This window comes from Coptis chinensis, chromosome 2 (genome assembly GCF_015680905.1).
Source record: "Coptis chinensis isolate HL-2020 chromosome 2, ASM1568090v1, whole genome shotgun sequence".
Taxonomy (NCBI): Eukaryota; Viridiplantae; Streptophyta; class Magnoliopsida; order Ranunculales; family Ranunculaceae; genus Coptis; species Coptis chinensis.
The window spans coordinates 46,121,524-46,193,612 of record NC_141457.1 but is presented as its reverse complement, the minus strand read 5'-3'; the positions used below and the strand labels follow the sequence as shown (position 1 = coordinate 46,193,612).

The 72,089-nt window shown below is 37.0% G+C and overlaps 2 protein-coding genes, 3 long non-coding RNA genes and 1 pseudogene across 6 annotated transcripts; 3 read left to right on the top strand and 3 right to left on the bottom strand.

Moving 5' to 3' along the window:
• LOC147516249 (putative L-ascorbate peroxidase 6, chloroplastic/mitochondrial) overlaps window positions 1-21,114 on the bottom strand; it is a 29,967-nt pseudogene extending 8,853 nt beyond the window's left edge.
• LOC147516252 (uncharacterized) lies at window positions 1,382-2,081 on the bottom strand. Its single transcript, XR_015213618.1, has 3 exons — window positions 1,978-2,081; window positions 1,564-1,698; window positions 1,382-1,476 (listed from the first exon to the last, which is right to left on the bottom strand). It is a non-coding gene; the product is annotated as an uncharacterized LOC147516252 (long non-coding RNA).
• Window positions 6,694-7,113, bottom strand: LOC147516251 (uncharacterized). Its single transcript, XR_015213617.1, has 3 exons — window positions 7,046-7,113; window positions 6,883-6,946; window positions 6,694-6,739 (listed from the first exon to the last, which is right to left on the bottom strand). It is a non-coding gene; the product is annotated as an uncharacterized LOC147516251 (long non-coding RNA).
• Window positions 7,960-10,464, top strand: LOC147516250 (uncharacterized). The gene is made up of 3 exons (XM_086594564.1): window positions 7,960-8,353; window positions 8,465-9,954; window positions 10,036-10,464. The coding sequence occupies exons 1-2, from the start codon at window positions 8,063-8,065 to the stop codon at window positions 8,777-8,779; spliced, it is 606 nt and encodes a 201-aa protein (XP_086450690.1). The 5' UTR covers window positions 7,960-8,062; the 3' UTR covers window positions 8,780-9,954; window positions 10,036-10,464.
• A 4,709-nt stretch (window positions 21,115-25,823) lies between the features above and the next one.
• On the top strand, window positions 25,824-42,150 carry LOC147516248 (uncharacterized). Of its 2 annotated transcripts, none has more exons than XM_086588930.1 (14): window positions 25,824-26,096; window positions 26,176-26,470; window positions 26,664-26,759; window positions 26,843-26,933; window positions 28,285-28,351; window positions 35,931-35,969; window positions 36,588-36,757; window positions 36,868-36,933; window positions 37,690-37,758; window positions 38,116-38,251; window positions 39,033-39,231; window positions 39,368-39,543; window positions 39,661-39,700; window positions 41,410-42,150. In XM_086588930.1, exons 1-14 carry the CDS (start codon window positions 25,962-25,964, stop codon window positions 41,583-41,585), a joined length of 1,755 nt encoding a protein of 584 aa, XP_086445056.1. In that variant the 5' UTR covers window positions 25,824-25,961; the 3' UTR covers window positions 41,586-42,150. The 2 variants fall into 2 exon arrangements, with proteins under 2 accessions (XP_086445056.1, XP_086445054.1); XM_086588928.1 differs by lacking the exon at window positions 39,661-39,700 and having other exon boundaries at window positions 35,931-35,974; window positions 36,587-36,757; window positions 41,410-41,680; window positions 41,869-42,150.
• Window positions 42,151-51,262: 9,112 nt separating this feature from the next.
• On the top strand, window positions 51,263-53,416 carry LOC147516247 (uncharacterized). Its single transcript, XR_015213616.1, has 2 exons — window positions 51,263-52,254; window positions 52,631-53,416. It is a non-coding gene; the product is annotated as an uncharacterized LOC147516247 (long non-coding RNA).
• Window positions 53,417-72,089: the final 18,673 nt, after the last annotated feature.

Sequence of the window (72,089 nt, the reverse complement as noted above, 5' to 3'; positions counted from 1 at the left end):
GAGGATCCTACTTCAACATCGGCAACAGTATTTGTTTTATTAGGTGGTTGAGTAGGTTAAGTGGGTAACGACTTTCTTTTGATCAAATACTTTAACATATCTGTTTAAACAATTAAAATAAACTATTAATCAACTGAATTGAAATTGCACTAATTAAAATAAACTACCAATGTTATTATGATATTCACAAAATAAAATTAAATAAAAATATGTGGTTTAATGAATTCACAAAAAAAATACAAAAAAATTAAAAAACATACTTTAGGAATCAACTTAATATGAAAAGAGAAAAAATAAGACAAGAAATTTAATAATATTAGGCTTACCTATAAAATTTTAGAAATTATAGATAACTAATTAAAATAATAAAGAGAAAGGTAAAACTGTGGAAAAGTAGGTAACGGCGTAGTGGGTTTTGCTTCAATTTTTGATAAAAAATCAAACTGGAGTAAGATATTTTTGTTTCTTTGTTTGTTTCAATTGTTTGGTTTCGGTTTGTGTGCCTGCTTTTTATTTTGTCTTTTGGTCAGTTATGGGTCATGGGTTTTAAGTTCGACTTCAAAGCCAACACTGTTAAGTACTTAAGTGTTAACCCAAGTACTTTAGTACTTTACACAGACACAGTTAGCTTTTTTGGAGACTGTTCACTTTTTTTCGGATATGACTAGCTAGCTTTTTGGTTTGTGTGAATATGTGAATAGTAGAAAAAAAATTGTTTGCGAATGTTGAGGGGTGAGCGAGCTGTATGCACTGGGGCCCCTCGCTCCACTTGTCCCTATGCCTGCTTACGTTCTCTATCTCTTCTAAGGAAGTATATTTCTCAAAGAACTTTATCCGCTTGAAACACATACTCATCCACAATTTGAAGGTTAGAAAATATTAACAGTTTTTCTGTAGCTGTGTCATTTGTAGTTACTATGAATGTGTACACACGTATATGGTGCATATTATGAGTATCATTTCCAGGTATCAAGAGGCTGGTAAGAGTAGCATAAACAAGTTAAGTACTACATTGACACAATGTCAAACATAAACCTACATAGTAACTTTGCTACTATACTCTTCTATACTCTAGACGCATGAACCTACATTACCCAAACCACAAATGCATGTCAATGAAACATCCAGTGGTGGTGAGAAGTTATTACAAACCTGTAGCTCCTACAAATCCACCATGCTAAGCGTGATGACCTTAGGAGACCAGGGCAATGATTTTGGCTGGGAGCTCACCTGGATGGGGAAATAGCATTCACAACTCTCTGAACGAACCCACAATGCTCCTTACATATTGCGGAGCCATGCCTACCACTAATTGTCTTGATAGTGGTTCTCAAAAGCTTAACTGGAATGCAATGGTCAAGACTGACCTTAGGCTATAGTTGTGTTCAATGTGGTTTCAGCAGCCAGACGTCCTCCACTAGGACCGGATTCCAAGGAGGAAGCCAAATCCAGTGTATGGGCAGCTGCACTATCATCCTGCAGTACCACACAAAAATGTTACGTAGCACAAAATATATCACAATCTAAATAACCATAAATTGAAGTTTAAGGCTGGTACTCAACTGTTTTAGGGTCCAATGGTATGACACAGAAACCTGATGGTAGCAATGTTACGTTTTCAGCAAAAGATTCATCAAAAGGTGAAAAGACGAGTTGAGCAAAGGCACCCGCTGCATTCTCGTCCAATTCACTACAAAGCTGAAAAAAAATAGGAACTAATAAGACAAGGGAAATAAAATATTTCCAAACATCAGCCCGGATAGCTATGTAACGACTACCAGAGTGTTGTTGCCTAGAAAGGTTTGGAACATTCCTTCATGGGTTTCCTAGGGGAAATCTTCTAACAACTACCAGAGTGTTGCTGGCACCTTATTAGTAAAAACTACTGAGTAAACAAGGTAATGAACCAGATTACGTATTTACTTCAAACCCATAACAAATATATAATGGTACACTCCTAGATTGATATGCGCCAACCTGTAATAAATACATATCTTGTAGTAGAACTTCATCTTGGGGAAAAGAATGGCCTTCAAGACGAATTTGCTCATCCAAACTTTCTGAATTTGCTCACTCATTCTACAATAAAACATGTTTATATATAGTTAAGGAATTTAAGACAAAATAAGTAAATAAGTTCCAATCATCTGATTATATGCAAACGTACATGTAACACTTAAACACTCGACCCATACTATACTATGTAACCACACAAAAAAAATGAGGTTTTCTTCTTTTTTTTCCTGTAATACTTAACAGTTAAAACTTTACACATTAAGTGAGACCAGAGGGGTACTACTGCAATTGAGAAAACTTCAGAGTTTCGTTAACTCCGGATCAGACGACAGGGTACACGGCTACATTATTTGGTAGTGTTAATTTATGTTGTCTTCCCTTCTACAAAGAAATCATTGACTTGGCTAAATCACCTTCAATTGCAGGATTTTCAAGAGACAAGAAGCATATAAATATTCCTCTCAAGAATGATGGGATTTTAAGCGAAAATCTCCAAAGGAAATTGATCGAGCAAGTGCAAAGGTAGACAAAAACTTCCCATCTAACAAAAAATGAGTGTAATTTTGAATTCCCTAACTCGTCGATGAGGTCTATGAACACAAAGTGTAACATACAGAGTACATTTTTATTGAAGGTTGGGAGGTTTCAGAAGTTCAACAGAGTCACCCAAGCTTTTCATTTCAGTCATTAACTTGACAAATGAAAATGCACAGAGTGCATGGTTACTGTGCTGGTGAACAAAGTTGGACTTTTCAATCAAATATAATATATCATAATAACTAGCATTTCAAAAACAAAAGGGGAATGAAACAAACACACAGACATACACGCAACACGCACACAGAGAGAGAGAGAGAGACGAGTTCTGGACTCGACCACAAAGATGGTTCACTTTCATTGTATTAATAAATTTGACATGAACAAACCAAAGGGGTACTACTGCTAATTGTAAAATAAGACAAAATATTAAAACAAATCAGATATTGCATTTAAGTTTCAAAAATAACACTATGAACCATTAATAGTGTTAGATAAAACATCGATCTAACATTAACACTGAGTAAATCAAGTCACAACACATGAGAGTAAACAAATCTAATAAAAACAAGTACCTTTTATATAAAAGATGATTCTTTTATCTCAAAATCGAAAGTTTGACAAAACCCATAAGCAAGAACTTCACTTTTAAAAAAAAAAAGGGGTTAACTAGTATTACCCCCACTAGATGAGCCAATTAGGATCCCCACTAGATGGGAAATTAGGGTCTCCCCTAAACAACGGTCAACTTGGTTTGTTATCAACTTTCAAGTCAAACAATTGAAAATTACACAAATGCCCTCATTATTTTCAAAAAGAAAATATTCAATTTTAATTAGGTGGGGGCATTTATGTCATTTTCAGTTGTTTGACTTGAAAGTTAACGGTCAAACCAAGTTGACCGTGTGTTTAGGGGGGAGACCCTAATTTCCTATCTAGTGGGGGGGGGGGGGTAACACTAGTTAAAATTGATGAGTAAATTAGTTACCTTGTTGAGCAGATCGAGTGACAAAAGCAGTGACAGCTCGTTTAATCTCTGAAGTAAAATTTTAATTAGAACCCGAAATCAATCTGGAGAGAAGATGAACAAGGGGAAGAACACAAGAAAAACAAGAGAGGAAGAGAGGATGACTTACCCAGTGAGGAATCAAAACCTTGGCTAGCAACACCACTCTACTGTTTTCTCTTTATCCCTGTTATTTTCTTTTTCTTTCACTTGTTATTGATTTCTTTTTAGGGCATCGTGATGTAGATGAGCGGCAAGAGCAAAAACAAATCCTGCTTAAGTTTTCGTTATATTTTTAGCAGAGTGATTTTTGTTTTTGACAATTTAAATATCTTCCCTTTCGTTTATCAACTCTGTGACGTATATACAAGCGTTAGAAAATATACAACAAACATTACATAATATTTACCAATATTTACCAACGGATATTTGTATTGCTAACGGTTATTAAATGTTGGCAATTACCTAACGGATGTATATGTGTTGGTAATGAAAAATCCCAATGGTTGCAAAATAACCCAAATGGTGTAGTGATCTGAATCTGCGGAAGTGGTAGTGACATCAGGTTTAAGTTGAACAGACTGAAGTAACGAAGGCATCACAACACTCATGTAAGGGAGGAAATATATCCTGCCCAAGACACTTGCAGAGCCTGGCACATCCCTGTATCACGCATTAGTGAGATTATATTCTAATACAGGGGGAAATCATGCAGAGTTTCATAGAGTTTGAAATAAGTTGGCTGATAACATACTTGCAGCATGTAACTTCTTGTCGGATCATCTGTCTCCATCTGAAATCCTTGCAAACTCAGAAGAACTTCCGTTACCTTGCATAGGATTCAAAACACAATGGAGCAGTCACTAACAAGCAATGACAAATAACACCTACAGAAGCTGATCCTTATCCTGATATTACAATGAAAGTGAAAGATCACCAAGGGATTATGCAGATACTAGATGAGAAAACCAACAGAGGGAAACCGAAGGAGTTGTACAAAGTCATTAAGTATATCTTTACCAGGATCAAATAAAGATCGGTTTAACAGCGAGGAGCTCGTCATCATCACGAAAAGTCGGATGTTGACTTATCCTCCTCCACGAAGCACTAGAGATTTCAACTGCGGAAAAACTTAACCCCCTCTCTCTCGACGGTGAAGAATTTCTAGATGATGCCGGAGATCTTTCATTGAATTAGACTTCTTTGCAGATCTGTCAAACAAACGCGAAATAGAAAAAGCGAAACTATTAACTTACGAGAATCAACGGATCTCGAGACACCCTCTTTTCTTTTCTTGATAGAGATCGGTTACCAAAGATAGTATACTTTACACCAGAACATACAATAAGACACAATGCAAAATCTCGTACTTATAATTATATGGACACATGACTTGACGTCTAAAGAGGGAGAAACACTTACTCAATTGCTGTTGCCAATTGCTTAAATGATAGTTGTAGAAGGTATCGCATCCATGTTTGACGCATTTAAGTCTTCTTCTATGTCGGGAAAAAATTCTCTTCCTGACCCCTGAAACCATTAATTAATGTCTATACACCATTGACTACAATCTATGATAGTATTCAGTCTTGCCAATAAAATCAGCATTCCCCTTCACCAGATTATGAACTTAAAACGCAAATAATTAACTTTAGGAAATATGAGCCATATGAGCGATAAAATATCACAAGAAATAGTCAACTTACTTGATCTTAATCATATGTACATTACTAAATTGATAACTTATAGCCAGGAATACAAAATCCATGGCTGGAAAAATGAAGACCGTAGTACCTTCTTTGAGTGCAGCTTAAGATACAAATCAGAGACTTCAATCTATCCACTTGGCTATCCCCTCGTATGAAAAATCAATTGAAACAACATATAAATATATGTACTGGAAGGATAGACTATAGAGTATTGTAAACTCGCATCAATTCAGAAACAGCTAAGAGATAGAATAGCAATTTCAAGAAATGATAATTAAGGTCTAATAAAACAACAAAAAGTTAGGAGAGAATACCTATATGCTAGTGGGATGTATGGAACCCAATCCATTTTCATTTTCTTCATGGGAAGTATTTCCTCGGCCTCCCTTTGAACCGAATTAATACCGATCTTATCGGAAGGTGGGAAAGGAGACACAATCTGTCAAATAGAGGTAAATGAAGCATTGCATGAGATACAAAACGCATATTAGCTGGAACACTTTTTTATGTGATCCTACACTACGTCACTTCTACATATTTATTGAATGAGTGGAACATGTAAAACCAGTGTATGTTAAAAGTTAACAGTTATCAGCTACGGTTATTGTCTATATGACTGTCCAGCAGATATTGAATGAGATGATTAATGCTCTTAAATGTCTACAGTTCCAAGTTAGAAATGGTACTGAAGTGATCCTGCAGATAAATCATTTTGCAAGCTTCTACTTCAGCTTGCTTAAGCTATAGAGATCTAACGTCAAAACAAACAAGAAAACAGACATTGGAATTTTGAAGACAAAATATATTCCAGTCTTTATAAGTGAAAAGGCCAATACTTATCAGTAAATGCCACCTCCCTCTTTTTTCATTTACCTCCCTCTTTTTTCATTTTAGGTCTTATAAATGCATTTATGAGTATGCAAATACTTACAAGCTACATACTAACGATTAAATCATCTCCGGACTTATAAGTTTATTCATAAGCATATATCAAGTTGCCTGATTTATTTCCCCATTCAACAATTTATTTCCATATTCATTATCAAAAATCATTTGAGTTGTTCTTTAATGCCAAAAAAGAAACACATAATACTATTTTAAGCGCATCTTTACTATTATAAGTTTACCCGTTTGTATTAGAAATTATAAGCGTTTCACTAGTAATTCCGCAATGATCTTATCCAAATTTGACCACAAGTAATACCAGTCCCATCACAATTTCCGAAAGTCTATTATAAGCAACAAAAGAGAAAACCGCAAACAGTAATTGTCCAATAAAACATTCACAGTTTCAAAATGAGGAGTTAACTCAATGATGTCCATAAAAAGAATGTTTGCAAAGGGAACTTACTGCCACCACCACAGGGATGCATATTACTTTATATTCACCATTCACAGGTACCAATTGAGCTGAAAAACAAAAACGGGATGCATATTACTTTATTTTCACCGTTCACAGGTACCAATTGAGCTGAAAAACAGAAACGGGAGACCATTAGTATGATATAATAATGAAGGTATTTACGATAGATAGATATCGATGTGCATATTAAAAATGCATATAGATAAGTTGAGACATAACCCAAGTAGATCCGGAAAGACATGAAAACTTACGCTCAGTAAAACTGAAAATATAAACTTTGTTGCCATGAAGCACTCCATTCTCTTCAAAGGCATTCTGAACAAAATATGTTTTTATTAGCATTAAGTTATTAAGGAAAAATAAATAATAGAAACTAATCCAACAAAAAAATATATAAGGAATTTTCATACTCACTTCTAAATTTGAAAAGTTCCAATTGAACTGATAGACCATATCAAACTGATCCCACTGCATTAAAATTACATAATAACAAGTTTTTTGCTATAATAATAAATAAACAGACGAAAAATTTAACGAAACAAAAGCGAACTTCAGTTCCAACAGGGAAAACAGCTCTCCATAAATCTTCCTGCAAAATGAAAACCGAGGCTTTGATTAGATGAATTTCAATATAAAAACGTGGGTATTTGTGAATCTGAAACATCTCACATTTCCAAGAGAAACACTTAAAAAAACCCTAATTACAGTCAATAAAATTGAATATTGAAGAAAATTATTATACCATGTTATGTTTCTCTTGGAAGAATTCGTCGGGAGTAGTAGGAGCCTTAACACGCTTACGTCTACTTGGACCAGCTTGTTCTTCTGGTGGATCTTGTTCAGCCACCTTAACCTTCTTCTTATTATTATTCTCTACCAATAGTTAGCCCTCATGAGACTCGGTGTTCGGCTCGTGCTCGCTCATGAAAAAATATGAGCTTAGTTTTAGGCTCGTTTCGAGTTCGAGTACGAGTTTAATTTTTTTTTTCCTATATATAATATATGATCCAAAAAATTACCCAGGCCCATAAATATATTAAACCACAAGGTAAACTGAAATGTAATATTTATGAACCCACAAGGTAAAAATGGCATGGGGATGGGATTTTAGACACAATGTTATTATACTGTGTGCTAATAGCAAAGTAAAACTCTAAGAGCATCTAGGTGGTGGTAGCATACTCTTCAAATTTGAAGAATGCTACCACAGAATCTGATAGCAAATTTCGACCAACTCTAGGTGGTCGCAAATTCGTGGTCACAAAATTCATTGGGGACCCACCTGCGACGACATAAATTGCGCGCCAATATCAACGTCGTAGCCAATTCTAATGTCGCGTGCTATGTTTTATTTAATGTCGCGCGACAGTCGGACTTTTGTCATTTTACAAATTTTTTTTCAACTCAGTCACTCTAGTTAGTAGGAAAAAAATGAGTTCCGACGACGAATCCGTCTATAATAACCAAACACAATGGAGTGGTGGCGGTGAGGAAGAAGAAAACAGTGCATATGTTTGGGATAATCTCAGTGGTAATCTAGATGATGAACCAACCACTTCCGGAGCTGGAAATCAAGGAGCTGAGGCTGACGATCCATTGCTGCTTCAATATCAGCAAGTCGATTTTGAATTTCCTACGGAGGCTATTGATTTCAGCCATCTTAGGCCGGTGTCTAAGAGGTTTCATGATAGGCATGTCTCAAGAGTTGTTCTTGAACAACAGGTATGTATTTTAATTTCATAAATTAGTAGTAGTAGTAGTTAATTTTAGTAGTTCAATACGTATATTTTTATTTTTATTTTTTTAATTTTAGTTTCATTTTGCATACATCAGAGATGTGTTATATATCGGGTTCGGTGCACTCCACGTGCGCTTAGGACGTGGTGGGATGATATTAAGAAAGTCGGTGCACTTGACCATGTTAGAGATGCAATTTTAGCGACTCCCTTTGCTCATCTAGTTGACATCCCTTACAATAAGACTGACATTCAGGAAGTTATTAATGGTTTAGTTGAGAGATGGTGGGATAGTACACATACTTTTCACTTCCCTCAGGGAGAGTTGGGCTTTACTCCATTAGATTTTTGCATGATATCTGGTTTGAGTATAGGATTAGGTAATCCGTTGAGATGTAGCACTGAATTCTAGAGTTGTGCCCAAATGATGACTTTCTTCCCTTGTCTGACCGAGGAGTCATATGACAGTGCTGGTGTTAGGATTTCTGGTATCAAGGCTGCATACATTAAACCGTTGACTACTGATTCAGGATTGCAGTTTTTGATAGATTATTTGTCACTTGATTCCGATGATGGTCAAACACATGTTGATGAGTATGTAAGAGCTTTCTGTATGTATTTGATGGGTGTCTTCTTTTTTCCTTCTGGCCATTCCACGATTAACTTGGGATTTCTAGCTAACTTTGAGCACTTGCATGAGTTGGGCGGTATTGATTTTGGTGGAGCCATATACTGTCATTTGTTGCGTTGTTTAGATAGGGCGTCTCGACATACTGGTGTTGTCAGTAGTCCCCAGATGGGAGGGTTTGTCATTCTCTTAGAGGTATGGTTTTATGAGTATTTCCGTGCTGCAAATCCTATCCTCACAGAGTATACCGATGAGAGGCCTAGGCTCAGGGCTTGGCACGGACCTTGTCGAGCGCGTCTGACCAGTGAGATCAGTCATAACATAACTTCTGTCCGAACCCAAATCGAGCTTAGCACACAGGCTTCTATTGTTTGGAGGCCTTGGAGGACATCTGTGCACATCGGCGCGAATGACTGTAGATATGCATTGTTCATTTCTCATAGGAGGATGGTATTCACTTGTGGGAGTGATATGGAGTGGTATTTAGGGGATAGATGTTACAGACAGCTCACACCATACTTTGGTATCCCTCCTGATCCGCCTACCCATGTATCAGAGGCTAAGGACATGACCTTAGAGCAAGTCACCGAGAGTAACGTGCATTGGACTTGGCTACAGGCTTCTGACCTAGTTACATTGTAGACTTATGAGCAGTACTACCGTTACTGGTTTAGGGTGTCTATTGGTCATTTGCTCCCCGTAGTAGGTCGTCTGAGGCAACATTCATCTGATTTAGCAATTTGGGTGTCGACGTGAATTCAGATTGCCCGGCCGTCACGGTAGACGCGTTTCACTGGACTGTGCACACATTTGTTCTAGCGCCAGATCCCCCTCAGTCAGAGTGGCCTTGGGTTTTCAGTTTGAGCGATCCGAGTGGCCAAACAATTTACCAGCCCATTTCTTCTATTGATGCCACTCGCGTCGTACAGTTAGAGCCTGACCTTGGACATCTATCTCTGGTAATTATTTTTATTGGTTTTGTTTTATTATTTTGGTTTATTATGAAAATGTCATAAATTATTAATGAATAATTATTTCAGGATGACCTACGCATGAGATATGAGACAAGCATTCGTGTAAATGATGGCTTGCGCCCTCGGTATTCGCTTCTGATGTTGAGAGAGAGACTTCTTTCCCAGGCTCATGTGGATTATGACGATTTGCAACGCCAGATTGATGAGTTACAGGCTTAGATTGATCGCACAAGGGTGAGTTCATCACAGCATGGACAGACGGAGAGTTCAGCACAAGGACAGTCGAGGAGGAGTTCACGGCAGAGGAGGCGTATGTAGGATAGTCTAGGAGGTTGTTGTATAACGATTATTATTATGTCGTGTGATTTAGAATTGTTCATTTGATCATTTTGATATGGTGTGTGATTATTATTATGTTGTGTGGTTATTATTATGTTGTGTGATTTAGAATTTACTTCATTTGATTTAGCAAATGAATTACAATTTTTATTAATAGAACGACAACTAATACATGATTGCAAACACATAAAATAAAAATAAATAAATAAAAGATAACTATTACATATCACCCTTATTACATACTACTAGAGTTACTCTAATTATATAATAAATAAATAAAAGATAACTAATACATTATTACAACAATTAATGTCGGTCACCCCTAATGCTCCATAGATGCTCGACAAGGTCGCTTTTAAGTCTATCATGCATAGTCTTTGATTGAACTCGTAGAGTCCCTTCAATGTAGTGTTCCCGAGTAGGTGGGATCTGTGGTTGCCCTTCTGGATCAAGAATGTACCTCCCCATTTCATAATTTTTATTCTTAGCTCCGATTACCATATTGTGCAATATGATACATGCTCTCATAACAGTACCCATTGTCTCCACATGCCATAATTTGCAAGCTTTTGCCAAAATACCAAATTTAGCTTGCAAAACCCCAAAAGCTCTTTCAATATCTTTTCTTGCAGCTTCTTGCATCGTTGCGAACCACTTCGTCTTAAGAGCATTAGGGTTTGAAATTGTTTGTATAAATGCCGCATAGTCAGGATAGATACCATCAGCTAAATAATAACCCATATTATAGCTATGCTGATTTACATCAAAAGAAACAGGTGGAGAAGTACCATTGATCACGTGCTCAAATACCGGCGAGTTGTCCAACACGTTGATGTCATTGTGTGACCCTGGCATCCCAAAGAAAGAATGTCATATCCACAGGTCTTCGGTTGCAACAGCTTCGAGAATAACAGATGGTTTTCCAGAACGACCACTGTAAGCACCTTGCCATCCAGTTGGACAATTATGCCATTCCCAATGCATACAATCAATGCTTCCCAACATACCCGGCCATCCACGTGTGGCAGAATGTGCAAGCAAGCGTTCTGTATCTGCAATATTTGGCCTTCGCAAGTAGACTGAACCGTACAATTTGATAATTGTATCACAAAAATGCCTCAACGCCTGGTTTCTACTTTGCTCATAAATGTATAATTGATCGTCAAGTTGATCAGACACCGTGCCATAACCAAGAATACGCAAAGCTGCAGCCACCTTGACTAGAGGATCTATACCAGGTTTACCAGCATTGTTAACTTTAGGCTGAAAAAACTTAAAATGAGTCTGAATATCGTTGAAGATGTGAAGAAATAAAGATTTTTTCATACGAAAGCGCCGTTTGAAATCCTCTTTCGGAAAGACAGGACGATCGACGAAGCAGTTGTTCTTCAAGATTTCCAAAGTCAGAGCATATTTTCTATGTTTAATTTTTCGACCCTTCTTTGATGAGCCACCATGTGGTGCCTTCGGAGCATGTACTTGTGCTTGTGCAAGTACAGCCAAAGTGTGTTTCATAAGGGGCATGGCGTTAACAAATTCTTCATTAAGACTATCTACCGAGTCTTCCGCTGGAGGAGATGAAGAAGAAGACGACGATGAAGATGAAGATGAAGACTGAAGCGGAAATATCTCATATACTTCATGATCCATTTTTTCGCAATGTGTGTGTTGTTTGTTAAGGATTGATGTGAAATGGTTGAGTTGTTTGATACAAATGTTTGAGTTGAGTGTGTGTAAAATGAAGAAGGAGATGAGTGTAGATATAGAAGGTAGAAATCAGGCCATTTTTTGCCCGTTGGAGCACGCGACATTAGGAGTGGCGCGCGACAGTGGTAATGGCGCGCCTTGGTTGTGGTCAAAGTCAAAAAAGTGGCACGACATTAGTAATGGCGCGCGACATTACTATTGTCGCTCCGCATCCGCATCCAAATTGCCAAATTTGCGAACAAGAATGCGAACAAGCAGGTGATGTGACCACGAATGCGACCACCTAGAGTTGGAATTCCGGGAAATTCCGACGCATTTCTTCAAATTTGAAGAATGCGACCACGGATACGTCCACCTAGAGATGCTCTAAAGCTGGAAAAGTATCAGATAACTTCCGATCTAAATCTGGTGAATCAAATCTGAAACCAACTCCATACATGCTTTAAGTTCATCTAGATCATCATCTGTAACACTTTTGCTTCTTCTATTTTTGCTATTTTGTCTTCTTCTTAACCATGCTTCATCTCGATACGTGTCGGATGATAAAGAATGCTATTTGTATAAAGGTGGTTGAGCACGTTGAGATTCAGACATGGGTTTGAAGTTAACTTCCGAACCGAACCCGTTAAGGGGTTGCGGAGTTTTCGAGTAGTTGCCTTACCTGCTCTCTCTTTTCTTTATCTCGCTCTCAGTTGTTTCCAGGAAGGGAAGAAGAAAGGTATTTAAAGGAGGGAGGGATATTTTTGGGAATTAGGGTTTATTCTGCGCTTCCTACATTGTGAAAACTGAAATGTGATGTTTTTTTTGAAACTTTTGTACTTAAATCATACAAAAATGGGGTTTATTCAACAATTTTGAGTATATATGCGGATATGCCACTGTTTCTAGATGCAAGGATTGCAAGCTCACAAGCTACGAGTCTCGAGCTCGAGCTTCACTCGAGCTCGTTTTGTAAAACGAGTCGAGCAGCTCGAGCTAATTGTAATTCAAAATGAGTCGAGTTTTAACACAAAGTGGAGCTCGACCTTGAGTTTGAGCTCGGCTCGAACTCGACTCGAAAACTCACGAGCCGAATCTGAGCATGCCAATACTCGGCTCGCTCGACTCGATGACCACCCCTACCCACTACTACTGCTGCTGCTTTCCTTTTCGCCCCCCTTGCTTTCCTCATTATTATTCTTTTGTTTTCAAATCGACTCAAGATACAAACTATATTTATTTATAGAAGGCGGCTTCTTCGCTCCGTGAAAACAACGCAACCTTGAAATAATAATAATAATAATAATTTGAAATTTGGAAAAACTAAAATTCAATCGAAGTGGCAAGAGCGATAGAAATGGGGTTTGAAGATATGAGAAAGAGAGGAGAGGATGTGGTTAGATGATTTGTTTTGATCAAAGAGAGTAGAGAGAGTGGGGTTCTCACACAGATGGTTATCGTTTCTGAATCTGATGCGAATTGGGTGGAGGGTTTCACTCTTTTAGAGAGTTGAGATCGAGAAAAAACTCGATGTCTTTCAAGTTTGACACCTGTGAAGAACACGTGAGCTGATTTCAATTTTTTATTAGCTAAAATCCTTATACCTTTCACGCCTATATGCTGTCACTAATTTTTTATAGAATTTTCTTTAAAAAATAAAATAACCTTTTGATTTATTGTGACGCTAAAAACTGAATACTGATGCCTAATTGCCGTCACAAAATTTCTGATGCCATTTCGGCATCACAAAACCTCAAAAGCCTCTGTCACAAAAATGCAGTTATGGTGTAGTGACACAATTATCAAATGGGCATATTCGAGGAATAACCAGGAGCCAAACAGTGAGCCTCCACACAACTATAATCATAGAAGAAGAATTACACAACAATAGTAACTCATGCAAGGGGAGGAAATATGCATATATATAACTTAAATATGTAAAAGTACAATGTCGTCATAAAAATGAAACAGGCGATGTTAAATCATATACAGGGAGTAAGAACCCACATTACCCATCTCGGACATGTTTCGTTGTTTCCGAGAAGGTTAGCATACTCAGAAGGCACATTGATGCCAATCCATTTGATAATGGGTTTTACTTATGATTTTTTTGGTAGATTTAAGTCTTCGTGAAAATTTGTTAGGTAGAAAAACATACAAATGTCTTAAATAAGAACTTATGCATGAGAAGAACAACTAGCCCACTCTCTATTTCTAGACAAGAGGAAGCCTTTTAGTTCTCTTGTAATAACAAGTAAGTTGAAACAAATCAGGTGCAAGCAGTAAAACTTGCTGTCATTATCCTTCCTGTTCCTCTCCAAATGTTTTCAAATTACAACCACCTTCTTAATCAAATGATACAAATCTTCACGAAATCAGGTGTAATCCCAAACACCCCAAAATAACACCAAATCATATTAATAGCAGAGCATTAACTTACAAAAAAATAGAAAAAAGAACATATTTTTGGTCATCAATTCATTACACCCTAACCCATAAATTAAATATGTACACAAAAAACAACCACCAAACTAAAACATACGCTAAAAAAAAATAAAAAAAGCTTGTAACAAATAACTGATTACAAAAATTGATGGAGAAGAAAGGACGCACCTTTAAAACCCATACATGAAGAATTAAGTGTAAGAGCATCTTTAGCAGAGCAACCAAAAAAACACCAAAATTTTGAACCAAACCAAACACCAAACCAAAAAAACACCAAGCAACTTTAGGAGCAACACCAAAAAAACACCAAGCAACTACGCGGTTTTGCCAAAACCGCGCCACTAAAACCCAACTGACAGGCCCAAGCCCACGCGGTTTTGGCAAAACCGCGCGGTGTTCTCAAAGCCGCGTGCTACGTCTATATATACAGCTCCAAAGCCACGCGGTTCAGTCACTTTCACCTCTTCTCACAATTATAAAATTCTCTCTTTAGTTAAAAAAAAAACAAAAACCTACCTAAACTCTTAAAATTTGATATGGATTCTTTTAAACCTTTTGACGGTGATGATTGGCAGTACACAGACGACATTGGCGATGAGGAAGTAGAATACGGTGGGGGAGAAGACAGTGGGGAAGAAGAATCCGAGGATGTCGCGCCGGCTGATAGACATCCCTATATACTGGAGTATCAGATGAACGACTTTGATTGACAATTTGCACCTGGAGAAGCACTTGATATGGAAGTTGTGTCTTCTACACGTGATACAAAACACGTGTCGAGTGCAGTGGCTAATACTCAGGTAATTAATTAATTTTGATTAAATATTTTAAATATTAATTAGTTGAGTTGGACCAATTAATTATTTATCTTATATGCATTTTTTTTTTATAATATCAGCATGTTGTTGACTACCGAGTTAGACCGGCTTTACTTGGTGTTAGAGAGTGGTGGAAGGTTATTAGGAGTTAGGATGAGTTTGTACATATTAGAGATAGTATTTTGTATACACCTTTGGGTATTTTGATTGATACGGATTATGAGAAGGTTGATTACGCAGTGGTCATAGCTTTAGTAGAAAGATGGTGGAGTAGAACTCATACATTTCATTTTCTTTGTGCGGAGTTAGGGTTCACACCACTAGACTTCACTATGATTTATGGGTTGAGTATCGGTATAGGCCAACCGATACCTTTTCATACAAATTATGAGAATATGGATAGTATGCTTGTGAGTTTTCCTCGTTTGGGTGCGGATGCTTATGATTCTTCCGGGGATTAAGCTATCTCATATTAAGATTGCATATATGGAACCCTTGCATCCCGCATCGATACACGAGCGGAGTTAGCTTTGACCGCTCTTCTACCGGGTAGTGAGGGTCTTGTCAAGATGTTAGGGCTTTTTGATGTTTTTTATTGGGCATGTTTTGTTTTCCAATGGTCATTCTACGGTACGACTGGGATATTATGCTTATGTATCTGATTTGCATACTATGAGAGATTATGACATGGGTAGCTCAGTATATGCCACATTGATATCGGCGTTAGATAAAGCTTCAAAGACATTCGGAAGTAGAAGTCCTCAGATTGCAGGATTCACGGGACTTTTAGAGATTTGGTTTTATGAGTACTTTCGATGTCTTTGTCTTAACATAGACATGATTGCTGATACTCGCCCTAGATTTGCTAGTTGGTCAGGGCCTCACTTGACTCGTAATGTGAGGGCAGATTAGGAATAATATCTGTATGGCTCGTGCTCAGTTGATATTAGATCATTGTCATCTATCGAAAGTGGAGACCTTGGCGTTTGTCTACTTGCCTTTGACGATCCAAATTGCACAACATGCTTGTGTGTTGTCACGTCCACGAGTTGTTTTACCGCGACGTGGATCGGTTTGAATGCTTGTGGCGGCGATGTTGGAGGCAGATGACCGGACGTTATGGAGTTCCATGTGCTCCCATGCCGATGTTAGTGATGCAAAGTCGTGGGGTAGAATTCAAGTTCATTAAGTTCATGCCAGTGGTGGTCCTTGGCCGATCGTCTTCTTTTGTTGTTGAAGCGGGGCTGGCGTCGAAGATTATAGATGGTGGAACCGTGTCTCCATGGATCATTTGTTGCCTCTGTTGGTCGGGCTAGCAACTTCGAAGTTTGTGGGCCTGGAAGGGATGAGACGTGAGTTACGTATTCCTCATCTGCCACAGCCTGTTTACAACCCACAACCTCTGAATGCATATTAGCCAGCTCCTGTGTCTGTCAGTAATCCTCAGATGTTTGCCGTGTGTGGACCTGATGGAGAGCCTACTTATATTTCCATTCCTGAGGTGCCTCATGCTCGTTTCTCTGAGTTAGAGCCGCATATTGATCAGTATACCATGGTGAGTTTAATTGTTTTATTTATCTTCTGCATTATATATATAATATGTACTCACACTATATTTTCTTGGATTTTCAGGCTGAGGTTCGGGAAAGATATGAGAACCAGGTTCTTATGTTTGATGGGATGAGGACTGCCCCAGTATCATTATAGCCAAGAAAGAGAGGAGGCATATTCTCGGACATATCGACAATCCTAGCGTCGTATGACGAGACTTCGAAAGCGTATGAGGATATGCGCAAGTGTACACGCGCAGAACATCGTGGATATGAGGAACTTCATCTTTGAAGTAGTTAACCTCCGTCTTGACGAGAAGATCATCGATCTCAGATTAGGAACTTAGAGGAGCAGCTTTGGAACGTCCAAATAGAGAGATGAGAGGGATCGAGTGGTAAGGGGCGTAAGAAGAGAGCTAAATAAATTTGATGTAATATGATAGGTTTTGGATTATTTTGGATATTATATGATTATATCATAATCATAGATTTTGGACTGCATAATCATAATCATAGGTTTTTAATTTCTTTAATTTTTTCGATTTTGAATTACAATTCTTAATTTCTTCAATTGCACAAATGTTAATTTTTTAACTTCTATGCACAACTCATAAATTTTCAAGTTCTATGTACCACAGTTCTAATTTTCAGAAAAAACACACGTGGTTTTGGCAAAACCGCGCCCATTGAAGCCCAAGCCCACGCGGTTTTGGCAAAACCGCGTGGGTGATTTGATACAATACCAAACCTGGAACCAAATATTGGTCGATTTGGTGTTTGGTTTGGTGTTTTCATCAACATGTAGTTCTCCTGAAGTTGAAAAAACACGTTTAATGCTAGGTTGATATCACTGCTAAAGATGCTCTAAAGCAACGCTGCTCCTCATTTTCCATAACCTAGCAAAAAAATGAGATAGTTAACATTTAATTATTTTTCTAACAAAATCCATGACAATTTAATTAGGTCAGATAATAAAATTACATAAAAATACACAACAAAGACATAAGCTTTTACATTTGAAGGGATGAAGAAATCCTAGACAATAATAAAAACACAATAAAGCCGAAAATTTAAGAAATTTGCACAGCCCTTAACTAGAAATTGGGGCTCTAACAAAAACGAAAATTGACGAGAGAGAGTGTGTGTGTGGGTTACCAAAACTTGAGAGAGAGATGAAACTCTTGCTGATTTTGAGAGAGATTTGAAGCTCTTACTATCAAACACTCAAACCACTACCACCAAAGATTTACTGTCAGAGCCCTCCCACCAAATCCTCACTTTCTTCTTATACTAGGGTTAGTGAAAGAAAGAAATAATGGGCGGGGTAGTCAAATATTCACGAAATGTTGAGCGCGAAAAAGACAAGTGAATCACTTTCTCTCTGAAAATCATCTACGACGGTCACCGAACTGGAAAATCGTGCAATGTCTAGTCTCTGATTTGGGACGAAAACTAATGTCGTTCAGTCAACCAAAGTCATCCTAAGTCAACCTAAAAAAACAGTACGACGGGATTTAAACAATTTAAGACAGTAATTATTGTTCCTAATTAGAGACGGGGTATATAGTCCCAAGAGTGTGTCCTAATTCTTAAATTTTGGTGTAGTGAGAGAGTGAGAATATTTAGGTATCATGATGAGTATAACCTTGTCACTCAATCCCATAATATAGAAGACATCACGTACATGGCCAGCAGGCGAAGGAGGCCTCGCATCTCAAACAAAACAAAGCTCCACATGTCAGGTTCATAGTATATTAATACGGAATAGTGATGGATCCAAATGAAGTGTTGGAAAATATCAAAATAAACAGATTACTATTTATTATCAAAATAACCAACTGATGGCAATTTCAAAGGTGAGAAGTTGCTATGATAAAATAAATTAGCAAATTCTTAACATAGGATTTAAGATAAGGATTTCATGTCTTTAACAAACCCTTATCAAATCAAACTAGGTTCTTCTCTGCTTGAGAAGCCGATTGAGAAGAATACAATACTTGTCACAGGTAGTATGTCTCTAGTATATGATTAAGTAAATAAAAGAAGTCATAATATATATAGGTTATGATTCTGGGGACTCTCCACTCGTTTCGTTTCCAATTGGTCTTGAGTAGGATGCTCCAAAGCCCAAAGTTTAAGAGCTTTTTCTGAAACTAACGGACACATAAACTTGTATACTATTGCATATGTCAATGGTTACTTTAAAAGAAACTTCAGAAGCAGGAACCCTCTATTATCATCATCTAACAAGCAAATATTCCCGAAATACGCACAACAAATTACTTGGAAGCCTCCCTTCTTATGGGCACTAATCAGGTCCAGAAATATCCACTCTTCCATACTTCATGGGAATTTTGGGGCCTCCAGCCTCCTGAGAGTTATCAATGACTTGTTTTTATAAGCAAGGTTGCCAAGCAATTAGAAGCATACAACTACTTTTGTTGATTCCAATAGTGTCAGCATATATTCTTTACTTTCAACATAATGCACGCTCTTTAATCAAAAGGATAAGTAAACAAAAAAAGAATATTTTAGGAAAGACCTACACAGCCGTAGCACTGGCCAACTGAAATAAGTCTGCGTAAGTGACACCTAAATAATTTTCCTTGATAGGTTGAGGAAGCTTTAATGCATTTACAAGACCTATGATAAAAGCTGAGTAAGCCACATAATCACCAAAGATAAGGCTAAGGCTTTGCATAGATAAGAACTGTTACCAGCATTAGCTGCATGTTTCAATTCTATTTCTCAAACTCCTAATGGCTCCACCTTCTTGGCCACTCTTCAACAGTTTTATCATAGGTACCAGCATCATGCCATCCTAAGCGAACCTATTATGTATTAACACAGGCTCATAATTAACTAAAACAAACTCTTCACTTTTCCGATCGATGTATTGATATGCGTAGTCTATACAATAAAGGTCTCTGTAAATAAACATGTAAAACAGCTATAAGCCTATAACCTTCCATACTACTTTCTCGAGTGCAATGGTATGATCCTAACATTTAGACAGAGATATAACAAGATGTTACGTCTAAAGGCTACGTAAAGAGCCCAATATACGTTGAGCAATCTTTGAAGATAGTAGCCACTTGCAAATAGATGTCTTTTTAGATTTAAATAGCATAATGAAACTTCCTTTTTAGAACCACAGAACATTTACAAAAAGGTAAATATCAACAACTGTAGGTACATTGTGTTGTGTGGAATCTATAGAAATATTGTAAGCTTAGAAATATTCGTTACAACTAAAAGATGTATTAAAAAACACCATACACAAGTTTGGAGCACTATGTGTGTACCATTTTTATGGTTATCTACTTACATTAAATACATGCATTTTGTTTTTGCTAACCGAGTGTCCGGGTCATCTTACGCACACTTCGACTAATCCCGGGGCCCTGGTTGAAAATTCGACAGAGTACTGCCTCGCCAATGGCCCTGAGGGGAATCAAACTAGTGACCACTGGAGAGCAAACCCAAGGCCGGACCAGCTGTGCTACTTACATTAAATACATGCATCAACACCATTGGGTGCACAAAAACACTAAAAAACAATTTTAGGTCTACTTCAAACAATATTTGAAATAAACATAACTGCCATACGAGATATTCTACAACCACAACCAAGTGTTAATATAATAATATTACAAATTGGACTAGATTTCGATATGCAGATTCATTTGAGTGACATTCAACATTCCAATCTCCACTTAGTAAACAATTCTGGGTATTGCAATTAAATGTAATGCAGCATACCAAATTTAAACATAAAATCTTGAAATCAGAAATTTTTGTATAACACCAAAAAGGGATGAAGACCATCCATCTTATAAGGCAGTTTCTCGACAATCCCAAATGCATACATGCCGCAATATAAATCACTAGTTAAAATTCCTAAAATCACAATATAGTATTCAAAATTAAATTCCAATCAAAACTAAAACAAAGAAAAGAAACAAGTAAAGAGTTGGAAGTAGCATGATGGGGTGTGAAAATGTTGACTTGAGAAGCTCCTTGATATCTTTTCTGGCACTTTTAAACTTATTAGGATTTGATGCAAAGAAAGTCTCACAACAGCTCCACCACCACCAGCTGAATGAGTCAGTGATCTTCTTCTCTGAAGCGTCTGCAAAACAAACCAAAACAGTCAGTACTTGAAACTGAGAAATAAAGAGAAGTGGAAATGAGAGGTAAGATTGTAATAACCAACCTCGGGTGATTGGAGGAATAAAGAAGAAGAAGAAGAACGGAGACATTGGAACGGTTAGTGTAATGCTTGAAGAAGAAGTGAAACTAGACATCTTGGGTGATGTGGCTGACAAGTACAGGCATTCGTTTTCTCTTTTCTTTCCATTTTTTTCTTCAAATATCTCCCGACTTTTCTTCGATTTTAGAACCAATCCGGTAAGTTAGTTTTTGTTCTTGTTCTATTCTATTTAATCTACTTCACTTTTGACCTTCTGAACATTAACAATTTAACAAGTTATAACTATCAACTCCAAACCCCGAGTATCATTTCGATTTCAATGACATTCATACGTGGCAGTTTTACAATCGATTCCTGGACATTAATTTGACTCACTATTTATAGACAAAGACACATGAAAATCTCAAAGGCAGTAGTTATGCTAGTTATTTTGATACAATCTGCTCTATTCATCTTCTTAGGCACCAATTAATCTAAAAAGATATGGTAGAAACTGCATGACCAGTAGCTCCGCCCACTCAATAGTAGGGTTTAGATGTCGAATTCACAGCTTATGAGTATTTGGCAATCAAAGTAACTGCAAATAGCAGGTTCCAACTAGCAAAGTCGGTAAAACCTTTGGGTGATGATGCCAGAAGTCTAGGGCTCGAACCCACCCCGCCAGCATCAAAGAGTTACTGAACTAATTTAAAACAGGCTTGCCAATAAAAAAAAAAAAAAAAAAAAGTGCAATTATCTTTAGTGTGTGTGTTAGGTTTAAATACTTTGGGAGTATTTTTTTTTTTTTTTGAATTTCAGACAGCAAAGAAGGTTTTATGATTATTCAAACTATTAAATTAGAACACGTTCTAAGATAATAGTGTCAAATTTATTGTTCGTCGATTTTCTCTTCAATTCAAAGCCACGTTGGGAAGGTACTCTGTTTATGTTTTATGTGATTCTGGTGCACCTTCTTTGTTTTGAAATTTTGGTGGGGGAAAAGAAAATGACATGCTAGTATTTGGTGATGATACCATGAGCTTCCTTTTTTGCATGTAGATATGCCTGTCACAAAGTTGGAGCCTTCGAGGGTATTTGCCATCTTCTTCTTGTCCTGATAACCTGACCTAACATAAGCCTGAGGTGGTAAAGTGGACTCTTTGTTTCTGGTCAGTGTATAATCCACATACCGATATGTTTTGCATGCCCCTTTTAACTAGTTGGTCCTGTGTTGCAACTTGCAAGCCTACCCATAGCTGTTATCCATCTCACAAATGAATGTCTTAGTATAAAATGTTTGGGTGTTATGACGATGTAAGCTGTTATGGAATTAGAAGTTGGGTTTATTTTGATTTTCTAGTAGTTGTGAAGTTATGAGAATGTGTTAAATGTGAAGGTGTTCAGCAATAACATGGGAAAGAAATATGAGCCTAGCATCACAAAGTGTAAGGATGGTGAGAACTCGACTAAAGTTACATTTAAGCCTAACATGGTGAAATTTAAAATGACACGTCTTGAAGATGATGTGGTTGTATTAATGAAGAAGCGAGTTATCGACATAGCTGGATTATCATTTATATACAAGGTGCATGTTTAATAGTTATTAGTTATTTGATCCAAAATAAATTAGGTTTCTTTATTAGATCTGTCTAATCCAAGTGTTGTGAATTTTTTTTAGAGTTAGATCGATGTTTTAGATGATTGTTATTGCTTTTCATGAGTTATAGGCTTGATTTATATATGATTAATTCGAATATATTTGTAATAATGTATATTAAGCTTGCTTTGTTCCATTCGAGGGTAATGATATGCTTGTGATATTGATTTTCCTGAGCATACCTTTGATGTTAGATTTGATTAATTTCTTTTGTATCTGTAAAATGAGTTTAACCAGGACTTATTCCTTGCAATTTGAGTGAAAATGTTTATGTGATTATAATAGACATATGTGTCCTGGTGTTGTTCATATTGTTCAGTGGGGTTGGATGAGAGTAAGAATGCTATGGCTATGGTGACAGAACCATTGTTCACGATCGGTTGCTAATGCGCTTGGGTTGGTTGATAAGAAGGAGCTTAAAGGGATGGTAAGTAATATGAAAATTGAATTTTACTTGTATGGTTTTTGAGTTTTTTATCAGTGGATGTGTATGCCATTTTGATTCTACTTTGTATGTGCCTTGAAATGTTTGGAGAGCCATAACAAGATTCATCGTTACATGTTAGTGGGAACTTTTCATCAAGGGTGTTCGAATATCTATATCAGAGGAGTTAATTCCGGCTTATCGTTACTTTCTAGGCCAGTTCAGGGGCATATAGAAAGTGAGAAACACCTGGAAAATGGGTTTGCCCGTCTCTGTAGACGTAAACTTTTGTGGACATAAACTTGTAGTAATAGCAAATAATTTTGAAAATCAAGCTACATCCTTTGGTAGTGCACTAAAAACGTTGACGCCAATAGCAACAATTAGTTTAGGCTAGCAAGGAGAACTAGAGACATTACTATGTATTGTAGACAGGAGAAGTAGACACAATATTCCTGATAATCTTATACTGGAATGAGATGCATAAAGCACCAAGACTTATCTGATTGCGATTTTATGTTTTTGCTGATGGCAGATATTTTGTTTTGCTATATTGATCCACGGTAGTGAAAGAACTGAAAATATCATGAAGATTTGTCCTGATACATAGAGCTCCACACCCAACTTCTAATCTACCATGTAATTAAGCAATTTGTTTGGATTTGTTATTGCTTTCTAGATTGTATTTTGTTTGTTCATATGGGTATTTGTCATAATGCAGTGGTTTTGAGATATTCATAGCAAGTATATTTGCTTATATTGGTATTTTATTTTTTGTTAAAATCAACTTCACGGGTAAAATCTACTTTTGGGTCCCCCCCCCTATTGTTGATTAATTTTTGGTGTCAATTCTCCGCTTCGATTGTAGTTTAGGTGGATTTCTTCGCACCTTATTTTTAAAGCATCTCTCTCGCGCTCAGTCATCTAATTAACTGGTAATCTTCATCTTTTTTTATTATTATTAATGGCTAATTCATTTTTTTGGTTATGGTGTATTTATTTAGAACAAGATTAATAAAAGCCCTGTAGCCAATGCACTCTGTCTCTTTGCAACCTGTGTGTGCACTGGTGCAAAAGCTGGCGATAGATATAGTAGTCTTTAAAATAAAATATAATGCTGATATCTGTTAATGAAATTTCAATATAGAAAGTGTAAACTAGGGGTGTGCATAAAACCGGACTCACCGACCAAACCGACCGAACCGAACTGGTCGGTTTCGGGTCGGTTATGCTTATGAGTCGGTTCGGTTTGGTTAAATATATTTGAAAACCAATAGAGTTGGTTCAGTTGGCGGTTTAGTCCCAAACCCGAACCGAACCAACCTGCTATATATAATATATATTAGAAAATATATATTTAATTGATTTAATTTAAAAATATATAAAAACCGGTCGGTTTGGGTCGGTTAACATCGGTTAAACCATAACCCAGTCAGTTCGGTTTGAGTATCGGTTCAGTTGAAAATTACATCTATTCGGTTCGGTTAGTATAACACAACCGGTTCGGTTTGGTTTGAAAAAAATATAAACCGATAGAGTCGGTTCGGTTGTCGGTTTAGACCCAAACCCAACCCGTGCAAACCCCTTGCTTGGTTGTCGAAAAATAACACTTCTTTCTTCTTACGAGATTTCAAATATCTACTACATAGGGAATACCCCCTTTCATTCGTCTCATCAATTTGTTGGTCCCTTGTTTTTCATTTGACCAAAGTTTGGGCCGGGAATTTTTTCATTTATTTGCTTCGCAGGCGCAACGCGCGTGCCCATTTTGCTAATTAGAAACTTAGAATCATAGTACAAAATGCCGCGATATATCGCGAAATATCGCGATATCTATCGGTTTTTAGAGAAACCGATATCGAAATATTCGTGATATGTTCCTGGTAAAAGAAACTCCCTCTGCCGGACATTTATAAAAAAAATATCGATATTTCAAAGAAAAAACACGATATATATTGTAAATATCAGTGCAGTAATAATAGTACTAGTATTTTGGTTTGAAATCTTATGTTCTTCTGATGATGGAGATAAAAGCCAAATTGGGAATGAGTTCCTCCTCACTTCACAGCATATCAAAGATAAAGACGAAAAGAATGTTTCAAACATTAATTTTCAATGAGTACCAATTGGGTATTGGCTATTGGGAAATTGGGAAAGTCAATAGTGGAAGATTTGGTTGCAAATTTGCAATAGCAGCAAGAATCATAAATAAGGTGGTGAAAGGAGTATAAATGGGTGGGCTTGGATTTAGGTTTAGGTTGATTCAAAATGGATACCTTAAACAAGAGCATGGGTGATCCAAGTAGAGAGATCATATGGTTAAGAACTTGTGATGAAATAGAAAGTGGATCTAGCTTTGTATTTTCTTCACTACCCATGAAAAGTTTATGAAGGACTTCCCTTGAATCTTAAAATGTCACATTTCCTAGTGGGCATGAACAAAGTAGTTCTTCTCACAGACTCTTTCTCACAAAATCAATTGAACGGCCTCAATATTTACGCCTATTTAGCTATCCACAAGAAAAATGGTAGAAACGCACTATGCCATTGGAATTTTCTGATAAATATCGATATTTTGTAAATTTGTCAAGATTTCAGTGTTTCCAAACCTCATCTTACCCATCCTTCAACATTGATATTTACCATAAATATCGGAAAATAGCTAGTCCGATATTTTGCTCTGTCACGAAATTTTGTACTATGCTTAGAATAGAGTCGATTCCCAAAATGAAACCAAGTAAGTTGTCTGGACGAATTTCTTTCTCTTTACTAATACTACTGGTCGTTTTATTTTAAAAGGGATTATTAGTTTGTTTTTAATAAAAATTTCCCAACACCTTTTTTCTTTTCTTTTTTGGTCCTTGATAGATTAGTAGTAGGTATGGGAGTAATAAAAGATGGAACGATTACCGGGTTTTTACCAGATAATGTATCTTTTGCTATGCATTATCCTGGCTATCCTTCCTCAACTTCTCGTGCCATCGACACTCTTGGTGTCTCTGAAGTCATTCTCAAGGTATTAATTAAGCTATTTTAATAAGGATATTATTCTTTATATTATTTTTCATGTGGGGTTCTGTGATTTTTTATTACAGGAACGCGGTTTGCCATCGGAACCTCTGAAGCTTCATTTTCGACCTGAAGATCATCGTCGTCCCTGTAATAATCTCCTGCTTAAGATATCCAAAAAGAGAACCACTCAAGTTCAAGATGCTGTGATATCTGTAGCCTGCAAATCTGAAACTCTGAGAAATGGTCAGGAATGCACAGTCCCTGAGAATGCTCTGGATGCTGGTAACAGTGCCAATCAACCAGCGGTGGAAGGGGACACAAAGTTCCAGCTATCTGCAGATATTGTAGCTCGAGTGTCTGAGGCCTATCACTTTAATGGTTAGCATTGATATGTTTGTGTATTACTTTCTAATATGTTATATTTTTTTCAAATGCTTGAGTCGAAGATACGGAAGGTTTCTGGTAGTAATGAATTGAGTTTGAAGTTTACGTATTACTATTTAGACTCCAGCCTTTTAGCACTTTCCTTTCATACAAACTAAGACTTGGCGTTGCTATTCTGTTATTGTAGGAATGGTAGACTACCAACATGTTCTTGCTGTTCATGCACATGCTGGCAAAAACAAAAGCAGGAAGAGAGATAGGGCAGAACTAGAACCGTATTCCGGTGATGCATTTTCTCCTTGTGGTTTTAAGTTTTCATATATCGTTCCTTGTATTTAATTGAAAAGTTTCTTAAATATTTCACAGAGAAGGGTGCCATTGTAGACGTAGATCAGGACGATGTGATGATTCTGGTACCACCACTTTTCTCACCAAAGGATTTGCCAGAAAAACTAGTGTAAGATTCGTCGGATTAGACTTTTTACTTCAGAGTAGTGGACGCTTGATTAACGTTTTGGAAAGAAAAAACAGATAAAGGAAAAAAGTGACTGTAGGAACGGTAGGATGAGTAGAATTTCCATCAAATAGTTTTTTGTATTATTATTTATATATTCTAAAACTTATTATCAAACTACCATCTGATTTTAATGTTGCAAAACGTTTTGATATAGAATGTTATCTAGGAGTTATGCTTATGATTTTGGTTACCACAAATAAAAAAGTTAGTTTCGGTGAGGGGTTGGGATTCACTCCCCCTCTCAATAGAAGAGTCCATAAGTAGAAAGTATGTGAGGGTAGAGTTAACCTCCACCCAGTGCAAAACCCATGGTCAAGCATCATTGAGTTTGATTAGATACGGTAAGTTTTAGAGAGTTGGATGCTTCTATCATTTTTTTTTTTGAGCTAAATATAATTACTAGATGTTAGGCCTAGTGTACACACCCATTTAGTGCCTTCAGAGAACCATTTTTTTCCTCTCTTAAAGTGAATTTTTGAGATGATTTAATTATTAGGTTGGATTAGATCGTACAAAGGAGAAATTTTGTTTCAACACTAATGGGAATTTTATTGGATTGAGTTCTCAAATAAACGAACTTTTCAGAGAATCATTCTGACCTTTAAGGGTTTTTAAAAATTAATATGATCCTATCAAAATCAAATAACTACCATGAACTACATGCACACTTTGTAATTGACTAATTGTTATTATTATGAGATCTTACGGATTTTCCTTATTATTATCAACTCGGAACTTATGGAATTTCCTTATTAATAGAATTCTACAAAAACTAAATAATTACAATGTGCTGTGTGATACCCCATGGAGGTTTAGGCCCTTGGATTGGATCTTGTCTTGGTTCCTGGGTTGCTAAGTGGGGACAGTATCGACTGTTGGTACGTTTTCCCTGTGGAGGTTTACCTGTGTTGAGGCCATTTGGGAAAACCCCCACCCATGGGCCATGGTTTAGCAGGCTTGGGCCTTTGGGTTGCTAAGTGGGGACAGTATCGACTATTGGTACTTTGTGGGTCGTTATACCTTATGCCTTCTTTAGCAGCTCAAGCTTTTGGATTAGAAGGCGATTTAACAAAACCATCCCTTGTACCACATGCTCCCTTTGCATAAAATGGTAAAGGCCACAACGTATATAACGGTGGCAACATTCTTGTTTTCTAGAACCAGCAGGTTTTAACAGAGGAAAATACAGACTGCCACACTCTCTCTCAACCATGAAATAATTTATCTTTCCTACAAAAGTGCAAATATATGCTTACTTTCACCATTTGGGTTTAATTGTTGTAATTTTCAGGTTGAAACCATCGGCTACCGTGAGTGCGAAAAAGAAACAGGAGGCAATTGTTAAACAACGTTGGGAGGTATGTTTATTAGAATTGTCATATATGCCAAAAGTAGAGGTAATGGTATTTGAAGGATATTTTTTATGTGATTTAGGGTTCATTACTGTTAATTAGGCTACTTTCTTTTTGAGGTTTCAATTACGAAATTAGGTATTTATTGAAGATGAGGATCCAACTTAGAACCAATTGGTGATAAGTGGAGAGGCCCGTGAACTTATATATTTCAATGCAAGGCTTAACATATCCCATGTGGGACTAAACATCTCAACAATATTGTTTTTAGTTTCCTTTTCCATTAGTTTCTAAATTGTAAGCCATTAAGGCTATAAATAATCATTTAGGCCTTCGGCCACAGTAGGTTTTGGGATTGAATTTATTTGAGCTTTAGTTGAGAATTTGTTATTTGTTGTGATTGCATCAATTTTACTATCCACTAAGGAAGTGGATGGCTGGGAAGTCTAAGACATTCTCTCCAAAATCTACCAGAGTTAAAAGAGAAAGTAATGCAAGTGTGAACTTCGTTCTTAGTAACACTTAATACTTGGCATCGCTAAGAGTTGGATATATTACTTATATAGCTAAGAGTTGGTCCACATCATTTGCTTGTTATAGTTTTCACATAAACTGCTCAAGTCTGAGAACTTTGTCTGGGGATGGATGCTCAACCATGGGAGGATCAGTAAACTAGGTTCCTGTGACATGATACCATGCCCCACCCTGTACTAGAGAAGGTTCATACTTCCGAATGGAAGATAATCTCTCTATGTGGTGCTATAACTTGACATGGCATCTGCTAAATGTTGAAAAGAAGTATAGAATTTACAAAGAGGGTAATCGGAACTGATACTTGCTATATTTGTTTCCATAGGAAGAAATCTTGCCAACTTGTGGCTGATCTTGGAAAGTGATGTACTTGATATATATATATATTTTAAAGTTAAGCATAGGTTTTGGCAGACCCTAACCTGTATTCATGAAAATCTTGAGTACATTTTACCTTTCTTGTCCTCTTCTATGATTTTTGACAATCAATCATCAAAAGGAGGGAAAAAGTACATATATTTTTCAGATGTAGTGCTAGAAAAGAAATGACCGAGGGAGGCTAAGTGATCAGCAGCCCTGTTTGTTTCTCGATAAACATGCTGAAAGGTTATCTGCTGGAATTTTGTTGTTAATTCCCTTATCTCCATTGTGATGTTCAGACAGTGCCATGGTGGTTTTGTTTTCTGGTTGAGAATCTGGATCGCATTTAGGGAAGTCTGAGGCTATCACGAGGTTGTAATTATAGATATGGAGACTGCCAATGAGACCATATTTTATACCTTGAAGCTCTTGAAATAACACTGATGGGTTTCCAGAACTTCCTGTGTATACTAGCTTTACCTCTCCATTGTTATCTCGTAAAGTTCCTCCAAAGCCAGTTTTGTCGTCTGTTACTGACCCATCTGAGTTCAGTTTCAGTACATCCTCCTTGGGCCTTGTCCACGTGCTGGTGATGTGAGTGCATTCCTTCAATCTTGCTGTTACTCCAATCTTCTATAGAAAATCTCGAGTTTGCACTGTATCAGGCACCTCCTTGAGTTCAGTTTGTAAGTATAACCTGGTGGTTTTGATCAAGGACCAAAATATCGCTGATATATCCAATATATATCGGTATTTTGGTACACTGACATTGATATTTCCGACATATATCCACCGAATATAGAATCTTTTTTTTCCTGATATATATCGGAATTTCCGATATAAAACTTTATATCGCCGATATAATCGATATATCCGATATTTACGATATATATCGGTTGACTTTTTGACCATTTTTTAATATAAATCCGATATTTCCAATATATTTTCGATATTTTCGATATTATATTTCCGATATATATGATATTTCCGATATTTTAAATAGTTTGGATTGGTCACCAAAAAAATGGATATATCCGATATATATCGGTTTTTAGGTACACCGATATATTTATCGATATCAATATTTTGGGCCTTGGTTTTGATGACATTAAGAGCAACTCCATGGGCTGGCATCTGCATGTGATCGAATCTCCTAGAGTTCCTCTCGGTCCAAGTTCCATTCACAGTTGCACATATAAAACCGTTCATAATCTCAGCTTTTATGGAGTTCCCATTAACTGCTCTGAAAATACTGGACCATTCTCTATTCGCATTTATTGCATCTGTTAGTATCCCCATGAACTTCTTGACTTCGTTCCAAACTTGTTTGGAGTAAGAGCATTAAAAAAAGAGGTGCTTTGAGTTCTCTCGACTGTTAGTGCAAAAGATGCATTGTGAATGAGTGAGAACTTTTTTATGCATTAATCTATCTTGAGTTTGAATGGAGCCTGAAAAGAGTAGCCATGTACAGAAAGAGTTTCTGGGGTGTACCAATTTCCCCCATACCAATGTTGACCATCTTACTTGGATTGCTCTTCTTTTGATTGCATCGTATGCTGATTTTGTAGTGAATTCCCCCATGTGAGATGCAATCCAAACTACGAGGTCTTAGTGCATAGTGGTGCTGATATCAGTAGAGAGTATTTGAGCTTTCAACTCATGGTCATGTATAAGATCAACATAAGAGTTCCAGTTGCCATCAGTGATTAGAGCTTGCACTTTAGTATCTTGGGGAAAAACATATCTCCATGCTGCAAGAGCATGGGGATTTGACAGAAGAGGCTCACTAGAACACCATAAGTCATGCCATAGGTATGTTGTGATACCATTTGCTATCCTTGATCTGATGAAATTTCTAGCCAGTTTCCTTGTTTCCAATATGTGTTGCCATGCCCATGAACAGTCTTGAGATATTGATAGTGTCCAGAAGAATTTGTTTTTGATTTGCTGCTCATATGTCCATGTAATCCACACAGACTCTTCTTTTGATGCTATTTTATATACCAGACCGCAGTTTGCCGCTTTATTCCACCTGTGAAGGTCCATGATGTTGAGCCCCCCTTCTTCCTTTGGTAAACAAACAGTATGCCAGTTTGCTTGATGCATTTTTCTTGTCATAGAAAGTTTCACTCTATAGAAACTTAGCACAGATGCTAGTTATTTGATTAAGGACTGCCTGTGGCATGATGAAGGTTTTGGGCCAGTAGACATGAAAAGAGGTTAGGACAGCTCTTATAAGTTCCACTTGTTCTGCATGTGAAAGAAGGCTTGCTTTCCAGTCTGTGATTCTGAATGTGACCCTATCTATTAAGGGTTGACAGTCTTTGATGCTTAATCTTGATGACACCAGTGGAATTCCCAAGTATGAGATAGGGGTTTGATCAATTGGACAGATAGAACATTTGCAAGACTTGAAGCTTCAACATCATTTAGCCCTCCAACTAGCATAGTAGTTTTTGAGGGGTTCTTAGAGAGCCCTATAGCAGCTACAAAAGATTCCGGATGTCCTTGATGGCAATGATAGAGTGAGCTTCTCCTTTGCAGAAGATCATAACATCATCAACAAAACATAAGTGCGTGAGTCTTATCTTTTTGCATTTTGGATGCAGCTTTATGGAGTTCATATCCATGCATTGAGTGAGTAAATTACCCATAATTTCCATAACAATTACAAACAAGTACAGCGAAAGAGGATCTCCCTGCCGTAGACCTTTTTTCCCTTGAAAATATCCTTCAATAGAGCCATTTATAAGCAAAGAGAAGTGGGGAGTCTTGATGCATAATTCTATCCATCTTAACATTTTAGGAGGAAAGTTAAGTTTAACCAACATGTTATGGATAGTTTCCCAGCTTACCATGGCAAAAGCTTTTTGTATGTCTAGCTTTATGGTGCATCTCGGAGATAGGCGATTTCTTTCATAGCTTCTTATTAGCTCATGGGAGAGAAGTAAGTTGTCCTGTATGCTCCTTCCAGGGATGAAAGCGGTTTGATTTGATGAGACTAAATCAGGGATGACCGATTTCAGTCTGTTGGTAATGACTTTTGTAATGCATCGATAGATGACAATGCAGCATGCTATAGGTTGGAATTGTGTCACTGAGGAGGGGTGGTGTTGTTTAGGTACAAGGCAAAGGAGTGTGGAGTTTACCCCTCTTGGCATTCTTCCTGCATTGAAGACATTAGTAACAACACAAATGAAATCTTGTTCCACAATTTGCCAACAAAATTTGTAAAAGAAGGAATTGAAGCCATCGGGTCCAGGGGCCTTTGTATTATCCATAGAGAATAGGGCATTCTTTATCTCTCTAGGCGCAATGTCTGCATCTAGGATGTGGATTAGATCACTACTAAGATGATTTTTGACTGTGAGGTTGTTGAAGAATTCAAGGTCCACCTGTAATCTGGCATTGCTACCAATCATGTCTGTATAGAAATCAATGAAAACTCTTATAATTTGGGCCTGATTGTTGACTGTGTTTCCTTCCTTGTCTGGACCAAATAGCTCTTCGGTTCTTCTTTTCTTTTAAGCAGTTATCAAAGTAGGCAGTACCTTTATCACCTTGAATGAACCAGTCATGTGATGATTTTAATTTGATCTCTAGTTCTGCTACTCTTGCAAAGTCCCCATATTTATCCATGGCTTCCTTCTCCTTCCTTGCAAGAGTTTGATCTAGCGGGTTCAACTGTAAGAGATTCTGTATACATTGTATCTCTTCTTTGGCCGCTTCTACCCTTGTGTGGAGGTTTGAGAAATGTAGTTTTGTCCAGCTTCTGAGTCTCAGCTTGAGAATTTTGAGCTTTTGGAGAAGGACGTACATGGGATTAGCATCAACTCTCATATCCCATGTTTCCTTTAGAATCGTCATGAACTCTGGGTGGTAGACCCAGCCATTGAAGAATCTGAAAGGGCTCGGTCTTTTCACGAAGTTATGCTATCTGATTATAATTGGAGTGTGATCAGAGGTCGTATGAGAGATAAATTCAGCTTCAATCCCTCCATGTGCACTGAGCCAAGAAGAGTTAGCCATGCATCTGTCTATCTTTGTCATAATTCTATTCTTTCCTTCCTGTTTATTAGACCACGTGTAAAAGTGACCTATAAACTTGAGATCCATGAGCCCATTTGGTTGGAAGCAGTCAATGATGTGCTCTATCTCACGAGGGTGGAGTGGGGCTCCTCCAATCCTTTCATGACATTGTTAAAATCACCCATTAAGCACCAAGGCCGTGCATTCGGGTTGAGACATGTAATATCATTCCAAAACTCATTCCTGCGAGTACTGTCATTTCTTGCATAAATAATAGTAAGATAAAAGGAGACATTTGAGTGTAAAGTTACCATGACATGGATGTATTGGTCACTTGCATTAATCTTCTGAAGTTGGACTTCAAAGGGATCCCAAGCAACCCATATTCTTCCGTTCGGGTCATGCTCATAATTGTTAATTACTTCCCAGTTTGGGCAGCAGGCTTGACTGATAGAATCAAAATTCTCATCTCTTACTTTTGTTTATGTGAGACCGAGAATAGTCACCTTATTCTCTATCCTCATTTTGTTTACTTCTTGCATTTTATGAGAGTCATTTATGCCTCTCACGTTCCATACGCCTATAGGACCACTCATCTTGAGTTTTTATGCTTTTTTTTCCCTCCTGACCCCTTGGGTCTACCTCTATCTTTTTTCTTTGAAGTATTAGCTTGCTGTTTATACTTCTTAGATCTTGTGTTTGCAGAAGGAGCATTGGATTTGCTCACTGGTGTTTCTAATATTTCCTCTTCAGGATGTTCTTCAAAGTATTCAGTTTCTTGTTCAGAGACATGGCCTTCGAGTTCAGCTTCATCATTCCCCAGTTCTTCTATATCCAATTCTGTTGTTTCCATGTAAGATTGGAGACAAGCTTCCTCTGTGGAAGAAATAATAGCAACAATATATGTTGTTGGATTCGGGAGAAGTTCCAATACTGCTACAGGCCTACAGTTAGTGGGGATGTAGTGTTAGGTGTCACCACTGGGACATTTCCCTGTGTACTTGGGGCATTGCTTACCACTGCACTGGAGTGCTATTGTTACTTTGTGGAGGGGGCGTTTCCATCAATAGTTCTGTTACTGATGGTGCTTCCTCAACATCTTCTTGTGATGTTGTATTTCTTCGTGGTCTCCATTCAGCTGCACGATTTCGTCTTTTTAATCTGCGTCTCTGGCTTTTGGAGAGTAAAGGTGCAGGGCCGACTGGGGCATTTGCATCCTCTTGGCTTGGAACTTGGTCTTTCCCTTTCTCTGATCTTAGTCTTCTACATTCAGCAGTTAGGTGACCAATCATTTTGCAATGAGTGCAAAATTTTGGAAGTTTACCCAATTGTATTTCTTGCCAAAATTCAATGCCATGTTCCACCACTTCCACTGAGATTTTATCTGGGATCGGTTCTGTCAGATCAATATCAACCAGTACACTAGCATGATATCCACTATCTCTGTCGAGTGTTAGCGTCAGCTCTAATTGGGCATCGCAGTCCTCTTCCCATTGACATCAGAGTTTCAGCTTCCCAATATTCGAGTGGAAGTCTTGGAAATTTCACCCACACAAGGGCTGAAGTCTGGTGTTGTGTCTGTGTTGAAGTTTGGTGTCTATTTTGTAAACCTCAGAAGTTGGCCTGCTATATACCGTGTTCCTCCATAGAAAATTCTGTTATAGTCTTTTGTTTCAAAACAGAAATTGGTATATCCTTTTCCCAAGGGTGAAACTTTAACTTTTCCAGTTAATCCCCAATCAGTGCTGACTACCGATATGATTTTATCCAGAGTTAACTTCATATCAACTCGGCCCACTAAGGATAGTTTACAAGCTTCAATGCCCTTTTCAACAGATCTTATGGGTAGTTTAATGGCTGGATGGTTACCCATTTTAGTCGGCATAGGCAAACTGGAGATATCCACTGGGTTCTGCATGCGTGGTCTGGCCATATCCGCATATATGCTTCCTTGATTTTGTGCTACCGCGACATTTCTATTTGCTCCTTGGGCTGAGGATTCAGCACCAGTGGAAGAGTTGTAGAAAGCTTGGTGCCTACCTGAATCCAAACCAAGATGTGAAGGAGCCATATGACGTATCAAGGTTTTGTAGTTCAATGAGAAGAGAAAATAAAGTATGAAGGTTGAGATCTTGAGCTTGCTGGTACCCAAGGCAAAGAGAGGCTTTCTTTTCTGAACTCAACAATGGAGGATTTTACCAAAAAAGGGAGAAAGCATGAAGACTTGAGAAGATAAGAATTTCCACCCACCTTTTTTAACTAATTTTGGTAAGAAAAAGGACTACTGGATCAATTAAGCAACTTAAGTTATTTCGTACCTGGTTGCCCAAAATTCGATCCCCATGATTTTTCTGAAGACTTGTCCAAAACAAAAAATTTATTTGAATTTTAATATCTCAGGCTGTGAACTGTTTTCATTGTTTTGGCCGATGGATGTCCCCATGCTGGCTTAGGTGCATCAAACTGCAAACTCAATTTGCAATTGAGACGTACAAAATATTTTCCCCTGCACAAAGTTGCAGTCCTCTTGCAAATCTTTATGTATAATTGTTTTCCTAATTTGCTGATATCCTGCTGCTGTGTCTTGTAAAATAATTTCAAGTTAAATCTGAATATATAGCCACAGAGCTGGAACTGAGATATTTCCTATTATCTTTTGTTGCAGATGCAGATTGAGCCATGCCTTGCAATCGATTACAACATTGTAGATATCCTATTACTTGTTACAATTTTTCATTTGGTCTCCACAGTTATTTTTAAATTGTAAGAAATTCGTAAAAGAAAAATATTTGAGTTGAAAAAAATAGACAAGAATATTAATTAAGTATAGAAGCACAAAAAGGACTGTATCTCAACATTTAACATCCTATTCCTGACACCTATAACAAGATCACCAAACAATGTTGGTTGTAATTAGCAAAAACTGCCTGAGTCGATTTGTAACACATCTAAAACGTGAGTAAAATAAAACAAATCCCTCGAGCGCACACAGAAATGCGAAGTCAGAATATATTCCCTTGTTATGCTACAAAAACTGCAGAAACAAGGGTAGGGAAATAAACAAAATAGAGTGAAGTTGAAAAACAAAAATTCTTCAGTCATCTCTTCTGAATTAAAGCATTTTTTCTTTTATTGTTTAGACAAAGCCATGCCACAGTAATCGATAACATATTGTAGGAAATTGTTTTGCCATTAACTTCATACACAGTAAATGATGTCTCTAATTATCTAGCAAGACGAATATATGATAAAATACAGTTATCGTATGTCTCATTTTGAACCCATTCACTTCCACCCTCTTGTTTACTTAAAATTATTACAGATCCCTAGGAAAATCAATTGGGAAGATCACATAACCCGGGGCTCAGATCATTGGGAATGGCAAAAGGCTGTATCTGTCTTGTTTGATGAACGCCCTATATGGCACACAATTTCGTTGAATCACCGCTTGCTTGATAAAGGTCTAAGGGTTGGTGCTCATATGTTTAAAAGGTGGTCTCACAAGACAAATTCCAGTTATGTTTACTGATTACCAATAGTAACAACCTCATTGTACTGGTCAAAATTCTTACAATACTTTTAATTGGTTTTGATTTGTGTAGGCTTCTGTTTAGAACTGCCTACTACTTTTCAACTGGACCATATCGTCAGCTTTGGATTAGAAAAGGGTATGATCCTCATAAGGTTCCTGAATAACGGATGTAAGATATCTTATCAAACGATCTCAATAACTTAAGGCTGTATAATGATTCTTTTTGCTTGTTATTTTAACCTGGTGGAGTGTGGTCTATTGTTTACTTGTATGTCTAACTATCACAACTAAAAGAACATGTAACCATCACAACTAAAGAAGATGGAATCTTAGGCATCCTATTTATGCGAAGTCAGTGTTCCATGTAAAACAGAATTTCATGACACTGTTTTGATAGCTTGCTCGTTTATATTGGCAAGAATGGCAATTTCGAGTCAAGAAAATGGAATGTCTTAGAATATTTCCTGAAGATTTGAGTCATGGTTCTTTAGTCTTTTTATTTTATCAGTTATAGATATCTATAGTTTTGTAGATCATATTTGTTGTGTAATTTAAATCAGAGAAATATAAGATATTTATTGTGATAGCATGTTCCGTGTTGAGACTATTTTGATGCCAATAGGTACTTAACGACACTTGCTGGGCCGTAAGTCTCCCACTAATTTGAATGGGAACAATGAGGGATTTGAAGAATTTTTTGGAATTGTTGAGTATGAATGCATTGTTTCTTCTAAAGAGTCAAAGAGGCCATCAGAGCTAGTTTAGGGTCTCCATCTTTCCCCACAAGCATATTTAAACTAATGGGTGAAAACATCGTGTGAGATAGTTGGAGTATAGATTTAGCGCAGAATTGTTGAAAATCTGACTCTATGAGACATTGGTTCATTTACAGATACCAGAGAATTGATTTTCGAGTACCACCTCCAGTACGGCGCATAGGAGATGTGCATGCAACAGACAAGTAAGCTATCCATTTCAGTTAGATTTTCTGTGGGCTTTTTAAAAAAAAAAATTAATTTGTCGTTTTCAATCTCATGCTTTGACCATGCGGAGTTGTGTATCAATGATCTATATTCTTTTCATAGAGCGAAACTAGTATAGTAATCGCCCTAAAACAAGCTTATTTATCTAGACAGCCCTTCTATGTGGTTTCCAGATTGTTGACGAAAAGAAGTGTTATTTATTTGACCTTACCAATATATTACTAACTTTTGTTGACATACTTTGTTGCTTTTAAACTCAACTACTACCAAACTGCAATTTTAATTGTTGTCGAATACAGTTACTAGCCATTAGAAGTTACCCTTTTTGTTCACAGATTGAAGCATATGTGGAAGGATTTATGTGCATTGCAGGTTTTTCCTTGTAAATGTCAAATTTCGTTGCAACTTTTTGAACTTGATGATGATTACATTCGAGAAGAGATTAAAAAGCCACCAGAAGATACTTGTTCGGTAAGGTCCTTATTCTTGAGTTTTTCCTTTTAATAGCTGAAAAAGTATTTCTCGTTGTCTGAAAGTTAGTGTGTAACTTCTAGCGTTTAGCAGTATAAGTATCACATTTGAAAATTTGTTATTGTTATTGTCTAGAAAAGAAATGAGCTTTCTTTCTTACATTAGAAGATAAAATTTCTTTTGCTAAGTTATGAATTCCGTTTATTATTCCAAATTTATCTTGCCAATTTCAATAAATAATTACCACTATTTAGCACGTCCAAGGTTGTTTAAAGAGAAGTCAGAAATGGCTTCAGATTATGCTTGGAGTAATACTCTTCTTTTCTTGTCATTATATGTCATACCCATTAGTTCGCAAAATTCACATGACAATACTCCTTTTTGCATTTCTTGTTGGTCATTGGTGAAAACTTTGGTAGGTATAGTGTGTGCATTATATGCTGTCAGAATATAGACTTACGTTTTCTAATCACTAGACAGCCCTCCAACTGCCTCAGATTTCATAGATGATGTTACAGTACTGGGCTCATTGGGTTTCTAACATCACATCTAAAAAAATATTGGCAGCACCTCTGTCAGTAATATAACTTTATTCCTAAATGAAGATCTACTCTGTAGCATGCATCACCAACACAGTCAAATGGTTCTTCCACAAACGTTTTTATTTTTGTTGAACAAGTTCTAATTCTGTTTCATTTTTGTTGACAGTAGAAGCTGTAAAATTGATGTTGTTAGGGCTTCTAGCGTACACCTTAACGTTTTGTAAATATTCTGGTCTCAGTGTTCAACAGGATGGTTTTCTTCATTTGTGCATGATAGCTTGAAATTACGCATCGCAGTGAGGTTCTTATCCGTATACCCAAAAATGGGTGCAGAAAGCTTGTTGAAATCTGCATCTTTACGATTTGAGAAGTCTAAGAGAGCACGTGCTCTAAAGAGTGACTTCAGACCCAAAGAAATGGAGCATCAACTTAACAAAGGTTCAAACTTTTGTTCATTGTTACCAGTATTTGAATTTGTTACTCTTATCAATTATTTCTACTGTTAATCAGCTGGTAATACAATTTGATTCTGTTCGGTTTATGATAATAATATAAGATATATTCCCATTTGTAGAATCCAGCAGTCATCTTTCTAAAGTTCCACCAACGAAACTCAAAGATACAGATTTAGTTTTTGATAATGGTAAAGATGAGTACAATGATGACGAAGACAACAATGATGGATATGATTATATTGAGGAAGAGGAAGATGAGGAAGAGGAAATGGATGAATACGAATCATACCAAGTGGTAACTGACCTCTTTAATATCTTTCCTCAGCTTCTAGTTTATTCTTTTTTCCCCTCCCTCTTTTGGTGTTTCTTATTCGCTCTTTCTTATGTGTTTCTTTTGTGTTCTTGGCTTTAGGACGCTGGTGATGGTGATTTCATTCTGAATCCGCTTTCCTGTATCTTTGAAATATAATTGCTAAGATTCATTTTTTTTTCTCCTCTTTTCCGTTTCTTATTTATTTACCAAGTTATATTTTCTCAGAATTCTGACTTAATTGGTCTCTTACTCACGTCAAGTTTCATGGATTTATCTTGGGGGTAAAACATAGTATTTTGTAGTATAGCTACTTTACATGTTGATACCTATGTATATCACATAATGTCCCTGTCTAAATTTCACAGCTAGAACTTTAGGAAACTATATTAAGCAGTACCTCTTTGAGAATGCTGAGGAGAAAATATACCAGTGTTCTGGTCTGGCTTCTGAATTCAGGGTACTTCCCCATTCTATAAAGTTGCAAATACATTTGCAAGTATTAAAACATCGATTCATTAATTCTGGGGTTGACAAGAGGAAGGCTAAGTTGGAGAGATTAAGACTGTGCACGTTGCTGGGACTTGGGGGGTAGGAGCATCCCCAGTTAAAGATAAAATGGATAAGTTCATTTGAAGTAATTTGGCCACGTACAACACAGCCTAGAAATGACAAGTGAGGAGTCTTTAGTGTGAGTTAAGGCTCTGTAAAGGGAAAAAGGAAGGTTGGACAATTCGAAATCAAGGTAATATTGAAAAAGTTTTAATTCAAAATGTTCAAATGAAATTACTGACTCTTCTTAATATTGATAGTAAGGATAGAATTCGTTTGGAATAGGGGATTCGATGGTGAAACAATAATGATAGTTGTTTCAAATCATTGGAGGATGCTAGAAACCTTTTAAGAATAGCTATAGAATCTTTGGTATGATTCTGTATCCGTTGAGAAGATTTTTGAGGTGAACTGTGCCTATAGTGCATTTGGATTATCTAGCATGGAGAGCTAAATTTCAATGTATCTATCTGAGTCAGAATAGATTGAAACTCAGTGTAATTTCCTACTTTGAGTGAGAACTACTTGGACCAGTCAATGAGTGTTTTAGAGGAATTTGGTGCATAATTAGAACGTGTTGAATGACTAAGGGATGTTAATTTTCTGCTAAAAACAATTGTGGGATTTTGAGCAGTTTGTAGGTTTACTTTTAACATTTATTGCATGTGATCAAGAAGATATTCCAACTTTTTGGAGGGTATTTAAAATTTCGGATGTTTTTTGTTGCTATAGCAGTTATAAATATCTTCTGGTGCTTAACTCTGCCGAATGCGTTGTTGTCAGTCTTTTGAATGAGTACATGTTAATGCACATGTCAAGGAAGTGTGATGTACTAGCAGAGAATTCCAACAAGGAGTATTCTTTATTAATGTTTAATTGCAATCTTACATCTACTTAATTTTCTTTCTCTGTATTTGCCTTTTCGTTATCTACTGTTGTATCAGTCGGTTTTCATAGTATCTCTCTTTGAAGCACTCGGATTGATGTCTGTTTGGTGTCATGATGCATAATTTAAGTTTTTGCCTTTGTTTCTGAATGCACTCCTAGATCCCTTCCTCTTATTGTTCTTTTTTATTTTTTCCCTCATAACTCTTCTATTTTCCCATTTCAACATTGAATTATGGAGTTAGCTGTGGCTCTAACCAAAATAGTAATACTATCTACTATAAATAGTCTTGACCAGATTTTGGAATTGTTAGTCACAATTTCAAAAAAAAATCTGTCCACACGCAAGATTCTGGTTGAATTTTTATTGAGTTTCTCTTCGTGCAACAAGAAAGTTTCCTATATACTGTGCAGATCCAATTGGAGAAAACACCTCGAAGAACTACTTGCAGAAGCTCTTTGGTAGTTTCCCATCCACCAAAGCAGCTAGCAACAAGGATCAGGAGGTTGAATTCAGTGACGCTGAATATCAGATTTTCGAGCAAGATAGCGATGATAATGCAAACTATTCTGGTGATGATGATTATTAGCATCATCTTAGTGTTGAAGCTGGTTGGCAGTCTCTTTTTTAGCGAGGGAATCACGTCTGGTATTATCAGTACTATTTTAGCATGGGCTATTATGGGTACTAAGTACTTTTAACACTAGGTTTTCCTATGATGGAGTTGAGACTTGAGACATTACATTCTTCTATAGTTTGAAAAGTTTAGGTTGTTGGACAACTTTTAAATGTTTTTGATGCAAGTCATTATTATAAGTTCATTGTATAATCATAGATATTTAACTAATTCAAAGGTATCTGACTGTTGGCAGAAAGTATCTACTTCGCCTGATGGAGAGAAAAATGTGCAACCATATTAGGTGTGGAATTTGATATTGACAAGTTTCGAGTACAGAGAAGTAGCTGTACCATTTGAAAACGATGCAGAGTTGGAACCTTTAAACTTTAATGTTGAACTGTAATTTGTAACTTATCTGAACCGAACTTAAGAAATGCCATTTCGTATCGTTTTAGCCAAAATCTAATTTGCAGTTGTAAATTTGTAGCCCGATGATTTTGAAGAAAAAAAACTTCTTAATCTGTATTCCTGATCACCCACTGTTGAGCTTGGTGGATCTTAACCTTATTTCTCTGCAAGTATTGCTCAGTGATAAACTAATAAGGTTGTTTTGTCGATAAAGTTTTCAGAAACTTTGAATTACTTTCACACTACATCCGAGAGACCTTTCTTTGATTTGGTGTTCCTTTTGTATCGTGTATTCAGATTTCAGAGGCGTAGTTAACTCTTTCTTTTCGTTTGATGATGGGAGATGAACCCCATTACACCTGTTCTTGAGGTAAGTTTAGTCATAGTGCTGCCTAATATAAAGGATAAAATGGAAAAATCAATTTTAGTCGTAAATAACGTTCTTGTTCTCTAAATTATCATTGAGATGTTGCAATGGATGTTATCTGCCAAATTGTGAGAAATCGGCACGAGATATTATATTGTCATGTTGGCGCGCCGTGTCACAATTTTTTTGTAGTAGTTTAATTGGGCACTCATGAAATTGCATTCGGGCGAGCCCCCCTCCTTAAAAAAAAAAAAAAATATTACAAGTTTGTCATTTTCTAAAAAAAAATTGTTTTGTATTAAGTTCAAGCCCAACAACCAAGTTCAATTGGTCTCGCATATTGAAACCATCGGGTCGTTTGAGTATATACTCAAATAGTTTCACCATGTCGTTTCAGTGTATAGGCAAGCGGTCTAAGTATGTCGTTTGAGACAAAGCTCTCGGGTTTTTCCATGAAACGGTCTGAGCGTGTCGTTTGTATGTAGGCGCAAGCAGTTCGTGTGGGTAGTCTCTAGAGAGATATGACTGGGTCGTTGGGCGATATGGTTGGGTCGTTTGGACTAAAATAATTGAGAAGTTCCAAACTAAGAAAATTCCTTATTAACCAATGATTAGCCCGATTAATCAATGAAAATTGATTATATAAACACCAATTACACTTTTATTATACATAAACACCAAACACTTTTCTTATAATACAAATCATTAATCGACCATAATTGTACAATAATTGATTTAAACAATAATTTGCAAAATTGAATTAACAATGATCAATGATCAAAACACCCCAATTGAAATCCGATTTAAAAAATTGGGTTAAGAACAACACAATTAGTTGCATCAACACAATTTACATGCACTCCTTATCTGTTATGACGTAGTATCTGTATGACCAAGTTAAAACATATAAACAAACATGCCAAAATCTTAAATAATGTAATCAAATATGTCAAAATCTAAAATAATAATTTGTTTTATATATAAACTTGTTATTTTCCATTTTCTTTTTTCAATTGTGAATTATAAACTAGTTTGGGGTTTAGGGTTTACAAATTTTGTACCAACATAATTTTTTTTTTTTTTTTTTTTTTTTTTTTTTTTTTTATTCAAATATAAAATAATAATTTATTTTATATCTAAACTTGTTATTTTCCATTTTCTTTTTTCAATTGTGAATCATAAACTAGTTTGAGGTTTAGGGTTTACAAATTTCGTACCAACATAAAAAGTTATAATTTCAAATATATTTCACTCAATTATTTGAAATATATCAAAATTTCAAACATCTTTGAAATGTATTTAAAACATCTTTATATTGAATACTCAAGTTTCTCATTTACTCCTTACTCCTCTTGTCATACTCAATCAAAATCCAATCAAATACTCAAGTTTCTCATTTACTCCTTACTCTTTTCATACTCAATCAAAACCCAATCAAAATCCTAAATGAAACATGAAGATGAAGAAGAAGCATTTGAGGTAATGCTTGAGGTGCAACAACAAATTAGAGAAGGAGAAATGAGAAAAAATGTTGAAGGTGAAGAAGTTGCAATAAAAAGTGAAGAAGTGGCAAAAAATGTTGAAGGTCAAGAAGTTATAATAGAAAGTGAAGAAATAGAAGATGCGACTAGTCAAGCAAAAGAGATGCCGAGAAATCGTCGACGACAAAGACAACCAAACCCAAATAATGAGGTAAACCATTACAACTACAATTTACAAACACATTAGAATGAATACAAAACACTTGATTGATTGAATGAATGAATCTACAATGCAAGAGAGCATTGATTAGAATGAATGCAAAACACATGATTGATTGAATGAATGAATACAAAACTCTTGTTTGATTGAATGCATCTACAATTGTTAATGTTGCAAACTTCTATTTAACATATTGCAAGTACGATTTGGTATCAACAACATTTAGAATCCGAGTCCAAACTACACTGCTGGTCGTTTGGGGACTCTATTAGCCGACATGGCTGGGTCATTTGGATCTTTTATTGGTCGACATGGCTAGGTTGTTTAAGGACTCTATTGGCCGACATGATTGGATCGTTTGGGAACTCTATGGGCCGACATGGCTGGGTCATTTGGACTAAATTTAATGAGAAGTTCATTTTTTTTTGGCGACTCTGAAATCCCTCATTACACAAATTGTTTTAGACTCTTGTTTTATTCTATATGTAGGATCCTTTGCCGCGATCCAAGAACCGATCCTCTGCAAACTCGAATGACGTGGATGTTTTTCAACCGATTTTAAGTTATACAACATAAATATTTACTACGGACGAGGTATGATGGAGGTAGGCATTGATTTCATTTAATTTGTTTTGATTTTTTAAATGAAATTTTATTAGTGTATTAATAATAGTTGTTTTTTTTATGTGTTTAGGTCTTTCATACACGTAGTGAGGCAATTGGTTGGGCAACCACTAGAGGAAAACAAGTTAATGTGGTTGTGGTAATTGAAAAGTTAGAGTATGCTAAGGGAAACCGAGTAACAATGTTGAATTTGGCTTGCGAGTGCTTAGGTGTGTATCAATCACACAAGAAGGAAGGTGAATGGAGGGCTAATAAGAGAAAGTCGGGAAGCAAGAAATCGGGATGTCCATTTAAGTTAAAAAGTGTTTTCCAACACGGCACTGTCGATAGTTGGAAAATAGAAGTTAGAAATGGTATTCACAACCATGTATTGGCGATGTAAGACATGCATTTGCTACTCGTCTGACCGTTCTAGAGTTCGAGTACTTGTAAGAGATGAGTAAGTGTGGAATAAAGCCTAAATTTTTTTTGGATTCCATCAAGAATATGAATCATGAAAACATATCTAGTATATCCCAAGTCTATACTACAAGGCAGAAGGTGAGGAGATTGGATATGAACGGTCTCACGTAATTGCAGAGATTGTGTGAGTTGTTAGCAAAAGAAACATTATTTTGAAAAGTTGAGAGAGGATGAGAATACTGAAGAGATAACGGGGTTGTTATGGGCCCATCCAGAAGGTCTTAAGTTGGCTGGGACTTTTCCAACAATTTTCATGTTAGACGCCACCTACAAAACTAACAGGTATCGGTGGCCTCTCGTACAGTTTGTTAGGGTGAGTTCAATGTGGAAGTCTTTCACTGTATGTCAGGTGCTACTTCAATCCGAAACAACAGTCGACTATGAGTGGGCCCTGCGTCAGTTTAGTAGCTTGCTTAGTAACAAAAGCTTATCCGTGATCGTGTCTGACAGGGACTTGGCTCTGATGAGTGCCGCTGATAAAGTTTTTCCTAACGCACACAAGCATCTATGTAGATGGCATATCGCTACGTGCATCCTTTCAAAATGTTATGATATTTTCCCAAGCGCAGAACTTGTAGAGAAGGCCCAGTTCTCGTGGAACACTGTAGTCAAATCGAAGATGCAGGTTTATTTTCCAAAGAGATGGGATGCTTTGGGAAAATATTATAGGGTTGAGTACTCCAATTTTGTTATTTATTTGCGAGAGACTTGGTTTCCTCATAGGGATCGATTCGTATGTTGTTGGACTGACCAACACATTCACTTCGGGAGTACAACGACCAATAGAGTTGAAGGGTCTCATGCTTAGGTGAAACGTGTACTAGAAAATGCAAACTGTCATGATTTTTTGGGTATGTTTAGCTTAATCCACCCGATTCTAGAGATCCAGATGTCTGAGATTAGATCTACCTCCGAGAAGAGTATGATTGTACGTAACTCAGCACCACCACCAGATTTTGTTATTTCGTGAACTCAGAGGCCTTGTCTCATGCAAATGTTTGGACTTGCTTTCTGAAGAAATAGATACCCGCGTAAAACGTGTTAAAGATGGGGAGATCAGGTGTTGGTGTTATTTGTGCACGAACCATGGACTGCCATGTGCTCACGAATTAATTGAGTTTGAAGAGCAAGAGTGGTCCATCCCTTTGACTGCTATCGACCCCTTTTGGAAAACATTGTCTGCTTCTCCCAATGTGTCAGTGGGTGTTGGTCCCAATGTTAAACCTTCGATAGACTTGTTCATGAAAAGGTTTGCAGTGGTTTCTGAAGAAGAGCAGAGGGTTATGATTAGGAAGCTTATGGAGATTGTCGTACCAGAAAGTACATAGCTAGTGCTGCCTCGTGAGGAAGTAAAAACCAAAGGTCGACCGAAAGGTAGTTGCAAGAGAAAGCTTCCAACTAGAGATGAGAACTCTTCAAAGTGAGATCCATCTCGTTTTGAACATTCTCAACGTGACCATGAGGAGTGGGTCTCGTCACAACAATTGGAATGTACGCCGAAGTCCTTAAGTTCACCCAAAACACCCACACTGCAGAAAAACACTATGCCCACCCAAAACACCCATACCACACCAAAAAAGAAGACTTCTCTAAAAACACCCACCCAAAACACTCACACCACAATAAGAAAGAAGGCTTCTCCAAAAACACCAAAAACAACTACACCAATAAATAAGGCTTCTAAAAAAACAACTGATAAACACTCAAAACTCTAGGGTTAGAATTTAGGGCTAGCCACCATGGCTAGTCACCATTAATAAAAACTTTTAACATTCTATTTTCATGTTTACTTATTTGTTATAGAATAGCTTCCAATGACAATGGGGTAACACTCTCAATTGGAGAGTTAAATGAAACCCCATAGAGGAAGTTTGATGTTTTAAATCATTGTTAAGTTTTATGCAAGAAAGTTAACACCTTTTGTTCATTAATGATATAGAGATAGAGATTAGTGAATGAAAGGTAGTGAAATATACAAATTTGATTAAAGATAATGTTTTTGTGTATTTCCACATACTTGTTCTTGGTAGACTAAAGATAATTACTAAATAATGAGGGGTCATTTCTAATTAGTTGTCTCTGACTAATTAGTTGCATAGATTTAACATGTTTGTTCATCGAAGGAATCTTAGGGTGGATTTTAGTTCTCCAATCTCTACCAATTTTTTGTATATCTCAATCGCCCTTTTTATTTATTTGCTTTTTGGTAGTAGATCTATTTTTATTCTCAAAATCTAAATCAACAACCAAAATATATTTTCTCTTCTCCTTAAATCCTTTTCTCTCCTCTTGTTTTGATAAAATTTTCAACTAGTTTTTGAAGTGACGACAACCTAACTCTCATAAAATCAACGAATCAACAACCACACCACGAAATTTGAGAGATGGGGTAGACTTTGGCATCTCGAGAGGTCCTAAATATTACGAGTTAGATATTCCTGAAGAAATGCACAAATACATTGTTAGAGCCAATGACCCTGTTGGCGATGGCAACTGCGGGTAGAGCTATGTGTATTGCAATAGGAAGAAGTCAAGAAGATTGGTCGTAGATGAGAAAAGAGTTGTACCAAGAGCTTATTGACTACCTCCCCCTTTATTGTACTTTGTACAGTCAAAATGAGGTTATTTTTGTGAAGAAAACAATCCCACATGAAGAAGGTTACACACCCTTAAATAAGTGGATGAGTATGCTCTTTGTTGGATACCTATTTGCTTCAAGATTTAATATTGTCATCTTGCATTTAGGACGTCATCAGTGCTTTCTTATCATGCTGCTGAGAACCCAAGCAAATCCTGAGAGAGTGAAAAAAGTGTGGGTAGCGCACATGTTGGTAGAAATAATTTTGTTCATCTTGAACTTGTTGAAGATTGTCCAGTTTGCTTCTATCTCTGCCTTAATCAGAGGTAGCGGGATACCCAAAGCACGGTGTAAGAGATTCTCTAATTGTTCACGGCTCAACTCTGTGTTCCCTCGCATTTCTCGACCTCTAATCGCGATGCCTAGGATTTGGGAGACGTCATCCAAAGTCACAGTCATCTCCCCAAATGGTATATGGAAGGTGTTAGTCTCTGGATGCCACCTCTCCACAAACACAGAGACCAACGGCGGATCATGATACTTGTAATACCCAAATACGAGATCATAAAACCCAGTCCTCTTAAGCTCTTTTTCAAATATGTGATAGTTTTTGAACTCATTCATGACATCCTATTGGCTTAACTTAGATAGATGCGGAACACACTTCAACATTCCGCGCTCTGGCTAAAACAACAAAGACTCAATAAGGAGAAGCAAAAGGTTTTGTAAAGGCAAAGGAAAATCAAGATACTAAGTCTATGATATTACCTTCTTTTCCCAAACATCGCGAGCCACATGCATTGCATAGTCATACAGAAGCTCTGACTCATTAGGGTCACCACCATATACACATCGTGTGTACTCCAAATCATCCTTGGATTTTCTCACATAATCTCCCATTGGAGGTGCTTCGACTTTCACTCGTGCTTCAGCTTCCACCAACTCTTCTAAATCATCATCCTCCGTCGTCATCCTCTTCATCACCCTCCTCATCACCAGACTTTTCCCCATCATCTCCCTTCCCACCTGAGTCTTCCCCTTCCCCATCACTTTCAACTATACTTTTCCCACGATCCATATGTACATTTACATCTACATCTTCATCTAAATTTAAATTAATATCACCCTCACTCTCACTCTCACTCTCAGTATCATTATCACTACCACTACCACCTACATTACTCAGAACTTCAGCAACCTATTTGTGGTCCCTCGACGCACTAATGCCGAGGTGCCTACTCCCTTCTTCTCTTTTTCTCTCCTAAATCTACATCGCCTACATTAGTAGGATCAACATCATCCGCTTTTCTATCGTCTCTACGGATTGAAGCCGATGTATTTGACCCCCTAACTCTCTTTTTCTCAGGCTCAGGCATGTCACCGCGACCCGAAAAGGAACTGCCACCACCAAACAACTTTTGCACACCCTTGAATGTAGATTTCACTACATTCTTGACATTCTTTGATCGAGGACCCATTGCTACAAAGAAAAAAAAACAAGTATTAGTAACTATAATAAGTTTAATAAAATCTAAATCAAATTGGATAATTCGTATTGAAATTTTTAACACTACTATTACACTTCCTTATTACTCTGTTTCAGTTGAAAGTCCTACTCATGATTTTTTGAGTCATTACTTGAATACAGGGCAACCAGATGCATACATCTGTTCCAAAACTTTCAAATTTTAACATACTAAAACTTGTTCCCTAACATCTCCAACTAAAGAATTATTTCGCAATGAAACAAATGTCATACATGGTATACCACAAATTTGTGAACGAAAACTACCACTAAGATTATTAAAATCAAAATCAAACCCCATTAAATTCAAACAATTTCCAATAGATAATGGAATCGAACAAGATAAATTGCTATGTTCAAGACAAATGAACCTAGTATTAAAACAATGCTTGAACAATGTACCAGGTATCCTTCCATAAAACTCATTTCTCGACAAATCAAGTAACCAAAGATTCCAAAACTAACCAACAAACTAAGCTTCCATATATTCACCATTCTAGCATATTCGACCAGATACATTGCCCGTAAATCGGTTCCCATACAATGTTAAGATTCTTAATGACTTTAAAGACGAGAAACTTGGCGAAAGTATACCGGATAAACTAGTGTTTCATAACACAATTTTTTCTACATTTCCAGCTAAATTACAATGCCTTCTACATTTCGAGCTAAATTACAATTATTTCGACATTACAAGTGCCACAAAATACAAACACTTAAACACTACAATCACTACAAACACTTAACTTTATTTCTAACTGATTTCAACACGTACTCAATGCAATCTACCCATAAACATTCTAAATGAAATGGAATAAAATGAATTAAAATGAATAGAATAGATAGAAAACAAACCTGTAGCACAGTGGGAATAACAATGACGTGTTGAGAATGGTTCACTTTCTTAACAATGGTGTGTTGGTGAGAGATGAGAGCACAAGAGAGAAAACTTCACTTTCTTAACAATGGCGGTTGCCCAAACTTAAATTAGATGGAGCAAGAGAGGAAACTTCACTTTCTTAACAACAATGGCAGTTGCCCAAACTTGAAATGTTTTTTTTTTGGTTTTTTTGGTGCGTGAGAGAGATAATACCGGTTAGACTGGTGAGAAAATATTGTTCCCGGTATGCGTTTTAGGTTGGGGGGGGGGGTGTTATTGGGATATTGCTTTGGACTTGGTTGTTGGGCTTGGGCTGGAGGCTGCCCAATCTAATTCGGTGGGTGTAGGATACAAGACTCGAAAATTGGGCTTAGCATCTGAGAAGATGATTTCACTAGAGATGATTGGGGGAAGTGGGTTGACAGATTTTCGAAAAATCGATCACCATACGGCGGAAAATGTAAATATCTAATTTTATCCTACGAGATTAATAGGACATTACACCAATGATTTAAGACTTAGCTCTAGTTTAGATGAAGAAAGGGGATGGTTTTGGTTGATGTAAATGATTGCTCTTCGTGAGTAAGAAGATGCCTACGTATCCAACACTATGTAAGTGTGTCTAGATCGAATCAATTGTGCTGGAATCAAGCCAACGTAGTTCTGAGGGTGGCTTTTATAGGCATTGAGGGTGTATAACTGGTAGGTCATGTGTGGTGGTCTGGACAGATATGCGATTAAGATGAGCATGTATTTAATAGCACTAGGTGTTAGGTTGTTTAAACTGGCATAGGGCGTAATGATGGTAAAGAGACTGTAATGATGATAAAGGGGATATAATGATGGCACTAATTTGAGTATTATGGCTGGTAAAAGCTCGATGCTACTAATAACAATGATGAGAGTAGTAGGTGATGATGTCACGAGACGGAGTCGAGTGATGAGTCATTGATGCTGACGAGTATGTGAGTCATTGAGCTTGACGAGTGTGCGAGTCATGAGAGTAGTAGGTGATGATGTCATGAGACAGAATTGAGTGACGAGTCATTGATGCTGACGAGTGTGTGAGTCATTAATCCAGGCAAATGTGCGAGTCATTGAGCTTGACCTGACGAGTGTTCATATGTCTAGAGTTGTTATGAGTTGGTGGAGTTGTTGTGATCGACTTATGGTAGGAGGTCCCTTACAGATTTATAAAATTTATACACTTGGATATCAAAAAGAAAAAAGTGTAAAAATGAAATCGAGATAAAGATTCATATTCAGTAGTCTTAGACCATTCCTTGAAGAAACCGATTTCCACTCCCCCCTTTCAAGGCATATATATATATATATCGGTTTGTCTAGAGTGCCACTCTAAATCTGCCACTCTTATCTCACTCTTCTCCTCAGCCGTCCGATCCCACCTCAAGATCATCAAATCTAATTCACTCAAAAATTGCGAAATTTCAAAATTTCGCACTATTTCAAAAACAAAAAAAACGAAAATCACAAAAAACACGAAATTTTGTTTTCTCTCTCTCTCTCTCTCCCAAAATTCATAACCCAGAGGCTGATCAAACCATCCTGCTGATCCAGAGAGGTCATGGTGGTGGTGGGTTTCGTGACGAAGGCCCTCCTTCTAAAGTAGTTGGTACAATTTTTTCCCAACTCTCTCTATTTACTACTCTATTTGATTGCTTGCTTCACTGTGAAAACCATATAAAACTCTAAAAAATGTATCTTTTAAGTGGTAAAGCAATCTGAATATAAGATAGGTTTGTTTACTTGCTGGTTAACAATCATGAGAAAGAAATGGGTTGTTTCTATACTTTAATGAGCTTAATGCGAACCCTTTGTTGTTTATCGGGTTAGTATATTGCATTGTTGTGCATATATGTTTTTCCTTGGGACAATTTGAAAGTTCTTGCTGAAATGTTGAACTTGTACAATGAAATTAGTAGACCTCAAGTATTAAACATGACTTAATTTGCAGGTGTGGCCATCGGTGCTGGTTGGCAAGCTATTGTCGCCTATGTAAATATTGGGTGCTATTACCTCGTGGGATTGGCAACTGGTGCTATTTTGGGCTTCAAATTCCATCTTGGCTTGGAGGTTAGCGAAACAGACTGAGAACTTTTTTTTAAAAGTCGGTGTTTTGAACTCGTGTCATTATTCTTTATGCCGTGATACGTCCGAGTTTTGAACTCACGAGTTTTAACTAGCATATTCGGTGAACTCTGTCAGAGTTTTGAATTCTGTCAGAGTTCGGCGAACTCTGTCAGAGTTCGTTGAACTAGCATATTCGATGAACTCTGTCAGAGTTTTGAACTCTGTTAAAGTTTTGAACTAGCATATTCTGTTTAACTTTTGTTTGTTCATTTGTTTTTTAATGTTATTGGTTTAGGGTTCCATAGTTATTACATATTCAGGTGATTTTACATTTGCATATTTTGATATTTTTTAATTTTTTAATTTTTTCCTTCTACAGTGAAATTCGATCTATAAATGAGGTGCCCTTATTGTGGAAGCTCAGTTCTTAATAGAGTCTCGAATACCCAAATGAATCCTGGACGATCTTTCTGTGTTTGCGAAAAAAAATGACAAACGTTTGCCTAAGGATAAGAAATGTAGGTATTTTAAGTGGGTGGATGAAGAAAATAATTGTGGAAGCTCGTCGTCGTTGAATATAAATGAGAGTCGAGCTCCCACATTTTCCCCAACTGAGAGTCGAGCTTCTATTTGCACAAGGAGGATAACGACTGATTCAGAAATTCACTCAATCGGAATGTTAATATTTAAGTTGTTGTTGGTCTGTCTTCTCTTAGCGGTTTTGTGTATTATCAAGTGGCTGGTTAAGGTGTTATTGGCTTAAGTTGCTTTGGATGTCGTGTGGCGTTGTCGATGATGAGTTATCCTAAGTTGCTTTGGATGTAGCTTCACAATAATTGCTTTGGATTACAGTTATGTGCAAAAATTTACAGTTATGTTTCGTAGGAAGGTCTTCTTGCATTGGTACAATGGCGAAGGAATGAATGAGATGGAATTTACTGAGGCTGAAGTATCAACAATATCAAGATGCGATTGTTGAAGAAGAAGTAGATTATGAAGACGATGCGCTAAAGTTTTTCATGAAAAAATTGTGCTCAAATTCCAATTGTGCTTGATTATAAATAAGGTTGATGAGCTGAAGTTTTTCATGTATTTGTCTTGTGGCTGTACTTATTTATACTCAGGAGTGAGAAATAGAAATTTCATATATTATGAATTTCATGTATCAACTGTGCATTTCAGTATAAAACTATAAGCGGTACCGAACTATAAGTGGCTTATTTAGTTATTTTCACTCTTTTGGCTTGTCTACAGCTAAGTCAAATATTTTGCAAAATGGAAGAAACCGAAAAACTAATCGACCTTAGGGATAACTTATTTTCCCTTGGAATGGATTCCAATAATTTGATTGCTCAATGTATGTTACAAACCTATCAAACACCTTCAACAATCAAATGTAATCCGTTTGGACTTTGTCCCAAACGGTGTGGCCATCTTTGTTTGGCCTTAGTACCAAACGGTGTGGCCATGCAGTTTGGGACTAAGTCCAAACGTGTGGCCATGCCGTTTGGCCTTAGTACCAAACGGTGTGGCCATGCAGTTTGGGACTAAGTCCAAACGGTGTGGCCATGCCGTTTGGCCTTAGTACCAAACGGTGTGGCCATGCAGTTTGGGACTAAGTCCAAGCGGTGTGGCCATGCCGTTTGGGACAAAGTCCAACAGACACCGCCATTTTTTGCAAGTTCAAATCCAAACGATATGGCCACACCGTTTGGACTTAGTCCCAAACGGCATGGCCACACCGTTTGGGACTAAGTCCAAACGGTGTGGCCATATCGTTTGGATTTGAACTGGATAAAAAAATGGCGTGTTCAGATGGACTTTGTCCCAAACGGCATGGCCATACCGTTTCTTCGTACAAAAATCTCAAATCCAAAATGATTAGGCATTGAGAATGATTAGTTTCAAAGTTCGAAAGTGATGATAACACATTATCAACCAAGAACGGTCCTGTCTAGGATTTTGCACACATTTGCGTTCTCTAATTTATAGTGTAGGAGGCATTTTATACATATGTGAGAAATGGTCATGTTTTTGTCTCACTGCGCCTCAAATCTTTGTATTTTCTTATGCTTCTCTTTCTTATTTTCGTAATCATTAATTGTGTATAAGCTACTACGAAAAGTAAAAGATAGAGGAACACACATACATACGGATGTATAAAGTAAAATATAACGCAACACCGGCCGAAAAGGGTATTTTCAGGACGAGCTACAAGAAGTTTAAAGTTCGCACTAAAGTCTTGATAATAATATATAGGGGGAATCATTTGGAGATTGGATGAACAGAGTGTGTTGAAGACTTTAAACCAAGATTGTTGCTCATCAATGACCAACTCGGCGGGCAAAATAAAACTCGTGTTCTTTGTTTCCACGGTTTCAAAACTCGGCGGGCAAAATAAAATACAATTACCCTAGCAACTTCCTCACGGCAAACCAAAATAACTTCGGAAGAGTGATCCGATAGAAATTTATGTACATGAATTCTCTGGAAGAAAATTACACATCGATCATATAACTAAGGGCCTCGGTTGATGTTCCATGCTCATAGAGGAACCCGCCCATTCTAACCGGATGTTCAACAAAAGTAGGATTGTGGACTGCTCTTGCCAAATATTTCATCATGCCCAACTGCCTCTACTCCCTTTCTTGTACCTTATGCTCCAACTCCTCTAACTGAACCTTTGTTTTGGACTTCTGTTGTTTCACTCTCCAAAGATTGGTCTGAATAGAGGTCTTTTCCCTAGAAAGTTTATCTATTTCATCATCTAGTGCTGCTCTTTCTGAATCCTCTGACCCTTGAGGATGAGAATGACTGTGAATAGGCTTCCTTCTGTGAATGTTCTTAAGCAAATGCTTCTGATCCTTTATGAAATCCTCATTAGCAAACTCCCATTTCTCTGGATCAACTTTTCGAAACCCCTGATACATACAAATGCAAATACAGTTACAAACCACCGATTTCATTATTAGTTTCAACTTACAAACATTAAGTCAACAAGTTGACACTCTTAATTAGAAAAATGGTTGTACAGACTTAATTTTAGAAAACAGCCATTGACAAAGGTCCATAGTGATCATGCAGAAAGAAATGTGAAACCAAAACAGAGAGTACCAAACTAAGAAGACTTGAGCAAGAAGCTCCAACACAATTACAGAGACTACAAACAACTTGATATCAACTTGATATCCTTCTATTCCTTTTGCTTAGATAAACAGATTCAGAAGAATTTTTTGCAAAAACATTGACAGCTGGTGTTGCAGGTACAATAGCACCAGGATTGGCAGAGGATGAGACATCAAACTGGAACACTTCAGTGCACATACCAGAACTAAATATTGGCCCTGCGAAAAAGGAACAACCACTTATTAGATTGTAAACACTAATATAGTGTAGTGAGGTTCCTTTATGATTCTCCAGCCCAACTTGGCATCCAAAACACATATCACAGAAGCAAGAAAAAGATCAAATATTTATTTGATTGTGAGCATCAGACACAACACACACACACACAATCAAACCATTAACGTCAATTTCTTTAAATTCAATGAGAATAGAAACGGGCAAGAGTACACTCGCATCCACGAACTGCGGTTAGTACAAAATATACCCCCAAAATCTAATTTTCACATAGTATAATCATCATTTCCTTCACAAATTAAATTTCACATAGTACCAAAAATTAACGAAGGCGATTGTTTGCGGTTAGTACAAAATATGTTAACAAAGTCCCAACTCCCAAGTAGGACAATTCAAGTTGGCTATGTTCCAATGATCGATATTACAACATAACATCAAATCATATTAACAAGCGGCTTTATTACCTCTTGTCCACAAAAAGATGATCAGTTTCATAGGCGAAAGGGTCTTCTCCTTTTCTTTCGCGATCAACCCATTTTTGTACTTCACGAAGGACTCGTCATCAAGCACATCCTGCATTTGCCGTATGTCGTTAAGACATACAGAAGTTAGAGTTCACAAGTAATATGGAATGCTAACATGGATTAAGTAGTTATGTTTAACTCCTAAACACTTTTGGTTAAAGGTACATTTATCCCGCATCAAGTGACTGCTTAAATGGTTACCCCTGCTAACATGCAGGTCCTATGATAGACACCACGATTCCTCTAAGTCTCCAACAGAAGAAAAAAAACACCTTGTCCAAAATAGAGTGTATGCTCTCCATATAAAAGCACAAATCTCTTGGGTGAAAACTTGACAATTTTTCCATAGATCGGAAGCCTTATCGACACAAGAATCAAATTGGACTACTCTAATTTTGTCTTTTAGTTAGTAGAAGTAAAGCTTAAATAATATCTTGCAAGAAAGAGTACAAGCATGGACAACACATTCTCTACTCTGCGGTCCCAAAAGTGAAGGAGATCCTCACAAGAGATCTCAAAAAAATATGTTGATTTCGTTATTGCATATAAAAGATGATGAATTCAACAAAACATAGAATTTTTATTGTTTCCAATCCAAAGATTGCAAAAACTGCAATGAAACCCGATTTTGTTGATTTCAATGTGCTATAAATTTTTGACATTTCTACTTAATAAACATACAACAAATTTGAATTTCATACAGAAACCACAAATTTTAATACATACCCAAGTTGTCGATTCTACCAAGCAAGTAAACTGGGTCATATTTAGAAGATTGAACACAGATACCAAAACCCAGTACCCTGTACAACATCTGGGACTGAATTGGAATTAGAAAATGGGAACAATATTACCCTTTTCCCTAAATCGAACAATTTGGGTGCTGGAAAATCGAACTAAATAGTTGGAATTGAGATGGAGAAAACCCAAACAATTTGTGGGTTTGATTTTGGTTGAGAGAAATCGTGAAATCGAGGGTTTGAAGGACGAAGGGTGGTAGCCGGTTTTCCGGTTTCTTAGGTATTTGGTTGGGGGGTCTATGATTCCAAGTTAAGCCCAACCTGATGGGCGCGACCACAACCAACTCGAGGTCTACCCAACACAATATGGGGTCTAGTGATAACCGTAAAAATAGTAGAAATCCTAAATATTAATGTTAACAACACTAATACGTAATCCTACCGTTCTTACGTTTAAATCAATTCTTCTTACTCTCAAAACATAATCATGCAATATAATGAGTAAGGATTCATTCCACTCTTAAACTGACAAGACTTAACCGAATGCAATTGATCAAACACAAAGAACAATGGTGAGAGTGATGTGTTTAGTGTTTAAACTAAAACTAATTATAAATTAACTAACTTAACTAAGCAATTTAAAAGGTGAATTTAATGAATTGGAAGAATATAGAGGGGGGGGGGGGGTATTCCACCATGCAATTCGATTGGCTATTAGTTAGTTATCGAATAGAATATTGATCCCTAGTAAATACCAAGTCCTCTCGAATCAAGGTTCCACTAGCATGAGAGTTTAGCTCCACCAAAAATCTCTTTGATGGTGGCTCTAAACTCTAGTTCATCATTATGAGGTTTATCTCTAAACACTCATAACAATGAACTTGAAATTCTATTCTAAATAACAACTATTCTAACAAGCAATTATCCTCACATGGCTTCCTTAACCTCCTCTAATGGAGTTTTTAGCCTAATATCATTATTCTATCATTCCCAACACAAGAACAATAATAACAATAAGACATAATTAAATTAAACTGAAATTAAAACTAATTTAGAACTAAGATTGTGAATAACTAATTATGAATTTAAGACAGCTAAATCTAAATAAGAATTTAAGCAATAATCTAAATTGAAATGAAGAACTAATACTTTATTCTAAAAACTAAATATGATTCTAAACTAACTAATTGAATGAATGTATAAAAACTAGATCTAGATCTAAAACTAATCTCTAATGGCTACTTTCTACCTAACCTAATTTAACTACCTAACCTCCTTTTTTTTAACAAAGAGTCAAACTTTTGTTTTTATACTTTCAGATCCAAAAATCATGCATGGGCTTGGAGCCATGTTTTGGGCCGGAAAATCGGGCCTAAAACCCAATTTCTTTAGTCCAAAATGGGCTCTTCAGCTGTAGTTGGCTTCGACAGATATTTCATCCACTTTTGCTCCTCTGATTGGGTCAAGGCTTGGACCATTGGAAATCTCTTTCCGAGCCGGTCGTTTTGACATAAGATACTCCCAATTCCAAGGTCTGAGTCCAAAGATACGACCCGGAAGTTCTCACGACTTGTGCTTTTTTACGCCCGTGTTGACTTTTCAGCTTTTGACCGGGCTTTACAAAGGCTTTGTCTCCTTGAATCTTGGCCTTATTCACAGAACTCCTTAGCAACCGACATTTGCTCATTTATCTCGCTAAAGTGGCACATTTCTGCACATAATGGACTTTGAAGCCCGAAATGCATAAAACACGTGTCGATATTAACTCTTAATTATTACTCACATAATTGGTCTAAAAGTATGATGGTTAAAGGGTTAAAACTACAGTTTTGGGCTCTTATCATCTAGCCATAACAAGACTCAAAAAATATGGGTGTTACATGCATGAGACAAAGAACATTGCCTCATGTTGTATCGTAAGTAGAAGTCACTTCGATTCTAAAAGGCTAAAATGACTTTGATTTCCTTAAGATTTTTACTTCCACCTGTAAGGGACATCTCATCAGTCACGTGATGTGCACGCTCGATGACTCCCTCAACATAACGCGACCCCTAGGCAAGTGAACGCCAACAACACTTTCGCGATACTCGGCCGGATCGGTGATTAAGCCACTTTCGATTTCATCTCGTGACATCATCACCTACTACCATCATCATTACCAACTTATCCTTAAGCCCCTTCCCCGCCATAATACATGCACCATTATAGTCATACGCCATCATTACGGAAAACACCATCATTACATCCTATGCCAAAAATTGATAGACCTACAATTGTTATCCACACGCCTCTCATAGGCACATATCATCCATCTCGACTGCACATCTGTACTCAATAGTACCCGTGTCGCATCTGATGCTCACCCTCAATGACTATAAAAACTACCCTTAAGAGCTACGTGTGGTTTGATTCCAGTCTCACTAACACAGTGCTGGATACGTAGGCATCTTCTTACTCATGAAGAGAACCTATTAACACCAAACAAAACCAACCCCTCTTTATTATTCTAACTTAAGAGCTAAGAGTTAAATTATAATCTTTGATGTAAATTTAGACATTTACACCACCTATCTTAATGTTGCATATATAATGACACTTAAAATGACCAAAATGTTGTTTTATCGGCCAAACAATCCCCAATTTATTGAATATATGGCTGAATCATATTGTTTGAAAGAAAATTACGAATATATATATATATATATATATATATATATATATATATATATATATATATATATATATATATATATATATCGGTTTGTCTAGAGTGCCACTCTAAATCTGCCACTCTTATCTCACTCTTCTCCTCAGCCGTCCGATCCCACATCAAGATCATCAAATCTAATTCACTCAAAAATTGCGAAATTTCAAAATTTCGCACTATTTCAAAAACAAAAAAAAACAAAAATCACAAAAAACACGAAATTGGGTTTTCTCTCTCTCTCTCTCTCTCCCAAAATTCATAACCCAGAGGCTGATCAAACCATCCTGCTGATCCAGAGAGGTCATGGTGGTGGTGGGTTTCGTGACGAAGGCCCTCCTTCTAAAGTAGTTGGTACAATTTTTTCCCAACTCTCTCTATTTACTACTCTATTTGATTGCTTGCTTCACTGTGAAAACCATATAAAACTCTAAAAAATGTATCTTTTAAGTGGTAAAGCAATCTGAATATAAGATAGGTTTGTTTACTTGTCAAGTTAACAATCATGAGAAAGAAATGGGTTGTTTCTATACTTTAATGAGCTTAATCACGAACCCTTTGTTGTTTATCAGGTTAGTATATTGCATTGTTGTGCATATATGTTTTTCCTTGGGACAATTTGAAAGTTCTTGCTGAAATGTTGAACTTGTACAATGAAATTAGTAGACCTCAAGTATTAAACATGACTTAATTTGCAGGTGTGGCCATCGGTCTTTGGTTGGCAAGCTATTGTCGCCCTATGTAAATATTAGGTGCTATTACCTCGTGGGGATTGGCAACCGGTGCTATTTTGGGCTTCAAATTCCATCTTGGCTTGGAGGTTAGCGAAACAGACTGAGAACTGTTTTTTAAAAAGTCGGGTGTTTTGAACTCTGTCGTATTCTTCATGCCGTATTCTGTCAGAGTTTTGAACTCTGTCAGAGTTTTAACTAGCATATTCAGTGAACTCGCCGAGTTTTGAATTGTCGAGTTCGCTTAACTCTGTCAGAGTTCGTTGAACTAGCATATTCGATGAACTCTGTCAGAGTTTTGAACTCTGTTAAAGTTTTGAACTAGCATATTCTGTTTAACTTTTGTTTGTTCATTTGTTTTTTAATGTTATTGGTTTAGGGTTTCATAGTTATTACATATTCAGTGATTTTACATTTGCATATTTTGATATTTTTAATTTTTAATTTTTCCTTCTACGGTGAAATTCGATCTATAAATGAGGTGCCCTTATTGTGGAAGCTCGAGTTCTTAATAGAGTCTCGAATACCCAAATGAATCTGGGCGATCTTTACGTGTTTTGCGAAAAAATGACAAACGCGTTTGCCTAAGGATAAGAAATGTAGGTATTTTAAGTGGGTGGATGAAGAAAATAATTGTGGAAGCTTCGTCGTCGTTGAATATAAATGAGAGTCGAGCTCCCACATTTTCCCCTAACCGAGAGTCGAGCTTCTATTTGCACAAGGAGGATAACGACCGATTTGGAAATTCACTCAATCGAATGTTAATATTTAAGTTGTTGTTGGTCATCTTCTCTTAGCGGTTTTGTGTATTATCAAGTGGGTGGTTAAGGTGTTATTGGCTTAAGTTGCTTTGGATGTCGTGTGGCGTTGTCGATGATGAGTTATCCTAAGTTGCTTTGGATGTAGCTTCACAATAATTGCTTTGGATTACAGTTATGTGCAAAAATTTACAGTTATGTTTCGTAGGAAGGTCTTCTTGCATTGGTACAATGGCGAAGGAATGAATGAGATGGAATTTACTGAGGCTGAAGTATCAACAATATCAAGATCACGATTGTTGAAGAAGAAGTAGATTATGAAGACGATGCGCTAAAGTTTTTCATGAAAAAATTGTGCTCAAATTCCAATTGTGCTTGATTATAAATAAGGTTGATGAGCTGAAGTTTTTCATGTATTTGTCTTGTGGCTGTACTTATTTATACTCAGGAGTGAGAAATAGAAATTTCATATATTATGAATTTCATGTATCAACTGCATTTCAAGATAAAACTATAAGCGGTGCCGAACTATAAGTGGCTTATTTAGTTATTTTCACTCTTTTGGCTTGTCTACTAAGTCAAATATTTTGCAAAATGGAAGAAACCGAAAAACTAATCGACCTTGGGGATAACTTATTTTCCCCTTGGAATGGATTCCAATAATTTGATTGCTCAATGTATGTTACAAACCTATCAAACACCTTCAACAATCAAATGTGTCTGTTTGGACTTTGTCCCAAACGGTGTGGCCATGCCGTTTGGCCTTAGTACCAAACGGTGTGGCCATGCAGTTTGGGACTAAGTCCAAACGGTGTGGCCATGCCGTTTGGCCTTAGTATCAAACGGTGTGGCCATGCAGTTTGGGACTAAGTCCAAACGGTGTGGCCATGCCGTTTGGCCTTAGTACCAAACGGTGTGGCCATGCAGTTTGGGACTAAGTCCAAACGGTGTGGCCATGCCGTTTGGGACAAAGTCCAAACAGACACGCCATTTTTTTGCAAGTTCAAATCCAAACGATATGGCCACACCGTTTGGACTTAGTCCCAAACGGCATGGCCACACCGTTTGGGACTAAGTCCAAACGGTGTGGCCATATCGTTTGGATTTGAACTTGGATAAAAAAAATGGCGTGTCTGTATGGACTTTGTCCCAAACGGCATGGCCATACCGTTTCTTCGTACAAAAATCTCAAATCCAAAATGATTAGGCATTGAGAATGATTAGTTTCAAAGTTCGAAAGTGATGATAACACATTATCAACCAAGAACGGTCCTGTCTAGGATTTTGCACACATTTGCGTTCTCTAATTTATAGTGTAGGAGGCATTTTATACATATGTGAGAAATGGTCATGTTTTTGTCTCATTGCGCCTCAAATCTTTGTATTTTCTTATGCTTCTCTTTCTTATTTTCGTAATCATTAATTGTGTATAAGCTACTACGAAAGTAAAAAGATAGAGGAACACACACATACGCTCAGATGTATAAAGTAAAATATAACGCAACACCGACGAAAGGGTATTTTCAGACGAGCTACAAGAAGTTTAAAGTTCGGCACTAAAGTCTTGATAATAATATATAGGGGAATCATTTGGAGATTGGATGAACAGAGTGTGTTGAAGACTTTAAACCAAGATTGTTGCTCATCAATGACCAACTCTGACAGGCAAAATAAAACTCTGTGTTGCTGTTTCACAGTTTCAAAACTCTGACAGGCAAAATAAAATACAGTACCCTAGCAACTTCCTCACGGCAAACCAAAATAACTCAGAAGAGTGATCCGATAGAAATTTATGTACATGAATTCTCTGGAAGAAAATTACACATCGATCATATAACTAAGGGCCTCAGCTGATGTTCCATGCTCATAGAGGAACTGCCCATTCTAACCAGATGTTCAACAAAAGTAGGATTGTGGACTGCTCTTGCCAAATATTTCATCATGCCCAACTGCCTCTACTCCCTTTCTTGTACCTTATGCTCCAACTCCTCTAACTGAACCTTTGTTTTAGACTTCTGTTGTTTCACTCTCCAAAGATTGGTCTGAATAGAGGTCTTTTCCCTAGAAAGTTTATCTATTTCATCATCTAGTGCTGCTCTTTCTAAATCCTCTGACCCTTGAGGATGAGAATGACTGTGAATAGGCTTCCTTCTGTGAATGTTCTTAAGCAAATGCTTCTGATCCTTTATGAAATCCTCATTAACAAACTCCCATTTCTCTGGATCAACTTTTCGAAACCCCTGATACATACAAATGTAAATACAGTTACAAACCACCGATTTCATTATTAGTTTCAACTTACAAACATTAAGTCAACAAGTTGACACTCTTAATTAGAAAAATGGTTGTACATACTTAATTTTAGAAAACAGCCATTGACAAAGGTCCATAGTGATCATGCAGAAAGAAATGTGAAACCAAAACAGAGAGTACCAAACTAAGAAGACTTGAGCAAGAAGCTCCAACACAATTACAGAGACTACAAACAACTTGATATCAACTTGATATCCTTCTATTCCTTTTGCTTAGATAAACAGATTCAGAAGAATTTTTTGCAAAAACATTGACAGCTGGTGTTGCAGGTACAATAGCACCAGGATTGGCAGAGGATGAGACATCAAACCTGGAACACTTCGGTGCACATACGAAACTAAATATTGGCCTGCGAAAAGGAACAACCACTTATTAGATTGTAAACACTAATATAGTGTAGTGAGGTTCCTTTATGATTCTCCAAAACCAACTTGGCATCCAAAACACATATCACGTAGCAAGAAAAAGATCAAATATTATTTGATTGTGAGCATCGATTACAACACACACACACAATAATCAAACCATTAACGCCAATTTCTTTAAATTCAATGAGAATAGAAACGGGCAACAAGACACACTTCCATCCACGAACTGCGGTTAGTACAAAATATACCCCAAAATCTAATTTTCACATAGTATAATCATCATTTCCTTCACAAATTAAATTTCACATAGTACCAAAAAATTAACGTATGCGATTGCCGCGGTTAGTTCAAAATATGTTAACAAAGTCCCAACTCCCAAGTAGGACAATTCAAGTTGGCTATGTTCCAATGATCGATATTACAACATAACAAAGAAATCATATTAACAAGCGGCTTTATTACCTCTTGTCCACAAAAAGATGATCGGGTTTCATAGCTGAAGGGTCCTTCTCCAGTTTCTTTGCGATCAACCCATTTTTGTACTTCACGAAGGACTCGTCATCAAGCACATCCTGCATTTGCCGTATGTCGTTAATTAAGACATACAGAAGTTAGAGTTCACAAGTAATATGGAATGCTAACATGGATTAAGTAGTTATGTTTAACTCCTAAACACTTTTGGTTAAAGGTACATTTATCCCGCATCAAGTGACACGCTTAAATGGTTACCCTGCCTAACATCACATGGGTCCTATGATACACACACGATTCCTCTAAGTCTCCAAATGAAGAAAAAAAAAACACCTTGTCCAAAATAGAGTGTATGCTCTCCATATAAAAGCACAAATCTCTTGGGTGAAAACTTGACAATTTTTCCATAGATCCAAGCCTTATCCGAACACAAGAATCAAATTGGACTACTCTAATTTTGTCTTTTAGTTAGTAGAAGTAAAGCTTAAATAATATACCGCAAGAAAGAGTACAAGCATGGACAACACATTCTCTACTCTGCGGTCCCAAAGTGAAGGAGATCCTCACAAGAGATCTCAAAAAAAAATATGTTGATTTCGTTATTGCATATAAAGATGATGAATTCAACAAAACTTAGAATTTTTATTGTTTCCAATCCAAAGATTGCAAAACTGCAATGAAACCCGATTTTGTTGATTTCAATGTGCTATAAATTTTGACATTTCTACTTAATAAACATACAACAAATTTGAATTTCATACGAAAACCACAAATTTTAATACATACCCAAGTTGTCGATTCTACCAAGCAAGTAAACCGGGTCATATTTAGAAGATTGAACACGATACCAAAACCCAAGACTCGTACAACATCCGGGACTGAATTGGAATTAGAAAATGGGAACAATATTACCCTTTTCCCTAAATCGAACAATTTGGGTGCTGGAAAATCGAACTAAATAGTTGGAATTGAGATGGAGAAAACCCAAACCCTTCGTTTTTTCGAGATGGAATTGAGATGGAATGGAAATCGAGTTTTTCGTTTTTTTTGTTTTTGAAATAGTGCGAAATTTCAAAATTTCGCAATTTTTGAGTGAATTAGATTTGATGATCTTGAGGTGGGATCGGACGGACGGAGAGGAGAAGAGTGAGATAAGAGTGTCGATTTTAGAGTGGCACTCTAGACAAACCGATATATATATATATATATATATATATATATATATATATATATATATATTCGGTAATTTCCTTTCAAGCAATATGATTCAGCCATATATTCAATAAATTGGGGATTGTTTGGCCGATAAAACAACATTTTGGTCATTTTAAGTGTCATTATATATGCAACATTAAGATAGGTGGTGTAAATGTCTAAATTTACATCAAAGATTATAATTTAACTCTTAGCTCTTAAGTTAGAATAATAAAGAGGGGTTGGTTTTGTTTGGTGTTAATAGGTTCTCTTCATGAGTAAGAAGATGCCTACGTATCCAGCACTGTGTTAGTGAGACTGGAATCAAACCACACGTAGCTCTTAAGGGTAGTTTTTATAGTCATTGAGGGTGAGCATCAGATGCGACACGGGTACTATTGAGTACAGATGTGCAGTCGAGATGGATGATATGTGCCTATGAGAGGCGTGTGGATAACAATTGTAGGTCTATCAATTTTTGGCATAGGATGTAATGATGGTGTTTTCCGTAATGATGGCGTATGACTATAATGGTGCATGTATTATGGCGGGAAGGGGGCTTAAGGATAAGTTGGTAATGATGACAGTAGTAGGTGATGATGTCACGAGATGAAATCGAGTGGCGAATCACCGATCTGCTGAGTATGCGAGTGTTGTTGGCGTTCACTTGCCTAGGGGTCGCGTTATGCTGAGGGAGTCATCGAGCGTGCACATCACGTGACTGATGAGATGTCCCTTACAGGTGGAAGTAAAAATCTTAAGGAAATCAAAGTCATTTTAGCCTTTTAGAATCGAGTGACTTCTACTTCTGATACAACATGAGGCAATGTTCTTTGTCTCATGCATGTAACACCCATATTTTTTGAGTCTTGTTATGGCTAGATGATAAGAGCCCAAAACTGTAGTTTTAACCCTTTAACCATCATACTTTTAGACCAATTATGTGAGTAATAATTAAGAGTTAATACTGATTACGTGTTTTTATGCATTTCAGGCTTCAAAGTCCATTATGTGCAGAAATGTGCCACTTTAGCGAGATAAATGAGCAAATGTCGGTTGCTAAGGAGTTCTGTGAATAAGGCCAAGATTCAAGGAGACAAAGCCTTTGTAAAGCCCGGTCAAAAGCTGAAAAGTCAACACGGGCAGAAACAGTACACAAGTCAGCAGAACTTCCGAAGGCCGTATCTTTGGACTCAGACCTTGGAATTGGGAGTATCTTATGTCAAAACGACCGGCTCGGAAAGAGATTTCCAATGGTCCAAGCCTTGACCCAATCAGAGGAGCAAAAGTGGATGAAATATCTGTCGAAGCCAACTACAGCTGAAGAGCCCATTTTGGACTAAAGAAATTGGGTTTTGGGCCCGATTTTCCGGCCCAAAACATGGCTCCAAGCCCATGCATGATTTTTGGATCTGAAAGTATAAAAACAAAAGTTTGACTCTTTGTTAAAAAAAAGGAGGTTAGGTAGTTAAATTAGGTTAGGTAGAAAGTAGCCATTAGAGATTAGTTTTAGATCTAGATCTAGTTTTTATACATTCATTCAATTAGTTAGTTTAGAATCATATTTAGTTTTTAGAATAAAGTATTAGTTCTTCATTTCAATTTAGATTATTGCTTAAATTCTTATTTAGATTTAGCTGTCTTAAATTCATAATTAGTTATTCACAATCTTAGTTCTAAATTAGTTTTAATTTCAGTTTAATTTAATTATGTCTTATTGTTATTATTGTTCTTGTGTTGGTAATGATAGAATAATGATATTAGGCTAAAAACTCCATTAGAGGAGGTTAAGGAAGCCATGTGAGGATAATTGCTTGTTAGAATAGTTGTTATTTAGAATAGAATTTCAAGTTCATTGTTATGAGTGTTTAGAGATAAACCTCATAATGATGAACTAGAGTTTAGAGCCACCATCAAAGAGATTTGTGGTGGAGCTAAACTCTCATGCTAATGAACCTTGATTCGAGGGACTTGATATTTACTAGGGATCAATATTCTATTCGATAACTAACTAATAGCCAATCGAATTGCATGGTGGAATACCCCTCTATATTCTTCCAATTCATTAAATTCACCTTTTAAATTGCTTAGTTAAGTTAGTTAATTTATAATTAGTTTTAGTTTAAACACTAAACACATCACTCTCACCATTGTTCTTTGTGTTTGATCAATTGCATTCGGTTAAGTCTTGTCAGTTTAAGAGTGGAATGAATCCTTACTCATTATATTGCATGATTATGTTTTGAGAGTAAGAAGAATTGATTTAAACGTAAGAACGGTAGGATTACGTATTAGTGTTGTTAACATTAATATTTAGGATTTCTACTATTTTTACGGTTATCACTAGACCCCATATTGTGTTGGGTAGACCCCGAGTTGGGCCAGGGTCTGCCCATTGTGTTGGGCGCAACTTGGAATCATAGATCCCCCAACCAAATACCTAAGAAACCGGAAAACCGGCTACCACCCTTCGTCCTTCAAACCCTCGATTTCACGATTTCTCTCAACCAAAATCAAACCCACAAAATCAAACTCACGATTTCTATTTCAATTCTTTGCTTCCATCAAACTCTCGATTCTTTATCTCGATCTCGATCAAACCCACCATTAGTGAGTTTCAATTACTGCTCAATCTCGATCAATTGGTGGTTTCAATTACTGCTCGATCTCGATCAATTGGTGGTTTCAATTACTGCTTGATCTCGATCTCGATCCCAAGCTCTTCTATCAACACCAATTTCAAAGTGAGTTTTTTGCTTTCAAAGTGAGTTTTTTTATGCATTATAGTTTGTTCATACATTGTAGTTTGAGTGTTCAAGGTGTTTGTTTATACATTGTACATTGTATTTGGTTGGTTCATACAAGTAAAAAAACAAGGGTTAACTAGTATTACCCCCCCACTAGATGAGCCAATTCATGATCTTCCCATTTAGATGGGAATTAAGGTCTCCCCCCTATACACACGGTCAACTTGGTTTGACCGTTAACTTTCAAGTCAAACAATTGAAAATTACACAAATGCCCTCATTGTTTTCAAAAAAAAAAATGTTCAATTTTAATTAGGTGGGGGAATTTATGTCATTTTCAGTTATTTGACTTGAAAATTAACAGTCAAACCAAGTTGACCATGTGTTTAGGGGGAAGACCCTAATTTCCTATCTAGTGGGTAACAGTTCACCCAAAAAACAATGTCGTAGTTCATACCTATTAGATATATTTTTTTCAAGAACTGCATTTTGGAAGACTATAGTTGGTGAAACCGATGATGAGTCCGAGGGTCGGAGGTTAGTTCCGTTAATCCGATAATCCGATGGGATTGAACCTTGTTCGAATCTACTAGGTTTATAGATGATGATGATGATCGAGAGTTGAGTTGAGAAGGAAGGTTTCTATCGAGTTTTGGTATGATTCCAAGATGGCGATGAGTCAACTGTTATCATGTCTTTTAATAATCTGTAACTTGGCGACTACTTGTTTGAAAAACCGCTCTTAAGATTCACATGTTTGGATATGTTCAATTTGTTCCAAAGAATTTTTGGTTATATGCGTCCGCTTGTTTGTGTTTTCCTCTACCGGTAGGACTTATAAGATATTAAGATAGTAGACTATGTTAATAAGAGCTATGCTTCTTGGAGGAACTTTAGTTGTAGGTTATAACTTAATATCAGTAATATTCTTAGAGTGTTTTACTACCTTGCTTGATTGAACCACCGATGCGGATGATTGTTGAAAGTACGCTTATATATCTTTACGTGGACCATTTGGCTGGAAACTAGAAAAAAAAAGTAGCGATTTAGATTTTAGAGCATATTATCTGTAGTTGAAAATGTAGACTATGGGGTTGCGTCTCTCACCTTCCTACTATTAGAAAACTGAGATTTGATTCTATTGTAACTTAATGGGAAGCTGTTGTACAATAACTTCTGGTTTGTGGTATGGTTTGTTACACTATGCTGACTTCCTAAACGGAGAAGAAAGTTGAGGCTTTGTTGTTGACTTTAAATTCGATTATGTTCACTCATTTATATGATTGTTATTATTGTTTCTCATGATTTTGTCAAACAGAAAACCTTATAGAGCTTGTTCTTCTAGTCTATAAGTTAGAATGTATATATGTCCAATTTTGATTTTGACTCCTGTAAGTTTTACTTTTCACAAAATATTTTTGCTTAATAGTACGTGGTGTTGTAAACTTGATATTGGCTTTCATACCTGTTTTTTCTAACCATTCCATTTGACATCTCCTATCTTCTCTTATTCCTTGTTAACTAAGCAATTTGCTGATAAATATCACAAATTTATTTAAAAATAAAAAATAGCTATTAGGTAGACACCTATTAGATATATCTGGGGTTTTTGATATAACAAGACTATAGTCTGGCACACAGAATCAATCAATTTACACATTAGGATCTCATATTTTTGTAAGGGCCCATATTTTTTCTCGAAAGCTTTATAGTTGGACGTCTCAGCTTTTTCTAAGGTCCCTGAGCTTACTATATGTTCTGATTGTTTTCAATTTGAATTAGTTGAATGTGTTATGGATATGCATGTTTTAGACTTTAGTTAGTGAACTCCAAAGTTAATAAACACTTACAAGTTGAATGTCTTAGTATTAGAAGTTGTGCATTTGCTTGTTAGTATTAGAAGTTGTGCATTTGCTTGTTAGTATTAGAAGTTGTGCATTTGCTTGTTAATAAACAATTTGAATTAGTTGAATGTCTTATTTTTAACTCCTATTTATTTTGTAGCAATGCCTCGAACAAAGAATGTGAATGTGAAGAATGTAGCAAAAAGTGTTTTCACGGGTGCTAAGAAGTTGTTAGGTGGGGGGGGAGCAGTAGTTCGGGTCGCGAGGAGCATGAGAAAAAGAGAGAAAGGGCAACAACAACCTCGGCATCAGTCCGTAGAGGGGATCGGAAAGCGGATGATCCCAGTAATGTAGTAAGTGGTGTAGAGTTAGGAAATCAAAAGAGAAGAAAGCGGACATTTCTGAGTGATGTAGATGTAGATGTAGATTTAGATTTAGATGAAGATGTAGATGTAGATGACGTAAATATAGATCGTGGAAAGAGTGTAGCTGTAGGTGATGGTGAAGAAGATGATAGTGAAAAAGATGACGAAGAGGGTCTTGATGATGTAGAAGAGGAGAATGACGATGAGGAGGAGGACGCGGAGGATGAGGAGGAGGAAGAGGATGACGAGGAAGTCCTTGAAGTCCCTGTACTTGTACCTCCACTGATTATTGTGAGAAAGTCCAACAATGACTTGGAGTTCTAGAGAGGCATTTATGGAGGTGGCCATCGTGTGTCACATATGTTGTATGACTATGCGGTGCACGTGGCTTGTAACACCCGTATTTTTAAATACGTATTTTTCTATTTAATTAATTAAATTAATTATTTATTTATTTTCAAAATTAAATTGACCGGACGGACTCGGGATACGTGGGCCGTTTTTGGGCAAATCGAAGTTTTGGGCTTGGGTTTCGGACCCAAGTATATAAACACATTTTTCTAGAAAATAGGGTTCAGAGAATAATAGAATATTAAAAATGGAGGCAGAGATAAAAAGCTGGATTTCTGGAGGGTGGAACGAGACGGTTCGGACGACGAGGGATTCGTCGAGCTGTTACGTCAGGTGAGTAGCTATTTTGCTATTTCACCGGATTTGTAGTTTACATATATCGGCGTGTACTGTTTCGTTTTTTTTACTGTTTATTATCCTGTTGTATTGGACTTCGTGTCATTTGTCTTATTTAATTTTGTTAGATTTCGGATTTTTGTATTTGAAACTGTTGAAACTTCATGGGCGTTAATGGCAGAAAGCCCTATACCAAGAAATCTCCAGTACAAATCTTATGTAACTGGTATGGTTGTTTTTGTTTTTGTTATTGACTGATAATGGGGTGACGGGGTGACGGATTGGTGGTGATGGGGCGCGACTGTCGGTTTACTGGGCTGCTGAAGCTCTGTAAAACTCGTCAATGGCGCCGGGGGTTGGGGCTGTTTTTGAGTATGTTTGGAGTGTTGGGCTTTTGCCTAGACTAGGGTAGAGTGTTTGAGTTGTGGGGACTGATGAGAGGTGGTGAAAACCATCAATGGCGGCGCGATTTGGCCGAATTCGCGCTGGTGCGCTGGTGAGGGGGAGATGAGATCGAGTTTTGTGTATTAAAGATGTTGGGTTCTTCTTTAGGAGTCCAACCGCCTGATTAAAAATGGGTGGTGTGTGGAGGAGTGGTGGCCGGATTTTTGGGTGGCTGCTGCTGGAGAGAATGGGTGAAGGAGATGACACTGTAGCTATGGTTGGGCCTTGGGCCGAACCAATTAGCTACTTGGGCCAGTTTCTTTTTGTTTTAGTTTTGGGCCTTGGTTATTTTGTTTAGGCCCGATCTTATTTTGTTTTAAGTGGGCTGGACCACATCAGTTTTGTGTTGGACCAATTCTTTTTAGCCTTTGTTTTGTGGACCAGTTTATATTAAAGTTTTTGGGCCGAATCCACTTAACTGTTTGGGCGGTTCAAAGATAAGTTTTGGGCCCGCTTTAATATTATTCGAGGCCACCCATAGGACTTAAAATAGATCCAATTGGGTCGTAGAATAAATAAGTGGACTTTTTAGACTTTCGGTTCTAAGGGCTTGGTTCGGCATTAGGTCCGAACCAGGACCGTGGTCA

What these genes read in the sequence shown, in the direction of transcription:
- LOC147516250 (XM_086594564.1), top strand. Translation starts at nt 8,063, where the DNA reads ATGAGTTCCGACGACGAATCCGTCTATAATAACCAAACACAATGGAGT. An exon ending in GAGTTGTTCTTGAACAACAG is followed by an intron (nt 8,354 to 8,464) that starts GTATGTATTTTA and finishes TGCATACATCAG; the next exon opens with AGATGTGTTATATATCGGGT.
- LOC147516248 (XM_086588928.1), top strand. Translation starts at nt 25,962, where the DNA reads ATGGGAGTAATAAAAGATGGAACGATTACCGGGTTTTTACCAGATAAT. An exon ending in GATGTGCATGCAACAGACAA is followed by an intron (nt 37,759 to 38,115) that starts GTAAGCTATCCA and finishes TTTTGTTCACAG; the next exon opens with ATTGAAGCATATGTGGAAGG. An exon ending in CACCAGAAGATACTTGTTCG is followed by an intron (nt 38,252 to 39,032) that starts GTAAGGTCCTTA and finishes TTCTGGTCTCAG; the next exon opens with TGTTCAACAGGATGGTTTTC.